General features: G+C 41.2%; 1 pseudogene across 1 annotated transcript; it reads right to left on the reverse strand.

The window, feature by feature from the left end:
• Positions 1 to 24,633: 24,633 nt before the first annotated feature.
• On the reverse strand, positions 24,634 to 41,502 carry LOC308418903 (alpha-1,3-mannosyl-glycoprotein 2-beta-N-acetylglucosaminyltransferase-like; annotated as a pseudogene). The gene is made up of 2 exons: positions 41,485 to 41,502; positions 24,634 to 25,837 (listed from the first exon to the last, which is right to left on the reverse strand). The product of its transcript is annotated as an alpha-1,3-mannosyl-glycoprotein 2-beta-N-acetylglucosaminyltransferase-like (transcript).
• Positions 41,503 to 72,089: the final 30,587 nt, after the last annotated feature.

The raw sequence follows: 72,089 nt of genomic DNA on the forward strand, positions 1-72,089 counted from the left end.
ACCCTAATAAGCAAAGATTTGTTCTTATAAACTATTGATGCTTACCTTAACTGCATTACCCTTGTTCAAATTTATATTGATTGTTTTTACCCAAATAATTTTAATTCCATAAACTTGTTTCTCTCATACCTAAGAGGAAGTAGCTCAATGTGTGCATTTTGAACTTTTCTTTCTGTGGGCTTTGTTGGTTTGACTATAACAGCTAGTTGTCCCCAAGGCAATGAAAACATTTTAATGCTTTCTATCCTATGAAAATTGGATGAACAGTGAGAATAGACTGGGAACTTGATAACAAAATCCAATATACACGTACTCTCAATAAGATAACTTTTTCATTAACTAAGAAAATTATTTTAGCTTTTGCTTTCAAGTAATTTTACCATTGAATATGTTTTAAACTCAATAGAGGAAAAGTTGCTCACTGGCAAATTTTGTTAGTCGGTTATGTGTGGTCAATCTGAATAGTTCCTGTAGTCAGTTTTGCATGTTCAGTTTAAATATATTCTGCCAAGCCTTTTCCAAACTTCAATCCCACTAATCCTCAGAAGAGTTCTCTCTACAGAGACACTGAAGGCCCTTCTTTCTGGGGTAAGTGTATGGTGAGAGGGAGGGATTGGGATCAGCTAGCTAATATTTAGGTAGGTTTTGACTTTGGGTCTACCTGGTTCGAAAACTTGAGGCTTTTCTATTCTTCATCTTGCTGGTGAAAAAGAACTGTGCTTTTGTGTAAATATCATTTCCTCTGTTTGCTACTAGACCAGAGACTCAATGAGAGAAGTGGTTGAACAAGCTTCTTTAACTGCACTGCTGTGTTCTAGTAACTGTCTAAATCCTGAGCAGGAAAGATGCAGGAATTAAAGAACAGACTATTGAAACTGTTGGGAAGGAACAACAAACTAACAAGAACAACTCCAAAAACCCTTGTTCTAAATACTGACATTTCATCATAGGGGGAGCTAAATTCAGGGTTCCAGGCCCTAGGGGATCTGGGCCTTTCCAACAGATGAACAGCTTCAGTTGTAAAGGAGACAGTTGTCTGGCCATCTCAGAAATAACTTCTCCATCTTGCTGACAAGGTTAAACTAGTTCTCAGGCCCAGGAACCAACTTCCATTATGATTGGTGGGAAATGTAAAAATAACTTGACACTGATGTATATGATTTTCGAGCTTAAATATTCTGTGATATTCAAGATCATTGTTTACTTTCTGAGTCTGTTCTGCAGCTCAATCCATCAGGAGCAGCTTGATTACAATATATTTTTGTCATCTGCATTGACCTGGTGTTTGGGTTTTATTGGATTTAAGCAGACACCATTACAAAATTGTGACCTAAAAGGTAAATTATCATCAAAACTTGTTTAACTTCTTGCCTAGTGAAACACTCCCTTTTAGGTTATAAAAGTTTGATGATTTTAGTGACAGGATTAGATGCATGACTACCATTTAAAAGCATTGTCTTCTTCGAAGCCCTTACTTTTAAAAGCTAACAGAACAAAATACGTTTAAACGTCTCCTTTTATAAAGACTTTTTGAATATCATTAAGTGAATGCCTACTAAAACTTTGCAATAGAGTGTCTCCTCAAACTACATCCTTGAGAACACTGTGGGATCTTATTTTCATTTTCATGCTCCCAAAACAAAAAAAGTCCTGGGTTCCATCTTGGAGTGAAGTCAGTACTAGCAGAAGGTTACTCACTGCCTCAGAAGTTCACATAGCCCAGTGCCTTAGAGTCAGAAACCGTGCTGTGGATACAAAGGCTTCCGAATGCTTTGAATAAAGCACATTCACATCATCTTTCATATATTCCAAGCTGATTCATTTTATGGTAATGAGCTTGGGGATTTAGTGTCTCACTAAAAATATGCCTGTTTGGCACAAGGATACTTCTAAGAAGAAAGGTCTTAAAATGAACTGATTAAATAAATATTTGTAAGATGAGCAAAGGCTCAATTGCTTAATTATGAACAAAGCAGGTCTCACAGTGATCACTGTGAAGTTCCCTCACAAGCAGGTCACACTTTCAAAGTATTATGGTTTTCTACCTACTGGTTCACTATCCATGAGTTTCTGAAACTGCCAAATCCCTTTAAAAAATTTAATGGCTCTTACTTCATGTTCATCAACAGGGAAGTCAAGAGTGCCGGTTTTTCAACATTACATTTGTAATAGTTATCATTTTAGTGTCAATTTTGTAAGAATTGACTTTGGGGTTACAGTATTTTGTATAAATGTACACAGAGAGAAACAAGAATTTCCACTTACATTACATCAAGGAGAACAAATGGAGTTTACTCTATTTCTCAGGAAGAAGTCATTGGATTCTACTTCTCTCAAGTGAGAGTTCCCTAACACAAGCATACTTTACATTACTGATCTGATACGAAGACACTTAAATGTTGTCCTTTTGCTTTTAACGCTACAGTGTTATACTGTAGTCTCATGGTGTTATACAGTATACAATATTATACAATAACACTGTATAATATATTAAACAGTGTTATACTGTAGCATTACAGTGTTATACATTATACAATATTATACAATAATACAGTATAATATATTAAACAGTATTATACTGTAGCATTACGGTGTTATACAGTATACAATATTATACAATAACGTTGTATAATATATTAAACGGTATTATGCTGTGGCATTACAGTGTTATACAGTATACAATATTATACAATAACGCTGTATAATATATTAAACACTGTAGCATTACAGTGTTATACAGTATACAATATTATATAATAACGCTGTATAATATATTAAACAGTATTATATTGTGGCATTACAGTGTCATACAGTATGCAATAGTTATGATATTATAAATATGATACATTATACAGTAGTATAATTGTAGAATATTGAACAATTACAACTTTGACTTTTTCTGTTCTTTCTACTAATTTTCATTTATTCTGGCACCATTAACATTAATGTCTGTTCTAAGAATTTCTGATAGATCCGACTGACAATTTCCAATTGCATCTGCTTTTCGGTAGATGACAGACATTTGTTCATTTTTGTGGCTGAATAAAATTTGTGTGGCTATATACTACATTTTATCAGCTTCTCTGAGGAGGGACTCTTCCGGAGACTTTGTAACTTACATACTGTGAATAGTGCTGCAGTAAGTGTTGGTCTATAGCCATTTCTGTAAGGTGACTTAAACTCTTAGGTAAATGCCCAGCTGTGGTCCAACTGGATCTTATGGGAGATCAGTTCCCTATATTCAACATGAAAGGGGAAGTACAATTGTCTAAGGGAAATAAAGAGGCTTCTTGGTGAAATCAGGAGAGAGAAAGGAGGAGTTAGGGAATATGGTCAAAGTACTGTTTATTTATGTATGAAAGTGTCCTCATGAAACTCATTGGTATGTATAATACATGTCAATCATATATTGATAATGATAAAGAATGTCTAGAACCTTAGAGTGTTTGGGATGTCACCTTTGATCTTAAATGAAAATATTTCTTTTAGTTATTTTTTTCCTCACAGATCTCTCTTGATTTCTTGTTTTTTTTCCTAGTTTATGAACAAAAATAAACCATCACTGCTACTAATTTCTTGTATCTTAATTAAGAGAATCCTGTCTTTTGGCTTAATTTTGGAAAACTTAGCTTCTGTCTCATGGAGAACCATATGACATGATATACTTTCTAGATATAATATTGTCATGGGTATCATTATTCTCTAACATATTAACAAATATGTCATTCTCAAAATCAAGTGCATATGATGTTCTATTATCTATCATATTTAGAACTACAGTTTGAAAGCTTCCTCCCAAATAAAGTACATTTTTCTCATTCCAAGCATATTTAAACATGGTAGTTGGATAATTATTGGATCAAGATTTCATGTTTTAATTCCTCTCTTGTTTTATTTGTTTACCCAATATATTTGACCAATATAAGTTAAGTATCTTGTACTTATAGGTTTCATCTAAGTACTGAAGAACAACAATGAATAATTTACCTTTACTTCTGGGTTACAAGCAAACAAACACCCTGCAATCGGTGATTATGAATTGACTCTTATGAGAAAAGCCATGTGACAGAATTTCTATGCAAGAGTCAAATATTCAGTGGGGTTCAAGAGAAAGAAAGGACCAAACCTTGTTGTGTTATACTGAAACAGCTTCAGAGAGAGTGAGAATCCGGGCCTCCTTTTAAAGGAAACAGGGTCCTGAGATAAACCTTCAAGTTGAAAGAACATATAATGGTAACGTTAGCTATGGAGTTCTGACTCCATCAGAAAGTCCAGCTCTGTTCCACCTCTAATAGGTATAGGCTCTTAAGCATTAATTAAGCTACTCAATGTGCTTGCCTCCCAGGCTCCTCCTAGGTTGTGCAGATTAACTGAGAAATATGCCAAACTCTGGGCATAGTGATATACGTATCCTATATGTGAATTGCTATTAGTGTCTTCTGTTACTTGGGTGTTCAAGAGTATGTATTCTAGACTCCAGGATTGCATATAGTGGGGACTTGATATACAGTATATCCCAGCACAGCGTTATTGATCTCTCCCACATATTCATATCACCATGCTTCCCTTTAAGTCCCCATCACTAAAAGCACTATATGTTAACTCTTCATTTTATTTTGTTTGGTTTTAAGTTAGGGTATTGTGTAGCCCAGGATAGGCTCAAACTTGCTATATACCTGAAGATAACCTTGAACTCCTTTCCCTGCCTCTTGATATTACTGGCATGCATTACTGCACCTGAGTGCTAGGTATCAAAACTAAGACTTTATGCATGTTAGGCAAGCACACTACCAAAAAAGTCACATCCCCAGCCCCATAGTTACTATTAGTGTCTGCAAAGACCCCAGCAGGGAAGAGAGGGAACACTAGATTTGGTTAGTTCAATACTGGGTCAGTAAGTGGGTGAGTAGGCTGGAAGGACACCATGTGGGACAAAAAGGTCCCTAGAGCTTTTACTGCCTTAAGAATCACTAGAGAAAAAGATGTACTTAAAACTCTCTAGATATTGTTTTAATGACCTGTTATAGGAAGGGTCACATGTATCCTAAATCCTCTCCCCCTCTTTTTTATTGGATATTTTTTGCATTTATATTTCAAATGATATCCCCCTCCCCCAATCCCATCCTCCCTCCCCCTCCCCTTGTCTCCATGAAGGTGCTCCCTCTCCCAGCCACCCTCTTCCACCTCAGCACCTTGGCGTTCCCCTACACTGGAAAACAAGCCTTCATTGGACCAAAGGCATCTCCTCCCATTGATGCCAGACAATGCTATCCTCTGCTGCTTATGCACCTGGAGCCATGGGTCTTTCCGTGCAAACTCATTGGTTGGTGTTTTAGTCCCTGAGAGCTGTGGTGGGTTTGGTTAGTTGATCATGTTGTTCTTTCTATTGGGTTACAGACCCTTTCAGCTCCTTCAGTCCTTTCATTGGGGTCTCCATGTTCATTCTGATGGTTAGCTGCAAGCATCCTCCTCTGTATCAGTATGACTCTGGCAGAGCCTCTGAGGAGGCATCCATATCAGGTTCCTGCCAGTAAGCACTACTTGGCATCAGCAATAGTGACTGGGTTTGGTGGCTGCATATGGGATGGATTCCCAGGTGAGGCAGTCTCTGGATGATCTTTTCTTCAGTCCCTGCTCCTCTATTTGTCCCTTTATTTCTTCCCATGAGTGTTTTGTTCTCTCTTTTAAGAAGGACTGAGGTATCTACCTTCTGACCTTTCTTCTCTTTGAGTTTCATAAGTTCTGTGAATTGTTTTTTTTTTTGGGTATTCCGAGCTGTTGGGTCTAGTATCCACTTATAAGTGAGTAAATACCATGAGTGTTCTTTTGTGACTGGATTGCCTCACTCAGAATGATAGCTTCCAGTTCCATCCATTTGCCTAGAAATTTCATGAAGTCATTGTTTTTAATAGCTGAGTAGTACTTCATTGTGTAAATGTACCACAATTTCTGTACCCATTCCTCTGTTGAAGGACATATATGGGTTCTTACCAGGTTCTGGCTATTATAAATAAAGCTGCTATGAACATGGTTGTTCATGTGCTCTTGTTAGATGTTTGAGCTTCTTTTGGGTATATGCCCAAGGGTGATATAGGTGGATCCTCAGGTAGTACTATGTCAAATTTTCTGAGGAACCCCCAAACTGATATTCAGAGTAGTTGTACCAGCTTATAACACCACCAACAATGGAGGACTGTTCTTTTTCCACATCCTGGCCAGCATCTGCTGTCACCTGAATTTTTGATATTAGACATTCTGACTGGTGTAAGATGAAATCTTAGTGTTGTTTTAATTTGCATTTCCCTGATGACTAGAGATATTGATCACTTTTTAGGTGCTTCTCACCCATTCAATATTTCTCAGTTAAGAATTCTTTGTTTAGCTCTGTACCCCATTTTTAAATAGGATTACTTAATTCTCTAGTGTCTAACTTCTTGAATTCTTTGTATATATTAGATATTAGCCCTCTATCAGATATATGATTGGTAAAGATCTTTTCCCAATTTGTTGGTTGCTGTTTTGTTGACAGTGTTCTTTGTCTTACAGAAGCTTTATAATTTCAAGAGGTCCCATGTGTCAATTCTTGATCTAAGAGCATAAGCCATTGGTGTTCTGTTTAGGAAATTTTCCCCTGTGCCTATGTGTTCTAAGATCTTCCCTACTTTCTGTTCTATTAGTTTCAGTGTACCTGGTTTTATGTGGAGGTCTTTGATCCACTTGGACTTGAGCTTTGTTCAAGGAGATAAGAATGGGTCAATTTGCATTCTTCTGCATGCTGACTGCCAGTAGAACCAGCACCATTTGTTGAAGAGGCTGTTCTTTTTGCATTAAATGTTTTTAGCTCCTTTGTCAAAAATTAGGTAATCGTAGGTATTTGGGTTCATTTCTGGGTCTTCGATTCTATTCCACTGATTTACTTGCCTGTCTCTGTACAAATACCATGCAGTTTTTATCACAATTGAGGCTACCTGGAACTCTCAGAGCACAGATAGTGGTGCTGTCTGGGAACAGACACTTAAGGCCCAAAACTAGAGCAGCCCAGTTGCATCAGGACTGGTGGCCTGTCTGCAGATTGCTGGGCACCTAGAAGAGTGGCAGGAGAGCTCTCACTCCTGGGTCCACACTCTCTCTCCACTGACTATCCCGAGAGAGGCTGCCTGGAACTCTCAGGGTGCAGGTAGATGTGCTGCCTGGGAGCGTACACTTCCGGCTCAAGGCCAGAGCCAGTCCAGTTGCATCAGGACTAGGCACTGCCATCAGAACTCATGGCCTACCAAGAGAGCCAAACACCTAAGAGCAATCTCCCTCCAGAGACCATGGGCCTTCAGACCCACAGGAGAGACAAACTCCAGTCAGGGACAACAAGGTCAACTAACATCACTAATACTAAGACGGCAAGAGGCAAGTGCAAGAATCTAAGAACAACCAAGACAACCTAGCAACATCAGAAGCCAGTTTTCCCACCACAGCAAATAGTGGATATCCCAACTCACTAGAAAAACAAGATTTAGACTTAAAATCATACTTCATGATGATGATGGAGGTCCTCGAGAAGCACATAAATAACACACTTAAAGAAGCACAGAAAAGCCAGGAGAATACATGCCAACAAGTTGAAGTCCTGAAAGAGGAAACACAAAAAAACACAAAAATCACTTAAAGAGCTATAGGAAAGTACAAACAAACAGGTGAAGGAATTGAAAAGAGAAACAGAAACAATGAAGAAATCACAGAAGGAGACATCCCTGAAGTTGGAAAACTTAGGAAAGACATCGGGAGTCATAGATAGTCATAGTCAAGCATAACCAACAGAATACAAGAGATGGAAGAGAGAATCTCAGGGGCAGAAGATACCATAGAAAACATTGACACACCAGTCAGAGAAAATGCAAAAATCAAAAACCCAAAACATCCAGGAAATCCAGGACACAATGTGAAGACCAAACCTAAAGATAATAGGTGTAGAAGAGAGCGAAGACTCCCACCTAAAAGTCCCAGTAAATATCTTCAATCAAATTATAGAAGAAAACTTCCCTAACCTAAAGAAAGAGATGACCACAAACATTCAAGAAGCCTACAGAACCCCAATAAATTGGACCAGAGAAGGAATTCTTCCCCACACATAATAGTCAAAACACAAATGTTCTAAATCTTCTTTAAAGACAATCTCCTCTCCTCTCCTGTAAGTTGAAGACCACATTTGATCTTATTTTTTCATTTGATTGTGATAAGGGCTTTTCCTTGAGATGGCTGTGCCTCGTGTTTCATTACCACATCAGCTTTCACTCTGCATTTAGTTGAGACAAGTCTACAATGATTAATAGTTTAAAATAATGGGTAATTAATACAACTCAAGTATCACTGCTCTGCTCCATGATTTAAGAAGAATGAGCATGAGATGACTTGACATTTTAATGAAATATTTAAGGTTGATGAAAATAAAACAGTGACTGCTCTTTTCTTGTTTCTGTTATTTCCACCATTTTTTTATTCTAAGTTATATACGGGTCCAGTTTATACCTCCAATATCTGCCAATTGACCTTCTGTAATCTCTGAACCCTGATAACTCCATTCTCTCAATTTCTACTAGGCAATTTGCCCTTTTGAACTGCTTTTACTTTGTTTCCTTTTATTTTCTTTCCCTTCCCTGGATGACTTAATTATTAAGGTCTTATTTTCAGTTTTATCTTTATTGATCGTCTTCTTTATTGATCTCGTCTTTCATTAAATATAATGGATTTGGGAATGATAAAGATAATTAAGTGTTGAAAACACAGTCATTGATTTAGTGCTGGAAGACAAATAGAACAGGAGCAGGAAGTTTGGCTGGATTCCAACCTCACATCTCCACTCCCACCACTGAGTGAAGTGCCCATGATGAAATTTAAATACCTCTGTGAATAGAAATGCAATCCCAAGTAGGAATGGAAATGACATTAAGATGACCATGAGCGCCTCCCACTCATAGGATAGAATTACAATTCTGTGGTATTCACATTGGCGTGGGCCCCGTCTGAACCTATGAGTCCAACTTTAAAAAAAAAAAAGTTGTTGTTTTGCATGTGTGTGCAGTGTTCATGCACATGCATATGTATATTCTCATGTATGGGTACATGTACTTACCAGTGCACACAGGTGCATGTTTCATAGCCCTTGTGTACATGTATGAGCACTTGGATGCATGTGCTCATGTGTGAGTGCCTGTGTGCTCCTGCATCCACGTTTTGGCCTCAGATTGGGGGGGAGGACTTTCTCAATCCCTCTTTACCTCAGTCATTGAGGCAGAGTCTCTTACTTTACTCAATCATTACTGAGTCAATAATTGCTCAGTTATTGGGGCAGTCATTGTGGCCATGGTTACTAGCTAGCCTGACTTGCTAGCCAGCTCAGGGGACTTCCTGTTTCTGGCTCTCATGACCTGGAATTATAAATGGGCTACCACATACAGCAGGCTCTTGTGTAGGTTCTGAGGATTTGGACTCTGCTTACCTGCTGAGCCACTTCTCCTGATCCCAAGTACTAGTTTTGGTAACAGATCTCTTAAGCATTTTCCTTGAAGTTCCTAATCTGAGATCAGGAGGAATTTATATATAACCAGATATTTGTGGAAAATGTTGTAATAGTAATATCTTACTCTTACATTTTACAACAAAACAAACTCACATCTAAAATGATATATTTTAAGCAAACCTGTATTTCAGATTCTTGTTTTATAATCTATTTGATTAAGTTGAAGATGCAGAAGTCCACTCAAGAGTTCTTGCTGCAAGGATGTATGCAGCAACCTTCCTTGTAAGAAGAAAGGATAAGAAATAACCTAAATGGCCATTGGTAGGAGAATGATAGTCAGTCTTAACTCATGCAAAGATACTATGCAAAGCATTATATGTGTTGTGACATCATATAAAGATCTCTTAATGAAAAAAGCCAGTTCACGGTGGAAAGCTGACCGTGTTTAAGGGAAGTGTGCAGCCAGGTGGCCAGGTGAGGATACTGGGCCCTGGAAAACTGTTTAAATTTCCATCCCTTGAAAACAATACTCTATTATTAAGCAAGTTATCAAGAAGACTTCCTGCCTATTTCTATAGGTGTTGCTTTCTTCTTTAAAATAAATTAGATAGTCTTCTACTTCTTCCCTTTCCTGCAGATTAGTAAGCTAATTGCAAAATAAAACTTAGAGTATAAAAAGCAGAGTTCAATAATTCTCCTCCATGATGGACAATGTTACTCACAGACTATTTGTTTGCAATCCCTTTCCATGAGATATTGGCTGACCAGTCCACCAGGGATCTCTAAAGCAATGCAGGCTACTTCCATTCTCATCGGTTACTCTCCATCATTCCACAGTGAGATCCTATTGTTGAAGACACCACACACTTTTGCTGCAGAATGTAGAGAAACTAAACTCAAAATGACCAGGAATCTTCTTAACTGGCCAATTTTTGTAGTACCAGAAGGTGTTATGTAGGCAGCTCAGGAGAAAACACACACACACACACACACACACACACACACACACACACACACACACATCTGTGGTTTTTACCAGTTCTGGACCTGGCATGCTGCAATACTAACTTGCCAAGTAAATATGCCAATTAGTTTGATGATGGGACAACTGTTATGGGGTAATTGTTTTCTGCTTAGATTTGAGGCCTGGTCAAAGGAGGGAGTTTTATGCCTGATACTATAACCCTGGCAAAAGCCCATCACTGGGAAGTTATAGGCCCTTGAGTGGAACCTGCAATTTTTATTTGATAAATTTGATCATGCTGTCACAGTGCCTTCTAAATAATCACATTTATGCCCCTTGACCTGGTCTGCTTCCAGCCTTCATCAGAGAAGCTTCTTTTTGCAGTGGGTAGTAATCAATGCACAGACTCATAATTGTTCAGCCTGCTGAGAATAAGAGACTGAGTGTCCCCATCTAAATAGGACATGTACATTATTAACCTACGCTCCACATGGGAACATGGTGGAAGAGGAGGCTGACAAAAGTCAGAGCTGGGGGATGGAGAGGAGGGCGTGAGGTGCTGCCTTCTGGGCATGGCACAGTTATTGCACTCATGAACTCGCTTGGTAGCTGCAATTACCTACATAAGAGCCATACAGGAACGAGCCATCCAAGATCTTGTGTAGATGGGGTAGGTGATCTCCAAGTCCCACCCCTTAATCAGTAACTACTGCCAGTTGTTAGTTGCTGGTAGATGGAGAATCATTCTTCTTTGAAGATGCAGCCAGTGATGGGGTTCCTATGCTTCAGGGGAAGGGCCTACACCCATGCAAATATGAATACCACTAATTATACTTAGTTAAAAAAATAGAAAATTGAGAGGTGTGGCTGTAAGAATTTAAAAAAGAGAACCATCCCTTGCTGTAGCCAGCATCATCGAGCCATATGGCATCAGTGGGGTATATTTATCTCAGAGGCGGTCGGTTCCAGCATGGGACCATACCCACCACACAACCCCCAGGTGCTCTCTGGCCCTGCAGGCAGCCGCCCTCCAGGTTCTCTGCCACCAAACTCTGCTCACATTCCCAGCAACCCAGTAAAATTAAGACTCTAGAGGTTCCAGCAGTTCCCTGTCACTAGCTCTGGGACTTGCTCTGGTCCCGACAGTGGCTGCCCTCTTGAAGACTTTGCCTACACTCCCAACAACAACCCCCTGTGGTCACTGTCACAACCTACACCAGCCTGACCAAATGCTCCAGGAACTTTTAATTTAACAATCAGATTTATCTCAGTAAATTTATACTCTAAAAAGCATCCACACAATAAACTCAAATCCAATTGATATTATATAATTTGCCAACCTAATCATGACAAACTGTCCTATAATAATCTATCCCTTATTAGATATTCATATCTACCTGTGACACATGGAGATTGAGCCTCATTATTCTCCTCCATCTTGACTTCTCTTCCTTTCTTTTTTCTCTTCTCTCCCCTTTTCTCTATTCCTGCCTATCCTTTTTGTCCAATGACAGGCCTTGCCTTATCTTGTGCCTGCCCTCCTTGCATATCACAACAGGAAGGGGCCCTGATGAAGAGAAATTGAAGGAAATGGGGACTAGGTATTAAATGACATAGTATTATTGTGTACATGTATGAAATTCTCAAGAATAAAATATGAAAAGTTATTTGCACTGTAATTAAAACTTTTTCTGCTTAAGACTGTTCTCAAATAAAAATAAAAACACACGTGTATGATATATAGTAGTTGCTCAAGCTACATTATTTTTTTAAGCTTCATTTTATATAATTTAGGCAAGTTAAGAAGCAGATAAAATTATGTTGTCTTGATTATTTTAATTAAATTTAAACAAAATAAATACTAAATTTGGATTTCAACTATAGAATGATTAAGTACTATGAACAATCAAAGTATCATTACTTGGCTTTAAAATAATATATCATATAATCAGTCATTTGGGGAAAATAATCTATATGTGCAGTTTTTTTCTAGATACAATGGAACAATTTTTAATTGAGTGAGTTCTAGTATGAATTGTGCCAGCATCAAATGTATCTACAGATACAATGCTGTATTTCTGTAAGATTGCACAATAGGTTTTTGAGCAACCAAATCTGCTAAGGCTCCCATTAGGTCTTTCTACATGTATGTATGTATCTAGTACACCCGACTTGTGTCTCAATTGTATAGAATTAAATAGACCCAGGAAAATAATCCGTTGCTTCAGCACATATCAGGCTAAATACACTATTTTCTTCCAACTCCGTTATCAAACTGCTTGAGACTAGAACTGTCTGAGATGCAGTCTGTGTCCTAGAAGTGCACATCGTCACTGTCACCGTCGATGGTATCAACTAAAGGATTGCCTTGGTGTGAAATACACAAAAATAGGCTACATTTTTTCCAGCATCAAATAAAGATCACCCCGCACTCTTAACTGCTAAGGCCTGTATTTATTCGGATTCGCAGTCTGAATTGGCGGCTGGCCACTGCCGAGAGAGCACTGAAGAACAACAGTACACTGCGTTCACAGTGTTCTCGCTTCTACACAACGTTCCCTTCATCGTTACTGCACTTGTTCGGAGACTCCTCTTAGTGCAGTTTTGGTGTAACTGAACTTAGGGCTTATGGAAAGCATCTTTATATATCTATGAGTTAAACTATTTACAATTAGCACACTCTTTGCCAGCTTCGTCACTATTAACTTTAAAATAAAGCTGGGTAAAATTGAAAGGTTGATTGGAAGAAACAATTATCCCTGTACTGGTGTTATTTGAGTCTTAAAATCAAATAACCATGGTGACTTGGGAAAGTGGGAGGTGTGCAGGCCTGTTGGAGGAGACATGTCACTGGAGACAGGCTTTAAGATCTCAAAAGGCTCAACCCATTCCAAGCTCCACTCTCTCTGCTTCCTACTTCCTGATTTTGTGTGTGTGTGTGTGTGAGTGTGTGTGTGTGTGTGTGTGTGTGTGTGCTTTCAGCTCTTGCTACCACCATGTCTTTGCACTGTCATCATGGAGTCTAACCCTCTGAAAACATAAGCTTCAAATTAAACACTTTCTTTGTGAGTTGCCTTGGCCATGGTATTTTATCATAGCAATAGAAAAGCATCTAAAACAGATATTATTTAAATTTTGTATTGCTCAAATTAGTTTACATCAACTTAAAGTGCTCTCTAAAACAAAGGAGAACTGTAGAATCAGCCCCGTTTCAAATCAGTGTAGAGCTAAAGTAACTTGACAGATTAAAGGGCATCTCTTTACCAAGGAGCTGTAGTTCAAACATGCACCACAGTAAGGAACAGTTCCCTCCCCATCGGGCCCTAGGAACTGGTATATAGAACACAGAGGAAGAGCCCCTGCAGGTCCACCCAGGTACTGGTATACCATGAAGGGTTAGGAATCATCCTTGTATCAAATGCTGACCTGTGATTGACTCAATGCTACTTTCAAAAAGAGGCAGCTTCAGTTGGAGGAGGTGTTTGTGCCCCATAGAATTATCTGCAACATCAGTGAAGATGATGTTTATTTTAAAGTCAATTTCATAAAACAATAAAAACAAGACTGAAAATATGGCATTTGGAATGTCTACTAGGGGTCTGGAAATGTGACGTCATGTCAGAGCACTGTCCTAGCACATGTGAAGGCCTGGGTTCAACCTTCAGCAGCAGAAATGTTTAAATGCAATTTATACCATTTGCTTAACATTGTGGCTGGAAAATAAAATTTTATTTACATTAAATATGTGTGTTTATGTACATATGCAATTAGAGAGTAATTTCATATCAAAAGGATGATACTTAGACAAACCAAACCAGGATTAACTCATTATTCTTAATTTGCTTAAGATATTTTTATAACTTTACACCCTGTTGTTTTAGGGTCTTAGTCACTTGAACTTTTTACTATTATAACCTTTTTCACCAGACATTTGTACACATTTACATTTTTTAAAGCATAGTAAAATGCTAAGTGAGATGATTCACATTTTCAACCTCAGCACTAAGGAAACAGGTAGATCTCTGTGAGTTCAAGGCCATCCAGATTCACATAGTGAATTCTAGACCAGCTAAGACCACATAGAGACCTTGTCTCAAAAAAAAAAAAAAAAATGCTACTCTTATTAACTTTACCATTTTTTATTTCTATAACAAAAGGAGATTTGATGTCACAGGAATGTCACCCCTTTCTGTGGCGGTCTTTAAAATGTTGATTTCCTGGGAGCAATTAAAATTGGAGATTCTCTCTGGCAAAATATTTGTTGGCAGGCTCTCCTGTTAGCAGTGTTTATCAGCTGCATGATAATGAGTCAATTTCTATGTAAATATAATCAGAATTTGATGGCGGTGAGGAAAACTCTGAGATTAAATGATTTTTGTAGCCCCTTGATTAACATACTTTATGAAAGCATTGCCCTATGTACTCACTGCCGTACATTTGAAAGCAGCTCAGATTTAAGTCTCAGGACGTGTGTGTGTGTGTGTGTGTGTGTGTGTGTGTGTGTGTGTATGTGTGTGTGTGTGTGTGTGTGTGTGTGTGTGTGTGTGTGTGCACCTAATTCCCAGAACCCATATGGGAGTTCACAACCCTCTGAAATTTCAGTTCCAGAGGGAGATCCGACTCCCTCTTCTGGCCTTTTCAGGCATTACATGCATATGATACACAATCATACATGCAGAAAAACCACATAAAATAATAAATAGTAAAACTAATTTGATTCAGGTAAATGAGTTCATGTAGTCCTTGTATTTATGGTTTGGATTTTTTCCTTCCAATTCCTGTAGTTGGAATTTAGGGACTTTTAACTGGAGATAGTAATAGCCAGTCATTCAGAGGGAAAAAGGAGCGAGTGGTACTCAACTAATGAATGGCTGAGATTAAGTAAACCAGGACTCTCCTTCTGTTTGAACTGACTGAGACTGCTATACAAGTATTATTAATCAAAAAGTGTTACTTTTGAAGCTCTCACATTGTAGCAAATATGTAAAATTATACACTAATAAAGAAAAATCCATGGCAAAAACTTATTAAAACTGATCATTAAGTCCATATAGTAGTTTTTTTAAAAAAATAAGGCTGAATACGATAGCACATTTCTTTATTTTTTTAAGATTTATTTTATTTATATGAGTACACTGTCACTGTCTTCAGACACACCAAAAGAGGGCACCAGATCCCATTACAGATGGTTGTGAGCCATCCTGTGGTTGCTGGGAATTGAACTCAGGACCTCTGGAAGAGCAGTCAGTGCTCTTAACTGCTGAGCCATCTCTCCAGCCCCCACATAGTAGATTTTAAAAATTCCTATTCTATCCTTTTCTTCTCTCTAACTTTCCTTTGTCTCCTTCACATTCCTCTCATCACTCCTTCACCTCCTTTAATTATTATTGTTACACACTTAAAACAAAACTTTGAGTCCATTAGCATTTCCCATGTCTATACATATTTAGGTCTGAAAATTGGGGTTGGATAATTTATCAGGGGCATCACTCCCACACCAGAGAAGGCTAATTCTCCTTCTCTTACTATCCATTACTTACCTTTACTTCTTCATCCAGGGGAGATTTTTCCTGATCCATTTTGTCATTGTTCAGATAACTGTATTACTGAGATTTCATGAGTACAGCTTCTTGTCATATATAAAAGAAACCTTCTGATAGCAGGCTGCTGGTCACCTGACTCTTTAAACTGCTTTTAGATTTATTTATTTATTTATTTATCTATTTATTTATTTTATGTGTATAAGGATTTTGACTGCATCTCTGTATGTATAACACATGCATTCAGCATCTATGGCGAGCAGGATAAGGCATCAGAGCCCCTGGAACTGGAGTTACAGATGATTGTGAGCCATTGTATGTTTGCTGGGACTCAGTCTAGTTTCTCTGCAAGAGCAAGTGATATTAACCACTGAGCCATCTCTTCAGTCCTTGACTCTTACGATCTTTTTTGCCTCCTCTTCTATGATGTTCTCTGAGCCTTATGTGTAGGGGTTGTACTGTAAAATTCATAACTGGTCAAATGCATAAAACAACTGTGTGTTACTTAAGTTTGGCTTAAAATAAGTAACTTTATTGGCTGGGCAGGATCATCAAGAAATCAAGGCTACTAGGCTCCTGAGTAACATCCTGTTGAAAGCAAGAAAGAAGACTGGAGCTGAAGCTCAGCTACTAGAGTATGCACAAAGGCCTTAGTAAGATCTACTCATGCAACTGGTCATGGTGGTGCACACCCATAACCACAGTATTCAGGAGGTAGAGGCAGGTGAGTTAGAAATTCAAGAGCATTGTTTCTGAGACCAGCCAGAGCTACATAAGATCCTGTCTCACAATGAGGAGGGACAGGAGAAGGCGGGGGATGGGGGGGGAGGAGGTGGTGCTGGCGGAGGAGAAGGAGAATGAAAGGAAAACCAAACAAAGCCAAAATTTAATCAAATGTTCACTAATGTCTATCATGAGGTCTTTTCTTATGTTTGTTTCACTAATCTGTTTCCTTGTTCAGAACCCAAGCAGTCATGGGGGACCCTTGAAACGTTTGTAGGACTTGAGCATTGAACCTGTAGTACTCTTTGTTGGCATTCCAGTAGGATGACAGCTTCCTCATCCCACATTCTTAGTCACCATTTTACCAAGATGCCTCTGCCTTATTAGCAAGTTAACAAAGTGCGTGACCTCAGTGATTAGCATCATGTTTTCTACCCTACCAGACATTTCACCACTCCTAAAACCTGAATGAGCATTTTACACCATTGAGTATATGTGAATATATGTTTATGTGTGTTTATCTACACACACTACTCTTTCTCTTTTCCTCTTTTACAACAATTTATGTGAATTGGATAAGAGATTAGCGGTATTCTTTAAACAGTATCAGCATATTTTTGTTTTTTAAAAGACATGTGCCTAGTTTCTAATTTTATCTTGAGAAAGTTTTGTGCATTGTGGAATTAGATCAGGGGTAAAGCGCTCACCGTTTATGTATGTGAGGGCAGGAGTTAAGAGCCATGTGAACAGCCAAGTAGGCATGGCATCCAGCACTGGAATCCCAGTGGGAGAGAGGTGGAGGCTGTGCATCTCCAGAGCAAAATGGAGAACTCGGGTAGCTGAAAGTGCCTGCTTCAGGTTCAGGGGGAGACAAACTATAAGGTGGAGCATAATTGAGGAGGACACTTGATGCCCATCCTCCACACATGTGCACACACATGAACCTGAACCTACATGTGTACCCACACATAAGCAAGCTCATGTAAATGCATGCCTACTGAGAATATAAGAGCAGTAGTACAGAGATTCCAGCTCACAGTTTTGAGGCAGGTGGTTCTGAGTGTTCATCTATACCAGAGGTTCTTAACCTTCCTAATGCTATGACTGTTCAATACAGTTCCTCATGTTGTGTTGAACCCTAACCATAAAATTAATTTTCTTGCTACTTCATGACTGTTATTTTGCTACTGTTATGAATAGTGATACAAATATTTTTGGAGATAGAGGTTTGTTGAAGGGGCTACAACACACAGGTTGAGAACCACTGATCTAAATAGTCTCTGAGGAATTCCTATCAAGGTCCTGTTCCTGTGGTATAGAAGCTTCTGCGTACCCACATATCTGTTCACCACATCTATGGGAAGCTAAAATCCTTCTTTTCTTTCACCATCCAGAACTTACATACATGTTTCTTATTGAACTCTAATTCTGAGCTGTATTAGCACAGTCCCTAATATCTCCTGTGCAAGACAGAAGAGATTCTGAGGACAGGTAGTAAGAAATCAGGATGGTGATGTATTTACCCATTAACATATAACAACAGACAAAGCCCGTAGTACCGAAGATAATGTGTATGTTTCTATCTCTATTAGAGTTCTTTGAGTGAGACTGTAAAACCGACATTTGATCTCATCAACTTGAATGGCAGAAATGCTGTCTAGAACTACTTTGGAATGAGCTGTGGTCTTCTTTCTATTGGCTTCTCATAAATATTGAAAAGCAGCTTATAAATATTGAAAGGTCAGAAGGATAATAGGAATACTGTCATAGTCTTTACTTCAACACTCAGAGAGCTACAAAGCTCATGAAAGCACAATTTAACACAAGAGAAACAACTAGTGTTTAGCATAATGTAATGCAGATTGTCATCAGATTTCTGACTTAAAGGTAGCGTCGCAGGAACCCACATACTGGGGTGGGAGAACTGGAGGTACGACTAGGTTGGCAAAGCACTTGCCATGAAACAAGCCCCCAGACCTTAGTGCAAATAATGCCATGAGAGAGGCACCACTCAGGCCTTGAAACCTGGCACATAGGCAGCAACACTCAACAAAACAAGAACAAGAACCTAGCCCACCTGCCAAAATGGGAGCAGAGGCTAAGGGAACAGTTCCAAGCGATGACTGGGAAAGCACACAAGTCCCTGTGAGTGCTAACCTGCTGTTGTGTTCCTGTAGCTCTGCTTCTTGCTAGCCGAAATGTGTCAGCCAAGAAATGCTTCTTATGCACAAATGGCTAAGAATTGTAAGGCTAGGGGTTGCATGATTTGGGCAAGTTCCTCATGCAGCCACTAGCCAGGAATAAAGACATTCTATTGAACTTTAAGAATGTCCACATGCCCCGTCTTTGGCAGGCTTACAACAGCTTGCAACAGCTATACAAACATGACAACCTGAGTTTGGTGTGGTGGCTCATGCCTGTGATCTCTGTGTTTGGGAGGTAGAGACTAGAGGATCCCTGGGGCTCACTGGGCAACCAGTCCATCTCTCCCAGGCAGTTTTAGAGGAGGTGGGCGGAGAATCCACATGGTGGGTCACAACCATCTGCAACTCCAATTCCAGTACATCTGATACCAAACTCTGGCCTGTAAGGGCACCAGGTATGCACACGGTACACTGGTATACATGTATACATGCCCCTGTAGATAAAATAAAATAAAAATTCTAAAAGATGAATGCCAGTGCTCAGCTTGCTTTCTCCTTTGTGTTTGTGTGTGGGTTTGGGAGACTTGTTGAACTTGTTGAACTGGCCTCAAGTTAGTAAATAGACAAGCCTCTGGCTGTCACCTCAACCCACTCCCAGAGAGAACAAAACCCCAGTGTTCTCCTTTGGATTAAGTATAGTACCCCTTGAGTGGTGCTGTCCACATTTAGGGTAGGCGATCAATTAACACAGTCTAAAGACTCTCGTGCCTAGAGGTGGATTTCCATGATGATTCAAAATCCCATCAAGATGACAACCAAGGTTTATCATCATACATATGGTAAAATGCTATTGTTGCCATGCATGTACATAAAGCTTCCACATAGACAAATGATTCAAAGAACACCACCTTGCCCTTTATAGCTGGGCTTGGTCTCAAAGCTGGTGGTCTCTTTCCTGTACAATGTTCTTCAAAAGTAGAAAATAGATGTAATGGGTATGGTGAATGCTTAGAAAAGGAATTAACTTGACAGCGTCAAGGAGCTCTTTCTAGAGGGCATGGGATTCTGAAGTAGAAATTATGATAACTGATATCTGCTGATTAACAACACACTCAATGCCTGGAGCTAATTAGTTCTCACCAGTCCTGGGGTATTCTTGGGGTGCAAAGTTAATATTATATTGCATTGTAAACCTGAGGCTACATGCAAAAGTGAGTTAGGGGTGACATTTTTAGAAAAGCTTATTTGTGCAATAGAAGTATGCCGCCCAAGATATCTTCTTTTCTAACACAACGGCAAAGAATGGCTGGGGCTCCCAGTTTTCTACATTTTTTCTTATAGAAAACAAAGGTAGGGCACTGGAGGGGGCAGGCTCATCTGATTTTCCTCATCCAAGCACTGCCCAACTGATAGAAATCAATTTCTTTGCAGCAGGTTTGAGATCAGACATTTGAGCTTTTTTATGTGAAAGGCAATACACAATATCCCTAGCCTGCATAATTCATGGTGTTTGTCATGGGTCCTTTAAGCCTTTCTGTTAACTTGAAGATTAGTTTTTTCTTTTCCTTTTTTTTTTCCTCTCCCTTAATCAAAGGTTATTTTGAGTCAACTTTGAACAATCCCTGAAGCTGGACTATTCAGCGGTGTGATTCAGTATTTTGAGCATTTGGAGGAAGGCTGCTGCTGTTCTTAGGTTTGTTATGTTATTTGGTGCCTCACTAAATGAGGAATAGGCTGAAAGCCTGAAAGGCTATTTTCTAATTTCTCAAGAGTCTCTTTACCACCTAATTTTCTTTTCATCAAATGGTATTTACTGACCGGCTCCAATCAAACGCGTTGGTATTGTGGCTCACCGAGATTGTGGCAGATGATAAATGTCAGTATGAGGAGGGTGAAAGATCCAAGCCTCACGTTTAATAATACTGTTTGTCTGGAATGGCTCCACTTCCATCACACTGAGTCTCACAGGGGCAAGACCTTTGCTCAGCCACTATGATAAGATCCCTGGGGTCCTTCTCCATCTCCCTAGGATTTTCCATGTGTATAAGAGATGAAAGGTTTTGAAGATCTAAGAAACAAAGCAATCTATTATTTATCTTGAAAAATCATATCTTATTTTGTTTCATAGGCACAGTAGGCATGTTAATGTGCCGTCTATCAAAGGCATAGGAACAAAGATGTTAAATTAATGTCATGTTGAGCCTACCAGGCAAAGAAATCATTCTACCTTAGAAGGTTAGAAGATTAAAGAGAAATGTCTCTGAGGGCAATCCTATGGGAAGACAAACCAAGGTAGCCCTTTCTGCATCACGGTAACTATTGCATATCACATCATGCATTCTTTCATTGTGTGCTCAGATGTAGTTCAGAGCCCTTTTCTACTAAGAAGTCATTGCCAATCTTGAGATGACATGTGGAGAGTTACAGCTTGAATGTAAAATATCTCAGCAAAAGGCACAGGCCTTGGTGGCTTGGTCCCCAGCTGATGGTGGTATTCTGGGAAGTTCTGGATACTTTAGAGGGCAGGACTTAATCAGAGGAAATAGGCCACTAGAGGTATGGCTAAAAATTATACATTTTCCCAGATATTGTATCTACTCTCTGTTTTGTGTCTGCTGTGACACAAATAGTCTCTGCCATACACCCCTGAAGAGCCCCAGAAACATATCCCCACATCTAACCATCTTGAAAACCATGAACCAATATAAAGCTTTATGTCTGTCAGGTGTTTGGTTTTCAGTGATAAGCACACAAGCTAACTCACTGATGAAGATGTCGGTCACCCTTTCAAGCTATGTACATATGCAGGTACTGTTCTACCAGTCCAGCAGGTCACCAAAGAGGCATTCTCTTTTAAACACCATATCAAAAGAATCCACGGTTACCTCAGCCATGCTCATATGTCATGACCATGACATGACTCTCCAACTTAGTTTCTCCATGACAGCTCAGGGTTGCTCTCATTAACTACAGCTTTATTGCTAGCATATACCATTGACAGCTATTTGACGTCATCTTATCCCCTGCCGTAAAGGTATCAGCCAAGATTTCTAGAGGCTGGTGCTCTCCTGATAGAGAACTTGACATAGGAGTATCCCTGATTTGGACCCTTGAAATTCTCTATACCTGGCCAGAAGAGGGCATTGAGCCCCCTGGAACTGGAGTTAGAATTGGTTGTAAGTCACCCAGTGGGTGCTGGGAATCAAACACAGGTCCTCTGGGAGAGCAGCTCTTGGCTGCTGAGCATCTCTCTTGATTTGATTGTCGATGCAACATGGCCAGCTGCCTTGTGATCTTGCCACTGCATCACTACAATGGACTGTGCTTCCAAACTGTGAGACAAAATAAACCTTCCTTGAGTTTCTTTCTTCAGGTATTTTGTCACAACAAGAAACGTAACTGATACAATGAGACTAAATAAATCTCGAGATCAGGGACTCGCTTGGATACTTCCAGTACCTTGCATGAAGGATACTTCTCTGGGTGAAGGGCCTGTGTGATCCAGATGTTGTGATAGTAAATTTTTATTGATGCTTCATTGGATTTAGAATCACCTAGGAGATGTTGTTATACCTTTGGGTATGGTCAGAGACTTTTCCAGAGAGGCTTAACCAAGAGGGGCATTGGTGGAGATACACAATAAATATAGACAATATCATGGAATGGGCTGGGTACCAGGTAGAGAAAAAGGAGAAAAGTAGCCCCAAACTAACATGACCTTCTCTCAGCTGTCAGCCCGGAAATGAAGATCAGATTCAGCCACATGATCCTGTGACCATGGTGCCCAAACACAGGACTGAGCCACCTTAAACCATTATCAAATAATCCCCACTTTAAGTTGTTCCTTTAAGATATTTTATAGCAGGTACAAGAAGATACTAACTCAGTAGCCACATGTTTTTTTCCAGTGTGCTTTCCAGGGTTTCCCTTGAAACACAAGAATTGCATTTCAGTTTGCTTAGATGTCATTCTGCCTTACGTGGATGGCCTCTTGAGGCTCTTCTATCTCAGCTACTTGGTACACAGAGCTGGTGGGTTGGACCAGAGAGGGGAACTGGGATAAGTAGAAGCTGATGGTGGATGAGATGCCTGAAGCCTTAAGAGATCCAAAAACCCAAACACTTTGCACCAACTGTCTTTGCTCATGGTCCCTTTAACACTGGTGTTGTTAATAAATAACCTTGGGAGTGGGGTAGAAAAAGAGAATGCATGTACACTATCATCCAAGAATGACCAGAGAAAATGAGACATACATGTAAGACAATAGATTGTAAGCCAAGGGATGTTTCCCCTTTGGCTATAGACTCAATAGCTTTGTTTCCCAAATATCTACGTGTTGAAAGTTAGTTCCCATTGTGATAGTATTTGGAGGCAGGACCTTTGGGAGGTCAAGAGACTGAGCACAGCTCTCAGAAGTGCCATCAGTGCCTTTGTAAATGAGCCCCCAGGGAGCTCTCCTCCACCACATGAGGCACAGTGAGAAGGTAATATGTATGAATGAGGGGCCTTAATAGACTCAAATCGACGCATACATTGATCCTAGATATGATAGGCTTCAAAACCGGATAAACACACTCTGTTGTTAGACAACTACGCAATCTATGGCATCCAGTTGTATCAGCCTGGGCAGAATGAAGCACACTGTTGGGAAGTATGTGCTGGCTTCCTGGAGCTTCTGGCATCAAGTCGCACCCCTTACAATTAGCACATATGCTTCGCCATGATTTCTACCTTAATCTCCTTTTCCTCTCTGCAGTCATCTCTATCCATTGCATATCAATTTCATCGTTTTTGCTTTTCTTTCCAGATGATTCAGTCTTTATTTTTTAAAATAATTCTGTAGGTTTCATTTTCTTCCATGAAACTAAAGTCGGGTAACAAACAAAACACACAGCTTTCTTTCTCTCCAGCCTGCCACCTGCTCCTTAGCCTGGGAAGGTGTGAGAATGCTTAAGAAGGCAGAGGACAGGAGCCAGCTTAGGGCCACAGATGTCCTGGTCTCAGCTGCTGGTGTCTTTGCTGAGATGGCCACCAGACGGCCACCAGCAGCAAGTCCTCGGGGGGGGGGGGGGGGGAGCCTGTGTACCCAACCCCAGGGGAGAAGAGGCATGGAGTTCCCGCTCCCATTCCCGCTCTCGTTCTTGTCTCACACCACACTGCTCTGCTGCCAGACAACAGCGCTGGCAAAGGCAGCAGGAGGAGAAGCCAGGAGGCAGTGACCCTGGCCACCCAGCAACGCAATCTCACTCTGACAGTGAACCCTTTGGTTAGTCTCGTTTGGCCACAGATCCATTCCTTCTTCCATAGTCCGGCCCCACACTGGGGGAAGGTGGAGAAATGGGGGGTAGGTACATAAGGTGGGCTCACCACGTCCTGACAGGAGCCAGATTAGGAATGAGAGGCCTGGTCAGGAGAGCTGGAGTTGCCAAGCTCTCCGCAGACGCCCTTGGAGAGACCTCAGGACACTACAGGTCTGGCCCCAACAGGCCCAACCCTCCCCACACCACACAGTGGTTTCTTACTCAATATGCCCTGAACATACCACACAATAGTTCCCTGACAAGGAGTCTCACCCTCATCTCATAATTTGTGCACTAGAATGTCACCTGAAGGATGGCCAGGACAAAAAGGGAAGATCTGTAGATGCAAGAGGGAAACACTGGTAGGATGGTCTAGCCCAGGGTCTGCAGGCCTGCCTCGGCTCATCGTACAGTAAGGAGACCCAGGAGGGCAAAGCAGGGCCTGCTAATTCTAGCTAGGATCATAACCATTCCACTTCTGTGGGAGTGCCAGGTGGACACGCCGGCCCCGGAACTGGAAAGTGACAAGGCCACGGTAGCCAGCCCTGAGGACACCAGACTTGAGGTCATCCATGACACCCAGGGCCTTAGCAAAGGCCTTGCAGCTCTCTCTGCTAGTGTACTGTAGCCACACCTCCCCCAGTTCCTTCCCATCATTGGTCCTCAGTTTCTCCACCTGTAGCTGGGGGGCACTATAGACCTGGGCAAGGAAGTCCCTGTCATAGGCCTCCCGCTGCAGGTACGACAAGTCCAACTGGGTAAAGGGCACGAACTGCTGGTTCAGCTTGATGGACTTAAGATGCTGGTCAAAGAACTGCCCATGGCTCACACCCTTGCACCCAAAGGTCATAGTTCTTCAAATTTCTGGACGAATACAAGCCTGCCCCTTCCGCTGCTCAGGTCTGCGCATCCAGTCATCCCAGAAGGCCTTGGGCCATCCAGCTCTGCCCACAGATCAGCCAACAGCAGCCATCCAAGGCCAGGAAAGAAGTCTGTTGGAGCAGCTCAGCTCAAAGACCATTGTCTTTCCAAGCTGACACACACCAAAGGGAGGGGTCTATTCTCTGCAGTGGGTAGGTGGCCTGGAAGTACTCAGAGAAGTCCGGTGCCACTTCCAGATCATCCTCCACTACCATAGCAGCTGGGAACTTGCACTTGTTGAGGTCCTGGCCTAGTGCCCAGCGGTAGTGTCTGGCAATCTTGCAGTAACCCTGGAACTTGCGGTGGTCTGGCTGCCGAACGTGTGTGACTGCAGTGCCGCAGGAAGCAATGACCTGCGCTGTCTCTTTATGTCCACAGTCCTGACTGACAATAATGGGGAAATGCTCAGCTGAGGGCCGACCGTGCAACAACTTATCCAAGCAGCGCCGGACAGTGCTGCGGTCACAGGCACAGGGGTCCAGGCTGGAGGGGCCACAGTGGGAACTCTCCACCTCTGCCTCCACAAAGCATATTGCTCCTAGATTTGCTGCACCAGTCTCCGCTGCCTCTCCAACTCCGCCTCGGCGTCCTCGGCCAGGGTGGATGACTTCACGGGTGAGGCTGGCACTGTCTGAGGGCAGCCTGCCAGGTGCTGGGCGTGTCCAGAAGAGGAGCAGCAGGGCATTCCAGCCCATTAAGATGATGGCACCCCTAAGCAGAAGCCCTGCAGTATCCTGGTCCACCGCAGGGGGCGGCAGGCAAGGGAGGGCTCAAGGCTGTCTTTGGCTTGCCTGGCTCAGTTCCCCACCGTCTAAGGGTCTTCTTCCAGGCTGAGAGAGGGAAGAAGCCATGTACCCCGCCTGGAACCAGGCTCGACCTGGACCGGCAACATGCAGCGCTGGAGCGGCCTCGCCTGGTCTGGCTGGTTTTCCTACTAATAGGCAATGTCCAATTTCATCTTCTTAAAATATGGGTCCCATAACTCTCTCATCCTCTAGCTGAAAAACCCTCCTCCTTTAATCCATATGTTGTTGCACCTTCTCTACCTCCCTAAAAAGCCAGCTTATCAATGCTGCCTCCTGAAGCCTTCCTTGAATCCTCCAGCCCCAAATAATCTTTAAGTGCTTGGAATCTCTTCTCTTTCCCTTTAGCTTCTACTTCCTGTCCACAAGAGAAGGTAAAATGGAAAACATGTTTGATGTCTGGACGCTGAACATGGTTAAAGAGGAGGGGCACTGGGTTCAGATTAATGTAGTAATCCTGATAATATGATGTGATGCTCTGAGTGAGAAACGTCCCCCATAGGCCATATATATGAATCCTTTATCTCCAGTTGGTGGCACTGTTTTGGATTGTTATGGAATCATTAGAAGGTAGAGCGTTGGTTGATAAATGTGTCACTGGGGACAGGCTTTAAGAATTTGTAACCTCACTCCATTTCCTGATCTCTGTCTCTAACTCTTTCTCTGTCTCTCTGTCTCTGTCGCTCTCTTTCTCTCTGTGCCTGTCTCTCTGTATCTCTGTCTCTCTGTCTATCTTTCTTTTTCTCTCTGTGTGTGTCTCTGTCTGTCACTCTCTCTGTATGTCTATTTCTTTCTCTGCCTGTCTCTCTGTGTGTCTCTGTCTGTTTGTCTCTGTCTGTTGCTCTTTCTCTGTCTCTTTGTCTTTCTGTCTCTCTGTCTCTGTTTCTCTGTGTGTCTCTCTCTATCTCTATGTCTGTCTCTCTCTGTTGCTATCTTTCTGTGTCTGTCTGTCTCTCTGTCACTCTCCTTCTCTCTCTCTCTGTCTCCCTCTCTGTCTCTCTCTCTGTGTCTCCCTCTCTGACTCTGTGTCTGTGTCTGTGTCTGTCTGTCTGTCTGTCTGTCTGTCTGTCTCTCTCTCTCTCTCTCTCTCTCTCTCTCTTTCTCTCTCTGATTCCTGTATGTGGATGACAATGTGGTCAGCTAGCTTTCCTGCCTGTTACCACGCTTTCCCTGCCTTGATGATCTCTAGTCCTCTGGAACTGCTAGCCAATGGAAGCCCTTTCTTTCCTCAGTTGCTTTTTGTCAGGTCATTTTTTACCACAGCAACAGAAAAGTGACTAACAATTCTTTCTGCAGCTCAGAAAACCTGGCCACTGGCGTGGAATTCAATCTCACAAGGAGAGGTGGAAACAGAACTTTGAATCAAATGGGGCAGACAGAGAAAAGGAGACCGAGGAGAATTAAGGTGCACCATTTTTAAAGCTAGAAAAAGGGGATGTCAGGGCTGAGGAGACGGCTCATCTGTTAAAGTCATTTGATGCAAAAGCCTAAAGACCCATGCTTCATCCCCAGAATCTACAGTGGAAGGAGAGAATTAATTTCTAGAAGTTCTCTAACCTTCACATGCACACCATGGCTATGTACACACACACACACACACACACACACACACACACACACACACACAACTTAAAAAATAATTACAAAGGACATGGGCTCTCAAAAGACTGAAAACTGAATCTGTGAAGTGATAAAAATCATCTGAACAAAGAGTAACCTTGACTCTGTTGCCTAATTTCAGGACAGTCTGGCGACCTGGGTGCATAGAAGCTACACCCACTCCTAGTGTCCTACAACAGCTTATTTTTTCTTAGATCCTTACGTGAGGATGAAGGATGTGTTGGCTGCAAGGAGTCCTCTGGAATTCTGTATGCATAATCTAATGTTTCTTCATCAAAACACATTGAAATTTCTTACAGGAACTCATCAAGACTACATAAAAAACTATTCACATAAGGCGTGCCATCCCTTCGTTTTATTAAGTCTTCCTTCGTGCTAGGTTCCCTGTGGTTATAAACGAGCAAGTTACAGACTTTTCAGGAGAGGGCTTGGTTAACTAATGTGCATGGCATGTGCACAGTGCATTTAAAGCAAGGTGGTGACTCCAAATTCCAAAACCCAGACACTGTAAGTTGAAAGACAATGTAGAAAGAAGTCCTGTTCTGTGACTAAACATCTGATCAGCAAATGCCAGGTTTTACTGAGTTCACTGAGTAGGCTGTCTACTCAGCCTGATTAAGTCTTCATAGTACACACCGAATTTGAACATTTAATTGTTTGCCCTCCTAACATCTCTGAAATAATTGTCTTTAGAAGTATAAGGATTGGTGTTAGTGAGAGAAGCCAAGTAGACTTAAGTCTGAAGATCTCTAATTCTCTCTTCCATCTCTTGTATTCTGTTGCTGATGCTTGCATCTATGACTCCTGACCTCTTTCTTAGGTTTTCTATCTCTGGAGTTGTCTCCCTTTGTGATTTCTTTATTGTTTCTATTTCCACTTTTAGATCCTGAATGGTTTTTTTTTTCAATTCCTTCACCTGTTTGCTCATATTTTCCTGTAATTCTCTAAAGGATTTTTGTGTACTTTGTGTTTCTTCTTTAAGGGTTTCTATCTGTCCACCTGAGTTGCCCTGTATTTCTTTAAGGGCATTATTTATGACTTTCTTAAAGTCCTCTAACATCGTCATGAGTTGTGATTTTAAATCAGAATCTTGCTTTCTCTGGTGTGTTGGGCTGTCCAGGACTTGCTGTGGTGGGGGAACTGGGTTCTGATGCTGACAAGCAGACTTGGTTTCTGTTGCTTAGGTTCTTGGATTTAGCTCTTGCCATCTGCTTATTTCTGGTGTTAGCTGGTCTTGCTGATTCCGACAGTGGCTTGACTCTCCTGTAAACCTGTATATCAGCACTATTGGGAGACCAGCTCTCTCCCAGCAGTGTCTGGGTACAGAGAGCTATGGTGCAGGGTCAGCACAGGGTGCAGACAGAAGCTGGAAGGATCCTGTCCCAAACTGCTTCTCAATCCCTGTGTCCTGAAGGCAGGTTTCTCAGAGCAGACATGGTGGTCTCACCTGTGCTCTCAGGTGTGTCAGCACTCCTGTGAGACTGGCTCTCTCCCAGCAGGGTCTGGGTACAGACAGCTCTAGCACCTGGTGAGCTCCAGATGCAGGTGGAAACCAGAAGATAAAAATGACTATTAAAAATATATTTCAGAGGTGATAAAACATTTATAACATTCAACAAACACTTTAGTATTCACTATGCCACACATTGTTTTGGTGTTGGAAATCACAGGAGAGATCTCAACACTCACGGCTTAAGTCAGGGAGCTGACATTCCAGAGAAGGAAAATGAGCAGTGGATGTATAACATGTCATTTAAATGGAAAAGGGTGTCATGGAGAAACTCAGAATGCCGTACCTTCTGGAAGGACCCACTGCTGTAGTGATATCCGAACAGAGGGCTAAAATGTCATGGATGAGTCATGGAGGGGCCATGAGAAGGACTGTACAGGTGCTCAGAACCAATGAGAAGGCAACTATAGCCAGGACAGAGGAAGATGAAAGAGAACATTGGACATTAGACCACAGAAGACCATCATTCAAAAGAGATGCTGCTGCCTGGGGCTTAGGTGGTAGCAGCAGAGAGAGCAAGACAGGCAACCTTAGCAAGCCCATAACTGCACTGACATGTGAGGGTAGTTAGGAAAGGAAAGAGAAGAGTAAAGAGTGACTCGGGCTGGGGTGATTCTTATGTTGCAGGGATATACATCAGTTGAGGTTGTCACCATGAAGGAGGAGGATGCTTTGCTAAGCTAGAGGGCAAGCAAGTGAAGGTACTTTATACACCTCCCCATACTTATTGTTTTGCCAATATATCATGTAATTTCAGACTAGTGACTAATTTATTTTTGTAGGGGCTCTTTTTAAATTAATTTTTTATTTTTAAAATAAGACATCATTATTTTATAATCTAAATAATATTTTAAAATGTAAAATTATTTTCCATTCCTTTTCTTCTTTCCAGTATCTCCCATGTACCCTCTGTAGGTATTTCAGGTAATTAGGATTATTGTTTGCTTCCCTTCCTTAAAGCTTGTATATCATCTTCTGGTCCTATGAGAGCTAGTCATTAGGGAGGAAATTATCAGGCCAGATCTAGCTAAGGTCTTTCAGGTCTTATGTCTGAAGTGCATGGCATATTTATCAATAGGGACTTACCTTCAACATCTGGCAACCAAGGGTAACAGCAATAGCCTATATTGTTTCTCAAGTCTCTTAGACAACTCACATCAACAACTCAGAAGGGGATCTCTCATGCCTAGTATTGGGATTGTTGTTAGAGAAGCTTCTTCGTTTTTTAACTTTAGTTTTGCTTTTTCCATCAAGTTGTAAATGATAAGAAACACTTGGCAAGCAAATCTTGCTTTTATGTCTGTCACATGTTAGATTCTCAGGTTCTTCTAAGATCCATGATGTGATTTTGCATGCCCCCTGTAGTGCCTGGCATGTTAGAGTGTAAACAAGAAAGGCTCTAGACTCAAGTGTGAGCGAACTTCACTTAGTTCCAATTTCACCTCCTCCCTGTTGCCTTTGAGAAGTGTTTTACCCATGGGTATTGCCTATGCTGAATAATTACCCAGAAAAAAGTGTGTGTGTGTACATACACACACACACACACACACACACACACCTTTTAGAAGGTTTTTTTTTTATTTGCCTGGAATTGGCCACATGGGCTAGGCTAGAAGGCCATTAAGCCACAATGATCCACCTGTCTCAGCCTCCCCAACCCTGGGATTATAGCTGCACCACTTTGGGTATTTTGTTTTTGTTTTATATGTGGGTTCTAAGACCCAAACTCAGGTTCTCATGCATATTAATTGATCTGTCCCCTCATCCCAAACAACATTGTTTTACTTCCGATCACTGTTATAGAAGAGGATAGAGCACTTATAAATCAAACCAAACTTCCTACCCTCCTCCTGGAATTGCAGGCTGTCACCAGCATTTGTTAGATAAGCTTTTAACATCAGTCAAATGTTTGTATATAGCATTGTTCCCTGCAAGTAGATTGTAATTTATCTCTTTTAAGTCATAGTTCCCCTTCCATACCCAATTCTTGGAATTTGTTTATGGAGTAACTGTTTCAGAATAGTTGGGAACAGTTCAGACATGGAAGCACTAGCAAATCTTGTTAACTACATCCTACAGGGCTTCATAGCTTTGGTATCTAGTACCAGACAGTTAGGAAAGTCCATCCTTAAGGCAGGGTCTTGAAACTGCAACATCTTCTCAGACTTCAGCAAACATCTTAGCTGTGAAGAAAATAACAGAATGCACCGGTGCTCAGTAGAGGCTCCCACTGGAGACTGGTCATCCATGCTCTCCTCTCTTATAAGCTCTATATCCTGGGTCTTCATTGGAAGAGTAGCTCTGCTGTTCTTTATAAAATCAGCACTCTCTCATAGTGATGCTCACCTGACTGTAAGTGGAGCAGAGCCCTTGACTGTATTATAGTGGGGAGGGGGGTGGCTTCTTTTATAAAGAACTTTTAGTCTTAGGAGTGCTGTTTGGAGAAAACAGAGCTCCAACAATTTGCAAAGTCCTATGTTCTTGTTTAAATTTTTATCATACTTATTTATTCATTGAATATGTTCGTACACATGTGCATGTGAAGTCAGAGGACAATGCAGACATTGCAGAAACTAATAGTCTTTTCACAATGTGGCCCTAGGGGATCAAATTCAGATCATCAGCCTTGTGAGAAGTGTCTTTACCCACTGAGCCATCCTCCAGCCCTGGGACACCCACTCTTAATTTGACCTATTTGGCAGTTATATATGGCATGCCATTGGTGAGAGGGGGTGGGGAGTTCTAAGCAAAGCCAGTGCCACCACCAAAAATAAATTTCCTAACTGCACGCTGACGCCTAAAATAAGATGTTTTTCTTTTCCTCATTAAAAGAAACTAAAAAAAATTTGCAACTATACCTATAAAAAGTAATACAGTCATTCTGTGGGAAGGAACAGTTCAGAGTTAAAATATCTTGCAGACTGTAAACACTTTATCCAAATCCTAGGCCAGGCTATTCTAAATATACCCAATACTTTATCATCTAGTCTCTGTCTTATAAAGATGAAATACCTTGAAGAAATACCAAATTGATTTCACCCAGCAGAATTTTCTGCTTTTTTATTATGTAGAATATGTTTTCTGAACACAGAAGCCATTATCAAAGGATGGGATTGTGAGATTAGCTCTTGAAGGCTAATAGTCTATTTGATGGGCAGTGTTGAGAAGTGACTGTATAAAATGATTTTTTTTTTAATTTTCTGTTTCAATTTTACTTCATCCAGTTATGCTCTAGACGTTACCAGAGAGCAACCTCTTTTTTTAATGGTCATTTTGTCTGCCCTATAAGATCATATCTAAATTTACATTAGCTAAAACAACTTTGTTATACACCAGTCTAGTAGTGAGTGCTATAGGACAGACCCCAAAATACAGAAGATGAAAACTATTTTGGGGGAGAAACTTAGATAGTACAGTCTAAGATAACCAGGAAGACAGAAATGATGATGACGTCATTAAAACCATTAAGAACAATCTCAAGTGACAAAGCCGGGTGCCCTGACCTTCGGATTTTTGCTGTTGTTACTGTTGTTTTGGAATGGAGTCTCCCTACCTTTCAACTCATGGTATCTATAGGCAGCTACAGTTGACCTGAAACCAGGATTTCTCTAACGCCGGCTCCTTTAGGGTGGGGACCACAGACATAAGCGATTAGCACCGTACCACCAGCCCTACACCAGGCTGCTCACGGTTGCATCTGTGTACTGTTGTGCTGATTTATTTCACTTCAGATGGTAATAAATAGTTAACTGTATAACACTATTTCAGAAGCTGTCAACGGTTTTATTCCTGTCCCCTTAATACTTTGCCAGTGTCTGACTATCGCTTATGATATATTACACTGTAATCAGTTGGTAAATGAAAGCATTATTTTTTTTGTCCTCAAGCAGACATTGGGTTCTTCTATTCTTGAAGCTGTCTGTCTCCTTCATGATTATCTTTGTATGGTAGGAAGAAAATGTAGATTCTTTTTCTCTGTAGCTCTTTTTGGCATCATAGCTGAGAGTTCTACCACCAAATGCACTGATCATTTAAACAGACTCATAACAAGAATTGAGACTGAAGTAGTAATTAAAAGTCTCTCCATAACAAAAAGCCCAGGACCAGAAGGGTTCACGGCTAAATCCTACAAAATATTTAAGCAAGAGCTAGCACGAGTAATTCTGAAACTGTTTCACAAAAGAGAAATGAAAGGAACATTAGCAGACCTAGTCTATGGAACAAAAACTCTACAAGGGCACAACACAGAGTGGAACGTATAGGACTAATTTCCCAATGAACATAAGCATAAAAATCCCAAATAAAGTTCTTGAAAACTAAATTTAGTAACACACTGATCTTCTCACATGGAAGAAGGAGCAGGAGGATCTCTGTGAGTTTGATTCCAGCCTGGTCTAGAGTGACCTCTAATACAGCTAAATCTATATAGAAAACTCCTGTCTCAAAAAAAAAACCATAGCAACAATAACAATTTTATATATAGTTGATATTATATATAAAGTTGACATTAAAAGAATAAAAGAAAATCATAACCGTGACCAAATTATATTTATTCCAAAGATATAAGGTTAGTCCATGAAACAGCAAATCCATCCTAAATAAATTTAAGGATTAGAGTCACATGATCATCTCAATTGATACAAAAAAGACCTTCCAGAAGTTCTACATTCCCTTTTGATAAAAGCCTTGAGGAAACTATGACTAGGAGAAACAAGCCTTAACAGAGTAGTTATGACAAATCTATACCCAACAGCATGCTTACGAAAAGAACAACACTGAGAACATGCCATCTATAATTTGCAACGGGGTAAGACTGCCCATTCTCTCCACGAGCTTTCAGTACAGTACTGAATTGGATAAAGCAATGAGACAAGAGAAATGAAAGAGATACAAATAAGGAAGGAAGAAGTCAAATTGTTCTTACTTACAGATGACATGATCCAATACTTAAAGGACCCTGAAGTCTCTACCAGAAAACTCTTAGAATTGGCAAATACTTTCTGCAGAGTAATAAGTTACAAAACCAACACACTGGATAGCTTTCTTATATACCAATAGCAAACTGGCAGAGAATGAAATTAGGAAAAATATTCAATCCACAGTAGCATTTTAAAAGTGCTTAGAACTAAGCCTCAATAAAGAGGTAAAAGATCTCTTTAATAAAATCTTTGAAATACTAGAAAGAGAAACTGAGGTACTAGAAAAGGAAGAGATGTCCTAGGCTTCTAGATTAACATAATTGTATGAAAATGCCCATATCAACCAAAAGCACCACACAGATTCAATGCAATCCCCATCAAAATCACAATGATGTTCATTACACAAAGAGAAGAAACAATCCTAGCACTCATGGCGAAACACAAAAAAGGTGCCCAAAACAGTCCAACACAGAAGGAACGGTGCTGGAAGATCACAATGCCTGACCTCAAGTTGCACTTCAGAGCTTTGGTGACAGGGACAGTGTGGTACTGGCACAGAAACAAGCACACAGGTTAGTTGGACAAACTCGAGGAACCAGATATAAAGCCATGCAAGTACAACATCTGGGTCTTTATGAGTTTGCAAAAAATACACACTGGATGGATAGAAGACAGCATCTTTACCAAACCATGCTAAGCAACTGAATACTAACACACAGAAGAAGATACTTAATCTGTTGCCTTGAACAAAACTCCAAATAGATCAAGAACTTCAACATAAATACTGAGTTTTTAAAATGACTAGGAGAAAGGGGAGAAAGAACCCTTCAATTGTTGACTCAAAGACTTTCTCAATAGATTTTAGTAGCATAGGAAATAATACCAACAATTGACAAATGGGATCTCACTAAATTACAAAGTGTCTGTATAGCAAAGACAACCATTAATCAAATGAAAAGGCATTCCACAGAATGGAAGAAAATCTTTACTAACCATATATGTGATAGAGGATTAAAATCTTAGATATGCAAATAACTAAAAAAAAAAAAAAAAACTAAGCACCAGGAAAACAAGCTACTCAGTTTTTAAAAAATGAATTGTTGGGGACACTGTCCAGAAGGCCTGCGTGGGTGGACACCACCCAGGCTGACCAAGTTGGCTGCCATCTGAGCCTAGATATAGCACTTTGAGTCAGTCCACCCCAACATCTACTCCAGCTATGAGCTGCTGGAGCACATGGAAGAGCCAGCCCTACAGAGCCAGATGTCATTACTGACTAGGTTGGTGCAAGGCCCACTGGATGGCCCCTAGCATGGAGCCGCTGTGACTGCAGCCTGTGCTACTTGCCTTGCTAGGAGATGGAGAGTGTGGTGCAATGGTGCTGTCTGCAGGTGGAGCCCAGCATGCCTCAGGATAGCAGACATGGAGGGCAAGGGCAGAGAGTTGTGCAGCAGCCTTGCTCCAGATGCACTGCCTAGCCACAGGACCACTCTGACTCTGGACAACAGCAGGATAGCCAAGATGGGTTTTAGTGATAGTCTATTATTTATGGTGTAGCAAAAACCAGAAACCTTGAACCAGCCCAACAACTCACTGAAATGGATATTTGCATATAATGCTGGACAATACATACATACATACATACATACATACATACATACATACATACGTATGTATGTACGTATGTGACACACTGCCAGTTTTAATGCCAGAATGAACAAATATGTGAAGAAGCAGTGAAAAAGACAGAGGGATGGAGTGGTGCATATGTGGTAGGGAGAGGCAGAGCTAGAGAGAGACACAACAGTAGTGACAGGCATGAGAGAAAGCATGAGGAAACATGGCTAAGTAGGGCTGGTGGGAGTGGGGGGGATCTCTAGCAGCTTGGAGTTCTCACAGACTTGGGCCCAGACACACCACTGTCCTAAATTTGAGGAAAGACAAAATATCTGAGATGAAGAATGATCCATTTACTGTATTGGACCTTCTTGAAAGACCTCCACAGTCCATATTGATATCTGTGGCCTACGTCGCTTCCCAGACCATGTTGAAACCCGAGGTTCACATAGATATTCGTGGCCTGGGCTGCCACTGGAGGACATATTCATGTTCACCTATGCTACCACTGGAGGACAGGTTGACGTCTATAATCTAGGCTACCACAAGAAGCTGAGTTAGTGACAATGGGCTGTGCACCCATCAGGGGCCTTGTTGATGTGAGTGGTCTGTACTGTCATCTGAAGCCATGTTGAGGTATGTGATTTAAATTGTCACACAAGGGACTTCTTCTGGGATCCATGTCTGAGCCTATGTTACCACTGAAGGACATGCAGATGCCCATGGCCTGTGCTGCCATCTGAGTCCATACTAGTTGGTGTTCATGGCCTGTGTTACCACTGCAGTTCATAAGGGTGTCCACAGTGCATGCTGCAACTAAAGGCTTTAAAAATGCTGATTTTCTGGGTTGCCATTAGAGTCCATGTTGAGGTTCATGATCAGTGTGGCTGGCAGAGGCCATGTGGATGTCTGTGATCTCTGTTCCCTTAGAAGACCATGTTGGTCCATGGTCTGTGTTTTGGCACATGGCCACACTGATGTCCATGATCCATGCTCCTGCTGACTGTAAAAGGCATAAAAGCTACTTTCACAGTGGTATGGATAACTTCAGACTCACACTTGAGATAGACAGTCATAGAAGGCTTCTGTGACAACCCCTACCTTGAAACCCCATCCCCCAAAAGTAACAGTCTAAATAGGAAGCCATAGAAGAAAACTCTTTAAAATTGTGATAAAGATGCTGAAGTGTAGTTCTTTACAATTGATAGCCTCTGGCTTATAGTGTGGATGGGGAAGGACTACATTTTCTTTAAGAGGCTGGCCACTGAGAGTTTGACAATGTTCCAGTGAGTATATAGAAAACACAACAGTAACAAATAATTAACAAAAATATTAACAACAAAGTCTTCAAGAAGAAGAAGAAGGAGAAGGAGGAGAAGAAGGAGGAGGAGGAGGAGGAGGAGAAAAAGAAAAAGAAGGAGATGAAGACTAGGAGGAAGAGGAGGAGGAGGAGGAGAAAAAGAAAGAGAAGGAGATGAAGACTAGGAGGAAGAGGAGGAGGAGGAGGAGGAGGAGAAAAAGAAAGAGAAGGAGATGAAGACTAGGAGGAAGAGGAGGAGGAGGAGAAAGGAAAGGAGGAGGAGAAAGGTAAACACTTTAAAAAGTACTTGAATTCTTTAGCTATCCAAGAAAAATAAAGTAAAACTTCTTTAAGGTTCTATCTCACTCCAGTCACGATGACCATCAGAAATACTAATCAAATTCTGGAGTGATGTGTGGGAATGGGAAGCCTTATACACTGCTGGTAGGAGGTGGGATTAGTTCAGCTCTTACAAAAACCATTGTGGTAGCTTCTCAAAGAGCTAAACATAGCACTACTATGTGATTCACCTCTACCACTCACATACAAAATGCCTGAAGCACTTCACACCCTTTTATAGGGATTCTTGCACGTCTGTATTTCCTGCTGCTCTAGTTACAATGGTAAGGAAGTGGAACCAGTCTGGATGTTTATCAACAGGTAAATGAATAATAAAAACGCAGTACCCATATACAACAAAACTTATCTAAGGTGGATGGATCTGGCAATGAAAAAGTGCATTAAATCAAATTCAGAAAAACAAACATTAGATGTTCTTTCTCATATATGTATTATAGGTTCTGATTTTTATGTTTATATATGTGGGTGTTGAGTCTGGGTATATATAGGTCATGAAACTTAAAGCTCACCCTAAGAGGGAACAGAGGTTTTGAGGAAGTGGGGGCAGGCATGAAACACTTGCAACAAGGAAGAGGAAAAGACACAGTTGAGTGGAAGGAGATGGGGGGAGGCAAGAGGAAGAAAGAATACACCATAAGCAAAACCAATCATGCACAAAAACTTCATAATGAAACCCATTTCTTTGTACATTATTTTAAAAACAAAGGTTAACTTCACTAGGGTTGGGAAAATGGTTCATTGGGCAAAGTACTTGCTATGCAAGCAGGAGACCTGGGATCACATTCAGAGCCCACATAAACAGTGCTGTGATATCAGCATTGCTAGTGTAAGATGGGAGCAAGAAACAGAAGAATTCCAGATGCTTACGTGCCAACTACCTTCATATATGGAGCAGAGAAACAAAATTGTCTTGTCTCCAACAAGATGAAAAGTTATGACTAAACCTAAGTTTGTCTGCTAACCTCTATATGTGTACCAGAAAGAGGTTTGTGCCAGTGCACGCACAGGCACACACACACACACACAGAGGGAGGAGAGAGAGAGAGAGAGAGAGAGAGAGAGAGAGAGAGAGAGAGAGAGAGATATGTGGGGGAGAGATGGAGAGTCACATACAGATACACCACATTCATGAGAAAATCATTAAAATGTTTTTAATGTAAGTTTAATGTGTGAAAAATGATGTAACCTTCAGAAATTAAGACCTATAGGGACAGAAAAGCATGTATTTTATGCTTAGGTTTGATGAGTTGTCAGACATGGAGAAAAATGCCTGGCTAAGAGGCTCATATTATGGGGATGAAGTTGGAGGTGGGCGTGGCAAGTACTGCCTTTCAGATTCTTCTGGATGTCTTTGTGTCTTCAGTCCTTCCATGCATTTGTAGGGAGGACCCTCTGATACACATGACCTACTTTAGAGGAGAGCCAGCATCTTCCTTTGTGGAAAGCTTCCGAGGAGAGCAGCAGGTGGAAGCCAGAACAGTCCCCACTTCTGTTGTTTGTCAAATGTCAAGGCACCTTAAATTTGGGTAACATGTCCTGTACCCACAGAATCTATCACCCTAAAGTGTCCCTGTGTCTTAGGGAACATACATACCTCAGATTTCCTGTGTGTACTCAGCCCCTGCTTATTAACAGTGCTCCACCATAAGCCAGTTCTCTCTTACAAGGGCAGATTGAGCATGCAAAGCTCTTTCCTGCTTCTTAAAGCTGGCTTAGACTTCTGAATAAGAAACTGCCGCTTCGTGTGCACTGCACAGAATTATAGAATCTGCCCTGATGACATCTTCATCAATCCAAAACTGGATGCCTGTTCTACATCCACTCTATGGCTTCTTGTCACTGGAAAGACGGAAACAGGCAGATGGGGAGCTCACTGGATGGTCCGTATAGCCCATCAAGGCACTTCAAGTTCAGCGGCAGGCCCTGTCTTAAAAAAGAGTAACTGAGAAGGACACCTAATGCTTACTTCTGACCTCCATTTGCATACATGCACACGAATGTGCAATAAGTCAAACAGCTTTATGCTGCTGAAGTTTCTAGTTCCAGTATATTGTAAAATCACTCATTAACTAAGACACTTTAATTTTTTTTTACCACCGTCCATATCATCTACTACATTTTAAAAATAGGTTTTGGGAAATTGGACCAGTTTTCTGAGGTTTATAGGAAGCATATTTGCACAATTGGCTGGCATTCTTTAAAACTGCAAGTACTTATCTGCCTCACACTTGCTGCTTATTAATCAGTTGGCGTGTGTGTGCATGTACGTGTGCATTGAAAACCCTCTGTGCTGAAGTGGTGATAAGTTAATGCAGATGCTTATTTCAGGGTCATCTGTGAAGTTACAGGGAACACCTCCCATCCTTGGTTGAGAGTAATTATCCCAGGTAAATACAGAAGCAATATTCCAGAACCAGTTTTTTCCCCAAGCTCTAGGGTGACTGAATAGACAGAAAATAATGCATTTATCAGCATCCCACTACAGGAATCCTGCATCCTTTGACCAACCCAACGAACTACAAATAAAACCAGAAGGAAATTAAAATTCAGATAAAAATAACTTTTTGATTAATATTAGGAACATGAAATGATAAGACTACAATGCCTGAAACACGCACACTCCTGTGCAGACATGCACACTCCTGTGCAAACACACACACTCCTGTGCAGCAGTTTGAATCATCCGTATAATTGGAGAAAAGAACACCTCTGCCATAAGTCTCAGTCTAGAAACAACTGGGCTCCTTAGCTTTGCTCCTGGAAAGTTTTGGTTTTACTGTATCTGTCATGCTTCTCTGTGCAAATTGTCCCCATGGAAAGGACTTTGCTGCCCTCTAGTGTCACTAAAATTTGAGGCTAGAGATAAAACAGCTTTTCCCTACAGGAAAGCAGGATGTGCTAACGTCCCCCTTTCCCTTCGGAGAAGAAGACCCCTGTGAAGACCTTCGGAGGCAAGCTGCCCTCCAGGCTCCCTAAATGACATTTACAGATGTGGAGGAAGTCAGGGTAGGCTAAAAATGCCCAGACCCAAAATGATTTTCTTCATCAGGACGAGGTGGTGCACACCTGAGATTCCATCACTCAGGCTCAAACATGACAGCTGCCAATTTGAGAACAGACTACAGTGAATGACAAGCTCCTATCTTTAAGAACCACCTGAACTTGAGGGTTCGGGTGTAGCTCAGTTAATAGGGTACTTGACTAGTTTGCATGAAGCCCTGGGTTTGATCTCCAGCGCCACATACAAGCAGGCAGGGGGGCCAGCACTCAGGGAGAGCTGAGCCCTGAGCTCATTCAAATCCGAGGCCAGTCAGAGCAACATAAAACCCTACGTCAAAATAAAGAGGTGAATGAAGTGTCATCTAAAGAGATCAGGAAAGAAAGGAAGAACTTGGAGAAGATCATCTGCCTATGGAAGTAACACTAGACCATTCGAATGCCTGCCAGTGACATTGTAAAGATTTGTCAAGGAACCACAGCTAAATGTGTCATCGCCTTAGGTGACCCCACTGCCTCCCTCGAAAGCTCAAGCTTGCTGTTCTGAGTCCCCAGAACCAAAGTGGAGGAAAAAGGAAGTAAGAGAGGGGAATTAGTTTCACCCTGCGGTGCAATGTTGACTGTTGTGAAGGTTCATGGTCAGAGCATGGTTCTGGCATTGACAAATGGAGACTCAGAACAAACCCAGGTACTGAGGGAAAGAAAATCAAGTCAAAGGAAGACAGCTCATGGGGACAGAACATAAACTACCTGCTTCTAGTAGCCCTGTTCTTTCAGTGCCTTGATTAATTTCTCCCTAAATGTCTGCCTGTGCTGAACTGCATGCTTGCTACCTGTGACTTTGACTAAATGCTTGCTCAGAGGCCCCTCAGTCCTAATGTACACATCCTCACTCTAGTCATTTCACCCACAAGTCTAGAACCAGTGCACAGCACAGAGGGTCTCCTGTGACTTGACCTCCCCTCTGACTTCCCCACTTCTCCAGCTCACTGAAGATGAGCCCAAGATTATAGATTATTATCTCCCCACTCCCCTCATCAGGAGGAAGACATCTCAGAGGGTTGAAAGCACCTTGTAAGTCAACGTGACAGGAACAAAATGAAAAAGCTACATACTGGAGAAGGTGAGAAATTAAAGGGCAGCAAGGTGAGAGATGTGAAGGGAAGGGAGGGGAGCTGTGGGTCCTCTCTGTGTCTGAACTCAAAGGGTGAAAGCAAAAGCCTAGTTGGCCCAAAGGTCAGCATTGCGTACCTACTGTGATGTTGCCGGACATCGCCGAGTAGTAAACCAAAGAGCAAAGGAAAGTATTTATTTATTTAAAATTACATTTATGTATTCTGAGAGAGAGAGAGAGAGAGAGAGAGAGAGAGAGAGAGAGAGAGAGAGAGAGAACCAGTGCCAATACCTATCTATGCACATCCTATTTATGCACATGCATGCCTCGGTGAGGATTAGAAGCTGGGTTAGAAGTCAGTTCTCTTTTTCCACCATGTGGGTCTCTGGAAAGGAACTCAGACCACCTTGATAGTAAGTGACTTTACTTGCTGAGCTGTCTTGGTGGCTTAAACATACACCTTTACGTTCTCCCTGGATGTGCCCACCAAGAAACCCTTAGACCTGTCATCAAAAGCAACAGATGGTCCATTCAGATGTGCTCCATATCATGTCATAACCGAGGAATCAGAGGTCTGTCTGCCTCAAGAGTCTCTTCCTCCAGTGCTCAGTTCTCCAAGTCTGGTTTCAGGCCCCCCATATGCCCGGAAATGAGCCCAAGCTGGACTACAGGATTGCTCGTGGACAGATAAAAACCAGTACTTCTCGGAAACATGTGAAACTGGTTTTCTGTCAAGGAGTCCTATTCTCTGCTACTAATTTTCTTCCTGATCCACTCATTTCTCTTCCCTGTGCTTCCTCATTGCTGTGCTCCCTCACTGCTGTGCTCCCCCTGCTGTGCTCCCTCACTGCTGTGCTTCCCCACTGCTGTGCTCCCTCAATGCTGTGCTTCCCCACTGCTATGCTCCCTCACTGCTGTGCTTCCCCACTGCTATGCTCCCTCACTGCTGTGCTCCCTCACCGCTGTGCTCCCCCACTGCTGTGCTCCCTCAATGCTGTGCTCCCTCACTGCTGTGCTCCCCCTGCTGTACTCCCTCACTGCTGCGCTTCCCCACTGCTGTGCTCCCTCACTGCTGCGCTTCCCCACTGCTGTGCTCCCTCAATGCTGTTCTCCCTCACTGCTGTGCTCCCCCACTGCTGTGCTCCCTCACTGCTGTGCTCCCTCACCACTGTGCTCCCCCACCGCTGTGCTCCCTCAATGCTGTGCTCCCTCACTGCTGTGCTCCCTCACTGCTGTGCTCCCCCTGCTGTACTCCCTCACTGCTGCGCTTCCCCACTGCTGTGCTCCCTCACTGCTGCGCTTCCCCACTGCTGTGCTCCCTCAATGCTGTTCTCCCTCACTGCTGTGCTCCCCCACTGCTGTGCTCCCTCACTGCTGTGCTCCCCCTGCTGTACTCCCTCACTGCTGCGCTTCCCCACTGCTGTGCTCCCTCAATGTTGTGCTCCCCCACTGCTGTGCTCCCCCACTGCTGTGCTCCCCCACTGCTGTGCTCCCCCACTGCTGTGCTCCCTCAATGCTGTTCTCCCTCACTGCTGTGCTCCCCCACTGCTATGCTCCCCCACTGCTGTGCTCCCTCACTGCTGTGCTCCCTCAATTTGCTTACTTTCTTATCTCCCTAAGCCTGGCACTGTCCACTCTGTTTCTTTTGTCCCTGCTCTGGACTCTTTCAAATGCCTCTGGACATTTTTTCTCTCTTAGCCACAATAAAAAACCTTACCCCTGGGACTGGAGAGATGGCTCAGCAGTGAAGAGCACTGATTGTGCTTCCAGAGATCCTGAGTTCAATTCCCAGCAACCACATGGTGGCTCACAACTGTGGCAACTGGGTCTACTTGTAGACAGAGCACTGATATGCATAAATAATCTTAAGAAAAAAAACTTGCCCACAGCCTCCACCCTCTTTGTCTGGTAAGAGTTTGTATTATAAGGAGGAATACTGTCCCCTTCAGAGTGATCAGTTTTATGCTGGGCTTGTAATACAATGAATGGGGTCCCAGACCCCAAAGGACATGCATGCTATGTACTCACTGATAAGTGGATATTAACCAAAAAAATACTCATGATTCACCCCCACGGATTCAAAGAAGTTAAACAGGAGAAAGGCCCAAATGAGGATGTTTAAATCCCTCTTAGAATGGGGAACAAAATAGTCATGGGAGGCAGAGGGAAGGGGGGATCTGGATGGGAGAGGGGAGAGGGGGGGCATAGGAGGGCAGGGTCAGGTGTGGGGAGAGAGACAGGATAGAGACCCAGAGGAGCAGGAGAATAAATGGAAATATGCAGCTGCTGGGGGTTGGGGTGGGGATGTGGTGGGGAAGAATCTCTAAGAGACCTGGGATGGGGGAGGCTCCCAGGACTCAGTGTGGGTGACCTTAGCTAAAATGCCCAACAGTGGACAGATGGAACTTGAAGAAACCACCTGCAGCAATCAGACACGATCCCCAGTGGAAGGTTGGGGACACCAACCTACCTACAAAATGTTCGACCCCAAATTGCTCCTGTCTAAAAGAAATTCGGGTACTAAAATGGAGCAGAGACTGAAAGAATGGCCAACCAGTGACCAGCCCAACTTGGGATCCATCCCTCAGGCAGGCACCAATGCTATGCTGTACTTGCAGACAGGAGCATAGCATGGCTCCTCTGAGGCTCCTCCTAGCAGCTGACTGAGACAGATGCAGATACCCAGAGCCAAGCATGGGATGGAGGTTCAGACCCAGGTGGAAGACTGAAGGCAAAGACTGAAGGAGCTGAGGGGGTGGCAACCCTACAGTAAGACCAACAGTGTCAACTAATCTGAACCCCTGAGAACTCCCAGAGACCCAGCCACCAACCAAAGAGCGTATGTGGGCTGGCCTGAGCCCACTCCCACCTTCCCAGCACTGCACATATGTAGCAGAGGGAGAGGATTTGCCTAATCCTGTAGAGACTTGACACTCCAGGGGAGGGAATACAGGTGGAGGGGAAGAACTCTGAGAGGGGGGACCACTGGGAGATGAGGCAGCATTTGAGATGTAAATAAGTGAAATAATTAATAGTTTGGCTTAAACATAAGTTGGTGTGTCTGCTCCACACCACCTATGACAAAGAGCCCTAAGAAAAATTCTTCTTCCTCTGTTGGCACCTCACAGGTCTCCTTCCTTCTAGGACTTGAAAATGTGAGAGGTGACTGCGTGTTTACACGGCTTGGCTGTGCAGTGTAAGTGGAGTAACGGCAGAATAATCCTATGACTGTACAAACTAAAGCTTCTCGTTCCTCTTCCCTGTTTCTCCCTAGAAAAAAATGTAATAGGAGTACAAGAATGAAAGGCAATGCCTCATTCTCTCCTCTGTGATCCTCCTCCTTACACATCTATACACAAGTCCCGCAACCTAAAAAAGACAGGAAATGGCCGATAAAATGGCTGGTCACCAGTGCTGTCGACTGGCAAACTGGTAGCACTTCGACCTCGGTAACCAGTCCCCAGTAACCAGTCCTCAGTAACTAACTAGTCCTTGGTAATCAGTCCTCGGTAACCAGTCAAGTCAACGTCTCTTCCCCAGCAGACTGAGGCATTCCATTGAAGCCTTTAAAACATCTGAACTATCCCAATTAAAATACTCTTAAGGTCTACAAGAAGGAGAAATAGCCTTGTGGAAATGCAGGAAGGATTATGTCAGAAATTCTCTATGAGGCAGCTGCTCCCAACGTACCCCTAGAGCCATAAAGGAAACAGAAATTTTTTTATCAAACCACATGGGGGGGGGGGGGGACTGACCTTAGATCAAAAGTTACTTCTAGCTTTTACAAAAAAAAAAAAAAAAAAAAAAAAAAAAGAAGTATTCTGGATACTGTGGACATAAACTTAAGTTCCACAAACCTAGAAGGAACCAGCAGTCAAACTGCTTAGACAGAGAGGCAGATAATCCCATCCACTTTGAAGCTAAGAGGCCTCAGAAGCTCCTGAAGGCTGTAAAGAGGTGATTGGTACCCTGCTTAACCACCATTTTCTCTTTCCAGACCCAGCCTTGAACTGTTGTTAGCGTTGCTCCCACACATGGAAGTGACTGGGGTGGAGACCAGCAAATTGGTGGCGTGAACAGCTTCAAGAATCTCATTTGCTAAGCACATCACTTCCTCCTAATTTCCCTCTTTGAAAATCCATTGAGCTTTCTGGGGTTAGTATCCCATTATCAGTGACTGCATATTATGTCTGTTCTTTTTTGACTGGGTTATCTCACTCAGGATGATATTCTCTAGATGCATCCATTTTCTTAAGAATTTCATAAAGTCATTGTTTCTGATAGCTGAGTAGTACTCCATTGTGTAAATGTACCACAATTTTTGTATCCATTCATCTACTGAAGGACATCTGGGTTCTTTCCAGCTTCTGGCTATTATAAATAGGGCTGCTATGAACATTGTGGTGCATGCGTCTTTGTTGTATGTTGGAGCGTCTCTGGGGTATATGTCCAGAAGTGGAATAACTGGGTCTTCAGGTAGTACTATGTCCAGTTTTCTGAGGAACCACCAGACTGATTTCCAGAGTGGTTGTACAAGTTTACAACCCCACTAACAGTGGAGGAGTGTTCCTCTTTCTCCACATCTCTTCCCTGAACACCCCAGAAACAACTCACAGGCTATACAAAGCTCAAGAAAAACAAAGGCCAAAAAGTGAAAGCCTCAGTCCTTCTTAGGAAAAAAATAAGTGTATAGCACCCTCTCAGAGGTACTATAATATATAAGGTACACTTGGACCTTAAATCATTAATAATCCAAGAGCTAAGAATATAGCCTTGTGGCAATTTTTGGTATTCAAAGATCATTATGCTTAATCTATACACACCAAGAAAACTGACTGCTTCCATGTTGCGTTCTGTCCTACATGTATTTTATGCTTATGGTAACCAGTGGAATTTCAATACATGCTATCCAACCTCTAAAAGAATTAAGTACTGACAAAAATATATTCATATGGTGTTGTGCCAAAATGCCTTTAAAAATTTGTACATGTATCCCTCTTTTTTAAAAATAAAGTTGTAAGAGAAAAAGAAAAAAAAAAAAAGAAATTAAAAAAAAAAAAAAAAACAAAAGAAAATCCATTGAGCAGAGCAATAGCAGAGCCTGTCTGTAAGGGGATCTTTGGCACCAAGCCTAGGCAAGGCTGACTCAGTGGGAGGACACAGTGCTTTTCTCCCCATGATGTCACACCCTCGTTATTTCCACCCTGAAGTTAAGTTCACACTTAAAGAGAGTTTCTTACACACAAGAGGCGTTAAACATGGGTCTGTAGAATGGCAGAAACTGTTCGCAGCCTTGAGTGCTTTGTGAAGAGTAAAGCAAGTGGCGATCACCACTGTTCTTCAAAGAGAAAGCTTTACTGGATTCGATCCATTTTTAAGTCACAGACGCAACACAAGATTATGCTTAAAGATGTAGCCTTTAGAACTAACACCTTGGTGCAAATCCCTGAGGAACTGTGGGACTGGTGTGACCCCAAGTCTGCTCTGCCAGGGGGCTCAGCAGCTTGGGGAGGCAGGACACCGGAAGTTGGCGGCACCTACTCCGTGGTGTCTCTCCCAGGGCAGGGTGACAGGCTGTAGGGAAGCCCCAGGACAGTGCTCCCAGGATGGGGAATCGTAATCTGAGGCGTGACATAGCCAGAACTGGCTCGGGGACGGGGGTAACTGGGCCTGTGGCAAGGTTGGGTCCATCTGGTTCTCCGGCTCTCGGACACCTGGTGCCACTGGGAGCCGAGGAAGAGCTAAGAATGGTCTTCTCCATGGCTTCCCATGGCGGATCACGATGAAAAGAGACAGTCCATGGTTTTAAGACATTCATTTTCATGGCAGAAAGTGGATGAATAAAACCATACGCCACTTCTCAGTGTGGGCCTGAGGTGAAACACCTTTTGCAAGGAGGAATATCCAGGAAGGAAAACTTATTGGCTAAGCCCTCCAGGCCTCTAGTTACCCCATTAAAATAGAGTTCTGTCTTGAGCCTATGCGACTACAGGTCACTTCCTCTACCTATGGAGGGGGTGGGGCATTGTCCTGACGTGACTGATGGCCACAAATCTATAGAGGACTGAGGCTAGTGAAAAGGGCCTGGTATCCGAGGAATCAAGGCAAAATGCCTACCGTCTCTTCAGGGTCACCGGGGCTTCTAGCCTTAGCTCAACTGGGAACCAAGCCACCCCTTAAGATCCCACAAGAAACCATACTGATTCCTTTAACTTTGATTTGTTAATGTCTCAGTAGATTTCAGATTCTATCTCTTTAAATAAAAAAGCATCTACTTCATAAGATAACTGATATGAAGAGTTTAGAGGTAGGAGGTGTTCAGTAAATGACCAAGGACAAACGGTTTTCCAGTCTTATGGGGGATCACATAGAAAAACAACTCAGTTCTTAGTATACCTTCTGGGTCATGTCTTTGCTTGCATTTGTGTGTTTTCTATCACACAACACAAAAGACTCTTCTTTCGACGTGCAGTCTTATCGGCACTGACCTTAGCTTGTAAGTCAGACAACTGCATGTCTTATAAGGTGATACCTATCTATGGAGAAGCCTGTGCCAACCCAAGAGAAGGATCAAGGTCAATACCTTCTTTGCCAATAATCGAGAGCTGGAATAACTAGCTCCTGACTACTGGTGTATCTGTGCCACCAACTTTCATATGCAAAGTTCTCAGTTCCTTTCATATGCACTCCAAAAGATATAAGATGCCATAAAAGAATATTTCAATGTATAATAACTGGTTTCTTCAAATAGCCTTGGGCTTTTTTTTTCTCTGTATCTACTAAATATGAGAAGTCAGAAAGAAAGTTAGGAAATGGAATCCGAAATTACAGATAGAGATCTAGGCCTACAGCTCTCCCTGAAATATTTATTTCATTACTTATTCTTGGAAGCTTGTTAGTCTAGTGTCTTGAAAGTAAGCAATCCATAATTTAAGAGTCCAGATGAGGTGATCTTCCAAAGGCCAACATCAGTCATAGAGAATTAGGAAAGGCACCCCATTGAGTGTTCTTTCTTGATTTTAAACCAACAGAATGCAAACCCTTGACAGCTAGTCTGACTCCAACTGGCCTGGCCTGTTGTTATGCTTTTATTAGCCATTGAGAATGTCACAGACTTTATAGGCATTGCAGAGATCCTCAAAGTCACTGCATTACTGATTACCATTTACAAATTAGTCACAACTGGAGTTCAGCAGTTAAGAGCACTGCCTGCTCTTCCAAAGGTCCTGAGTTCAATTCTCAGCAATCACATGGTAGCTCACAACCATCTGTAATGGGATCTGATGCCCTCTTATGGTGTGTCTGACAGATATAGTGCACTCATACTTTTTAAAAAGTCACAGCTAGAAATTCATATTCTTGCTTTTAAACTTTATTTTAAAAAACAAAGATAAAAGAAAAAAATTTTAAACATTTTTGCATAAATGTATACAATACAATTGTGTCAATGTTTGGCTTTTTTTTTTCTTTCTTTCTTTTAAGGTTTGATACTCTGCATTAAGGTTTTACTATTTACAATGAGCAAAAAGTACATGTAAAACAGGGTGTAACCCGGAATTAGTCAAGTGTTCTTGGTGCGTAAGGATTATGTGGTCAATTTTCGAGAAGGTGCCATGGGGTGGTGAGAAGAAGGTGTATTCTTTTACTTTAGGATGATATGTTCTGTAGATATCTATTAATTCCAGTTGGTTCATAGTCTCTGCTAGTTTTACAGTGTCCTTGTTCAGTTTCTGTTTCCGTTATCTGTCCATTGGAGAGAGTGGAGTATTAAAGTCTCCCACGATTATTGTGTGGGGTGAAATGTATTTTTTGAGCTTTAGTAGGATTTCTTTTATGAATGTGGGTGCTTTTGTATTTGGAGCATATATGTTAAGGATTGAGAGTTCCTCCTGACAGAGTTCCCCGGTAATGAGTAAAAAGTGTCCTTCCTTATCTTTTTTGATAACTTTTGGTTGGAAATTTACTTTATTTGATATTAGAATGGCCACTTCAGCTTGCTTCTTGGGGCTGTTTGCTTGGAAGTTTTTTCCCACCCTTTTACTCTGAGATAGTGTCTGTCTTTGTCTCTGAGATGAGTTTCCTGTATGCAGCAAAATGCTGGATTTTGTTTATGTATCCAGTCTGATAGCCTATGTCTCTTTAATGGGGAGCTGAGTCCATTTATGTTAATAGATATCAAGGAATAGTGGTTGCTGTTTCCTGCTATTATTGCTTTTGTAGGTTAAGTTGTGTCTGTGTCTTTTTCTTCTTTTGGTTTTCTTGCTTAGGAGTTTTCTTGTTTTTACTAGGATGTAGTTCCCCTCATTGTATTGGGTTTTCCACCTATAATTTGTTGTAGTGCTGGGTTTGTGGTCAGATATTGTGTAAATTTAGATTTGTCTTGAAATATCGTCATCTCTCCATCTATGGTGATTGATAGTTTTGCTGGGTATAGCAGCTTGGGCTGGCACTTGTGCTCTCTTAGGGTCTGCATGATGTCTGTCCAGGCTCTTCTAGCTTTCATAGTCTCTGTTGAGAAATCAGGTGTGATTCTGATTGGTCTGCCTGACCTTTTTCCCTTACTGCTTTTAGTATTCTTCCTTGCTTTGGGCACTTGGTGTTTTGACTATTATGTGTCGGGAGGAATTTCTTTTCTGGTCCAACCTATTTGGAATTCTGAAGGCTTCTTTTATGCTCGTGGTCATCTCATTCTTAAGGGTAGGGAAGTTTTCTTCTACAATTTTGTTGAAGATATTTACTGTGCCTCTTAGTTGATATTCTTCTCCCTCTTCTATTCCTATTATCCTTAGGTTTGGTCTTCTCATTGTGTCCTGGATCTCCTGGACATTTTGGGTTAGGAGCTTTTTGGTTTTTGCATCTTCTCTGGCTGTTTTGTCTGTTTACAATGTTGTCTTCTGCCCCCATGATTCTCTCTTCCATCTCTTGTAGTCTATTGGAAATGCTTGCTTCTGTGATTCCTGATTTCTTTTTTAGGTGTTCTACCTCTAGGGTTATCTCTTAGTGTTTTCTTTATTGTGTCAATTTCCATTTTAAATTCCTTCTTCCATTCCTTCATCTCTTTGGTTCTGTTTTCCTCTAGTTCTTTGAGTTCTTTGAGTGCTTTTCTTGTTTCCTCTTTAAAAGCTTCTGATTCTTTTTGCTTTTCCTCCCATTCTTGTTTAAGGATCTCTATCAGCGTCTTGAGGTATGATTTTAGGTCTGCGTCTTCTTTTTCTGGAGTGTTTGGCATTCTAATGTTTGCTGTTATGGGAGAGCTGGGTACTCGTGTTGCCAGGTTGTCTTGGTTTCCTTGGGATATACTCTTTCACTTTCCTCTTGCCATCTTGTTGTCAGTGATATGTTCTTGCCTTTCCCTTGTGTCTGGTCTGTGTCCCTGGTTCTCCACTGGTCCAGGTGGCAGATGGTCCAAGCCCTCTTCTGCGCCCCAAAGCCCCTGGGTGGGAACAGAGGTCCCAGTGCTGGGTTCCTGGTCCCTGGATCAGGCAGGGCAGGGGAGCGCTTTCCGTGCACACTCGGCAGAGATATCTCTGCTCCCTGGCTGCCCAGATCTCCTTCTCACCAGTCTTTAAACCTTTGGGAACTCAGAAATATTCTTATATTTAATAACTAATTACTCTGATCTTACCTTCTATACATTTATCCAAGCATGTTAATACATGTCTCTGACCCTGACACCCAGGAGGCTGAAGCAAAAGAAGTCTAACTATAAGTCCAGCCTAGACTACATACTGAGTCCTTGCCTCACCCAAACAAAGAAAAAATATGGAAACAGTCTAGCAATGTATAAAATATAAATACTATCTTGATAAAGTAATTCTGGATCAGTTATTGTAAAGACATAAACACTCCCCATTGGGTAGCATCTCCTGACATAAAAAAATTTTTTTTTATTTTGGCTCATGATTTCAGTAGGTTTGGTTTACTGTCATTAGTTCTGTCTCCTGAAGTTTCTACAACTTTCTCCCAAATACTACTAGTAGCTGTAGACCAGTCCCTCAACACAGGAACCTTTGGACAGTAGTTCTCAAACTGTGGGTAGTGACTTCTTCAGGGGTTGAACAACCCTTTCATGGGGCTTACATATCAAATATTGTGCATATCAGATATTTACATTATGATTTATAAAAGTAGCAAAGTTACAGTTATGAAGTAGCAAAGAATATAATTTTATGGTTAGGGGTCACCACAACATGAGAAACTATTTGAAGGTAGAAGCATTAGGAAGGTTAGTAACCAGTGCCTTTGGATCTTATATCCAAGCCATAATAGTCTTAACAGGAAGATGGCAAACATTTGACATGTTTGCCAAAGATTTTTGTTTGTTATTGTTTGCTTTTTTGTGTATAAGAATGTGTACATGCATGCATGTTTAGCAACTTTGCTAAGATATCACTTACACACTAAGTATTTAGGCTTACTCTTGGAAAAGTATACAACTAGCCAGCTCTCAGAATGTTGATAGAGCTTTGCCACTAGCACTACCATCTAATTCCAGAATGCTTTGTTACCTTAAAGAAGTTATTTTTTCCAAAACGTCTTAACTGTTATGTGCCCCTGCAGTTTCGTGAGAATTTGAAAGCCATCTTCTCCATTTCTGCAAAAGCAGCATTTCATGCTTTTGTGTGAGTAGTCATATTTGTAGATCTTAGGAAATATTACTGTCTTAACAATGTTAATGTATCCATTAACATAGGAAGTATTTCCATGTTTTAAGGAGCTTGTTCTCCCCTTTCACGGAGTGGGTTGCAGGGGTAGAACTTAGGCTATCAGTGTTGATAGTAAGTGTTTTGCCCGTGGAGTCAGCTCACTGGCTTTGCATACGTCTAGGGCTGTCTTAGCTTCTTTCAAGAATGCTTCATAGCAGTATGCTTCCTGCTTCCTTTATCAAACTTACTCCTCTTGATTTACTTTTTGAAAGCTTTGCAAGCATGGTTCTATTTCAGCATTCTTCAGTGCTAATGTGTAGAAATACAGCTGATTCTTGTATTGCTGTTATACTTTTGGTCCCTCTGACTTTGCTTCCTAGATATAATGTTCACGGATCCCTCGTGGTCTCTGTATTAAATGTGATAGGTGAATAAAGTTGGTTTTCCCTTTTTACTTTATAATGCCTTCCCTTTTCTTCATTTTTTTTTTACTTTTAGTTGATTCTTTGTGAATTTCACATCATGCACCTCAACCCCACTCTATCTACCATCCACCCTTGCAAACCCCTCCCAAAGAAAATTAAAAACAAATAAAACAACAACAAAATCTTCTGTTGTCCTGTGTCATGGAGATCCTGCAGCTTTCTATCTTCAGGACTGGCCCCTTCATGCACTCCTGCAGTCCACAGACTGGGCAGATGTTAGGGTGACCAATGTAAAGCCCTGGATCTGGTCCTGGGTGGAAGCTGAGGTGGTGAACCCAGCAGCTCTCCTGCACCGAAGCCTTCAGGACCAGTTCTCCTTCTTGCCCAGGTGAAGAGTGGGCCTAGCTCTCCTGCTCTTAAGACCCAGAGAAAAGTCACATTGATTTTTATATGTAAAATCAACACTCCATTTTCTGGGATAAATTGCATTCAGTTGTGGTATATAATACTTCTTATATGTTTCTGTATTTGGTTTGCCTAACACTTTATTAGAGACTTTTGTATTGGTAAATATAAATGTTATTGGTCTTGATTTTTTTTCCTAGTCATGTTTATCTGGTTGTGGAATTAGGATAATACTTAGTGAATGAAATGACTTGAGCAGTGCTCCCTTTTCTGTTTTCTTTTTAAAATTTTATAAAACGTTAGAAAGAATTGTTTCTTGAACATTTGGTAGATTTTCCCTTGAAGCCATGAGCCCTCTTAATGGAAATTTTTTGTCTTTGCTTACATAAGGATGTCCAAGTAAGCTTTCTAACTGTTCTTGAAGCAGTTTTCATGTGTGTCTCCAGGCTTCCAGACATCTCTCTAAGCTATCTAATTGGTTGGACCACAGCTATTGATAGCATTCTCGAACAGCTGCTTTTATTTCTCTTAGAGTGATACTGATACCACATTTATTTCTGATGTGGGAACTGGAGTCTTCTATCTTTTTCCTCCCATTTTGTATCTCGGTGGCATATTGACTTAAAGTCTTTTGAATATATATCCAAGACTGGTGTAGCTCTACTATACCTGATCAGATGATATTTCTACTCTAGGCTTTAGGGATAGTCTCTCTACTGATTTCTCCAGTGCCTGCTCAAACTTAGTCCCCACTGGCAGTGAGTGAGCCTTCTTTCCCCCATCTACACCAGCTTTTCTTCTGATTTGTTTCCTGATGATAGTCATTCCAGCTGGGCTGAGATGGAATCTCAAGGCTGCTAATTTACATTTTTCTGCAGATGTTGAGCACTTTTCCAGAAATTTATTCATTAGTCATATTTATTTATTTATTGCTCATTATCCTTTTTATTTGTTGAATATTTGGGGGATTGAGTTTCTAAGTTTATAGTGTAAATGTCTCTCTGTGTGTATATAGCACATATGTGTACTGAGTGTATGCAGATGCCTACAGAAAACAAAAAAGGGTGCCAGATCCTTGCAACTGGAGCTAAATGTGGTTGTGATCTGGAAAGCAAACCTGGCTCCTCTGCCAGAGCAGCAGGGTGATCCGTCTCTCCAGTGCCACTATTTTCTCCACCTAGATCATACCTGGCCCCTGCCCTCTGAGTCACAAAGCATAACACAGTTGTCTTCCCACCATGGACCTGTCATCTAAAAGGACCACTGACTAACCAAACCTGTTGTTGTATTTGAGGCTCATGAGAGCTGTGGATTTGTTCTGAGGGTGGGACTGTCTGTCTTTCAGTGGCTAACCTTTACAAAGTGGCCTCTGTTCTCTCCCACCAAGGAGCTGTTCTAATGAAGCCCTGTTCAGCCTCTGCATTGAATATCTTTTTCTCTTTTGTGTGCATGAGTGTGTGTGTGTGTGTGTGTGTCTGTCTGTCTGTCTGTCTGTGCACATGTATGTATGTTTGTGGAAGCCAGAGGTCAACTATCTTCCTCAATAACTTTCCATTTCCTTTTTGAGATTTGTTTTATGCACGTAGCTATTTTACTTTCATATATAGACACCATGTGCATATCTGCTACCTATAGAGGTCAAAAAAAAATGTCAGGAGATCAGATTCCCTGGAACTAGAATTATAGAATGTGTTAAGTTGCTGTGTTAGTCAGGATTCTTTAAAGAAGCAGAATTTATAGAATAAAATTGTGTGTATGTGTGTGTGTTTGTGTGCACATTCATGCATGTGTGTATGTGTGTATGTGTGTGTGTGTGAGAGTGTGTATGTGATATTCCCGATAGAAAGGTCTAGAGACCAGCAGTTCTTCAGTCCACAGACTGCTGTCTCCACAGTTCCGATTTGGTGCTGATTACAGAGTGTGCCTAGAGAGCTGCTGATCTTCAGGGTCCATGGAGTCCTGCAGAAGTGGGCTCTAATACCAATAAGGAGTGCCTCGGCAGCAGGATGGATGGCCTTGTCAATGACACTGAGACTAGTAGGCAAAAAGCAAAAGTGTCCGTGACCTTCTCTGTGAGCTGCCACCCGAAGTTGTGGCCTAGAATTAGTGTAGGTCTTCTCCCACCTCACGTAATCCAGTGACAAAAATCTCTCACAGGCACGCACAGCTGCTTGGATTTTAATTGATTGCAAAGGTTGCCACATTGACAACCAAGACTGGCCATAATAGCTGCTACACAGGTGCTTGGAACCAAACCCAGGTCCCCTAAAATAACAGCCAGTGCTGTTAACCACTGAGCCACACCTCCGTGTTCACCTTCTGACCCACGTTCTCTGTGTCTGTTATTAAAAGTATAGTTTGAAGTCTCCAGGAATCACAGTTTAATTGCAAACCTTACTCTTTTTTGTTCCTCTTGTTTTTATTTTATGTATTCTGGAACTCTTTTCTTAGATGCACACATATTTATAACTGTTTTATAATTGTGATAGATTGATGATTTATTTATTTTAAAAATGCCCTTCTTTGTCTCTAGTACTGTTTCTATTATAAATGTTTTATATTAAATTAATATTTTGTATGGCCATTCCAGGGCCCTTTGATTCTTCTTTATTTGACATATTTTCCTGCCCATTACTCCCAGTCCACTCAAGTGTTTTGATGTAACTAACATTTGTCTCCCACAGAGGATATACATTTGAGTCATATTTTTAAAACATATTCTGCAGATTTCTCTTGTATGTGTGCCAGTGGGATAGAGGCCAGGGCCTTGTACATGTTAGGAAGCATACCACTCAGCTACATGAACGGTTTTAAACTTTTAAAACTCTTAAGTTATACTTAGCATAACTAATAGTAATATAGAAGTTATATCTGCCATTTTCCATTTATTTTCTATGTCTCATTTCTCTTTCTCCTTGCTATAAGTAATTACTTGATTTTATTTTAAATAGGTCTCTTTTACTGTATCATTTTCATTTTCTTTTGTTTCTTACATATGTGTACAGATGTGTATGTATATAGAGACCAGAAGTCAACTTTGGATACTATCTTCCATGTTTCTAGACAGAGTCTCTCATTGCCCTTGGACTGGCCAAGCAAGCTAGGCTGGCTAGCCAGTGAACCTTAGTAACCCATCTGTCTCTCCTCATCTGGGATTAAGGCACACAGCCATGCTGAGCTCTTGAGTTATGGTGATCGAGTTCAGTCCTCATGTTTGCACAGCAAACACTTGGTTTCCTACGCTCTTTCTTCGGCCCTCTCATTATTTCTCCTGGGGTAGAACTTTGGATGGCCTTTTTTCTTTCTTTCTTTCTTTCTTTGAATCTTTAATTTAAATGTTTATTGAATACTATTTGTACTTACAATTCAAATGTTATCCCCCCCACTACCATCACTCCTCCCTCTCCACTTCCTTCCATCAAGGTGCTCCCTCTCCCTACCACCCTCTCCACCTCAGTGCCTTGGCATTCCCCTACACTGGGGGAAAGTTCCTTCACTGGACCAAAGGTCTCTTTTCCCATTGATGCCAGACAGTGCTATCCTCTGCTACATATGCAATTTGAGCCATGGGTCTCTCCATGTGTGTCACTGGTTGATGTTTTAGTCCCTGGGAGCTCTGGAGGGTTTGGTTAGTTGATAATGTTGTTCTTCCCATGGAGTTGCAGACCCTTTCAGCTCCTTCAGTTTTTTCTCTAGCTCTTTCATTGAGGTCCCTGTGTTCAGGCCAATGGTTAGCTGCAAGCATTCTCAACTGTATCTGTATGACTCTGGCAGAGCCTTTGAGGGGAAAACCATATCAGGCTCCTGCAAGTTAGCAATTATTGGCATCAGCAACAGTGCTTGGGTTTGGTGGCTGCATATGGGGTGGATCACGTGGTGAGGCAGTCTCTGAATAATCTTTTCTTCAATCCATATCCCTTTGTTTACACCTGTATTTCCTCCCATGAGTGTTTTGTTCTCCCTTCTAAGAAGGACTGAGGCATCCACATTCTGGCCTTCCTTCTTTTTGAGCTTCATAAGATCTCTGAATTGTTTCTTGGGTATTCAGAACTTCTGGGGGCTAGTATCTATTTATCAGTGAGTGCATACCATGTGTGTTCTTTTGTAACTGGGTTACCTCACTCTGGATGATTGCTTCTAGTTCCATCCATTTGCCTAGGAAATAAAGTCATTGTTTCTAATAGCTGAGTAGTACTCTATTGTGTATATATACAATTTCTGTATCCATTCCTCTGCTGAAGAACATCTGGGTTCTTTCTAGCTTCTGGCTATCATAAATAATGAACATGGTGGAACATGTGTCCTTGTTATATGATAGAGCATCTTTTGAGTATATTCCCAGGAGTGGAATAGCTAGGTCTCAGGTAGTACTATGTCCAATTTTCTGAGGAACCACCAGACTGATTTCCAGAGTAGTTATACCAGCTTGTAATCCCACCAACAATGGAGTAGTGTTCCTCTTGCTCTACATCCTTGCCAGCATCTGCTGTCACCTAAGTTTTGACCTTAGCCAATCTGACTGGTATGAGGTGGAATCTCAGGGTTGTTTTAATTTATTTGCTTTTCCCTGATAACTAGGGATATTGAGCATTTCTTTAGGTGATTCTCAGTCATTTGGTATTCCTCAGATGAGAATCCTTTGTTTAGCTCTGTAATCCATTTTTTATAGGATTGTTTGATTCTCTGGAGTGCAACTTCTTGAGTTCTTTGTATATATTGGATATTAGCCCTCTATCAGATGTAGGATTGTTAAAGATCTTTTTCCTATTTGTTGGCTGCTAATTTGTTCTCTTGACAGTGTCCTTTTGGAGAAGGGTACCATGAGGTGCTGAGAAGGTATATTCTTTTGTTTTAGGATGAAATGTTCTATAGTTATCTGTTAAATCCAGTTGGCTCATAACTTCTGGTAGTTTCACTGTGTCTCTGCTCAGTTTCTGCTTCCATGATCTGTACATTGGCGAGAGTAGGGTGTTGAAGTCTCCACTATTATTGTGTGTGGTGCAATATATGCTTTGAGCTTTAGCTTGTTTTATGAATGTGAGTGGCCTTGTACTTGGAGCATGGATGTTCAGGAATGAGAGTTCATCTTAATAGATTTTTCCGTTGATAGTAAAAAGTGTCCTTCCTTATTTTTTTTGATGACTGTTGATTGAAGATCTATTTTATTCGAAATTAGGATGGGTACTCCAGCTTGTTTCTTGAGACCATTTGCTTGGGAAGTATTTTCCCAACCTTTTACTCTGAGGTAGCATCAGTCTTTGTCACTGAGATGAGTTGCCTATATGCAGCAAAAAGCTGGATATTGTTTACATATCAAATCTAATCGCCTATGTCTTTTTATTGGGGGAATTGAGTCCACTGATGTTGAGAGATATTAAGGAATAGTGATTGTTGATTCCTGTTATTTTTGTTGTTACTAGTGGAATTATGTTTGTGTGGTTTTCTTCTTTTGGGTTTGTTGCAAGAAGATAATTTTCTTGATTTTCCTAGGGTGCAGTTTCCCTCCTCCTTTTGGAGTTTTCCATTTATTATCCTTTGTAGGGCTGGGTTTGTGGACAGATATTGTGTAAATTTGGTTTTGTCCTGGAATATCTTTGTTTATCCATCTGCAGTAATTGAGAGTTTTTCTGGATATAGTACCCTGGGCTGTCATTTGTGTGTTCTCTTAGGGTTTGTATGATGCCTGTCCAGGATCTTCTAACTTTCATAGTCTGTGTTGAGAAATCTGGTGTAATTCCAATTGGTCTGCCTTTATATGTTACTAGTCCTTTTTCCTTTACTGCTTTTAGTATTCTTTCTTTGTTTTGAAGATTTGGTGTTTTGACTATTATGTGTCAGGAGGCATTTCTTTTCTGGTCCAATCTGTTTGGAGTTCAACTACCTAGACAGTAGATTTCTAATGCTGTGAACTTTTATACAGTTCCTCCTGGTGACCTTCAACCATAAAGTTATTTGTTGCTACTTCATAACTATGATTTTGCTACTGTTATACATCATAATGCGTAAGTTTTTCAATATGTTTTTCAATAAAGCTATGTTTTCCAATAGCCTTAGACAACCCCTGAAGAAGGGTCATTTGATCCAAAGGGGTCATGACCCACAAGTTGAGAACAGATGATCTAGAATCTATTGTTTTCAGATTCCCCCAAGGGAGTCTCATTTCCTGCTTTGTTTTTTCTCCTGAAGTTTTTCTTTTTTCTTTTTTTTTTTTTTTGTCAGCCTTTTATTTGTGCCAACTGATATTTTCCAAGCATTTACATTGACCCAAATGAATGATTCATAGGCTGAAGCTCTTTCTATGACCAAAGAGTCTTTCTTCTTATTGGATTTAGAAAATTCTAGAACACAAAACTCAAAGATTTCCGTGATTTTTTTTTTCCATCAAGGAGAGTTTCCAAATGCCTCTATGACAATCTGCCATCCCCATGGACAACCATGTTTTCCAATAAATGTAGCTTCAATGGGAGCTTTTTAACACTCTAAATATCTTATGAGTTTGTGGGCCTGTGATGCTAATGATTTCATTAGGTATCTTTGTTGCAGTAAACATTTAAAAAGATGGTGACCCGTTCCAGCGGGTCACCACTCCATGCGGCCCCCAGGTACTCCAACTAGCCCAACAAATTAAAAACTCTTGTAGTTTAACAATAGCTTTATCTCAGATTTTCTCAGTAAATTTTACCCTCCACAAAATGTCTACACCATAAACTCAGAAACAAATGATATGATATAATTTGCCCACCTAGACAAGACAAATAATTTGTTGGGCTTGTTGGAGTGTTGGTAGAGTTTGCAGCTAGCAGAGAGGCAACCAGGAGAAATACTAAACAGAGATGAACTAATGCTAGTGCTATATGGCCCTCCAGGGCTGGAAATAATGCCAGGGAGCAGCGTGGTGAGGTGCCATGCTGAAAAGGCTTGCAGAACACCCGGGTCAGAGAGGACCTGGGGACATCATGGAGCGGTGACACGCTGGAACTCATCGAGTTTATTTTAATATTTACCGCAACATATCTAGGGGGAAAGGTTTGAGTTATGACCCTTAAGGATATTAGGATGTATTAAAAAGAAAACATATATTTTGTCTTCATCTAAAGTATAAGGATAGTTATAACATTCTGGAGACATTCTAAAGAACATACAGTAAACTATGAAACTCAAAAATCCTAATAACAGAGTTACTTTAAATTCTAATAATTACTGTGATAGATTTCATTTCTCTATGAGATAAAAATACATTTCATACTTGACTAAAATGTTTCTTAAAGGCTTGGTAAGTTTTAAAAAGTGATTCACAAACTAAGTGACTAGGGTGACTTTGTGGAACACAGGAGTACGTCCTTCAGTAACACATTCACAGTGCAGGCAGATAGAAAGGTCAAACAGGCAGATCTATTGGGCCCTGAATAGCCAGGAAGGGCTCTATTTCACTGTCACCAAGAAGCGCATTGATTGCAAAAGTACGAAAAAAATCTGAAATAGAAAACTGAATAATATGTTTCTAAGATGAGAAAATGTACACTATCTTCTAAAATAGAAGCATCTCGAAAAATCAAATACCATCTATGCTTATTTCTTACATAGAAAAATAGCCAAAAAAGGAATAGATTTCTTCTAGCCAGTATCTCAGAGCTGAGATAAAGTGGGCTATTAGGAGACAAGGGGCACCGCCAGAGGCATGTGGGGAGGGACACCTGGCCGCCCTTTTCTGACTTCTGAGTGTGATCTATTACTCCAGCACCACACTTACAGTACTTACTGAAAGGCTGAAGAAATGCAGCCAAATACAGAATATCAGAAAAAGAGCACCCACAGTTAAATACTATGCATTTATCAAAAATCACTAATATGTGGCCTCTGAGAAGTAGAAACACTTTTATAAGCCCAAATGTTCTGTCTCTCTGTCTATTGGTTTCTGTCTCTGTCTCTCTTATCTCTCTGTCTTTCTCTGTCTCTCCCTCCCTCCCTCTCTCACCCTTCCCTCCCTCCCTCCCTCCCCCTCCCTTCCTCCCCCCTCCTGCCTTCCTAGTTTTGTGACCAGATTCCTAGAGGAAAACAAACAAACCAACCTCATTCTTCCCCAGCCCATACTCATACAAACAATCCAAATTTCAGTCCGTGAATCATAAGGAGAAAAAAGCCATGAACGTAGAGGGAAATTTGCTAGGGAAAAGGGGCTTCAGTGGGAGAGGGATGGGGATGGGATACTGGGATGGGAGATAAAGATGGTAAATAGTCAATATGACTATCTGTATGAAATCGCCAAAGAACAAATTTTTAAAATAAAGTAAATCAATACTCCTTGGGTGGTGAGCTAAGAAAGATTAGTTTAAAGCCATCCTGGGCTGTATGAGACTCTGTCTCAGTAAGCAAATCATGAGAGCATACATTTAGGTTATGGAGACAAGTCTAAAAACAGCTAATAGCCTCACTATCTAGAAACTTTACTGAGAATAATTTGATGTATTTCCCTCTCGCGTCGTATTATGTGAATACTAGACTATTTATAGGCAGGATATGCATTTAACTTTGTGGCGTGGTACTTGCTTCCTAAGCCTTGCCCCTACCCCAACCTTTCTTTCTTATCTTGATAGTAATCATCAGAGGTGATCTTTCTTCTCCACAAGTAGATGCTCAACAGCTGACTGTGCGTTCTTGGTTGTTTCTATTTCTTAGTTATAAAAATATAGCAATGAGTACTTTTGTGCACATGTTTTTTCTCAGTATATTTGTAATTTCCTTATTAAAACACGAAGTGGTGCTGCTGCATCAGAAGTTATGAAAATCTTTTGACAGTTAACAAGCACTGTCAGCTTTCCTTCTGTGAACTTTCATCCTTTTGAATGAAATGCATTCCATTAACTGCCTGGTACCCAAGCAGCTTCCCCACAAACACTCTTCGAAGAAGATTTTCTAAAGATAACACATGTACAAATCCACCGGGAACCTTCTAGCAAACTTGGCCATGTGGTTCTGAGAGGACGAGAGTAAACATGGAATTACTTATGAAAAGGCATTATTGAGTTTCCAAATTTCCAGCTCTTCTTTAGCGGGTCTTTACAAAACTGTACTACAGAAAGCCCATCAATCAACAGAGCAATGAAGGTACCTGGCACCAGGAACTAGTTCGAGCAGACTACAGGTCAGACTGTCATTATGAAGAGTTTGCTTGTGTGAGCCTAAGATCTCCCATTATGGCCATCTTCCTAGTGTTTCATGACTGATCAAATAAATCACTAGAGTGCACACTTATTTCCTAGGATCAATTATTTTAAGAGCTCTGTAACTCCGGGAAGAACTCCGTTTCTGTGTGCAGTCTCTGTAGACTTTGAAACTCACCTTTGGCAAATACCTATGCTCTCCCCAGCAAGAGTTTTCTGTGAACTTTTAGAGTTTTGTAGTTGATGTGTGCCCCTTCAAATCATATGCATCATCTGGCATCCCAAGGGCTTTCCCAAGACTAAGACTCTATTTCTTAGTTATTTCAACACAGAAGGGAAAATACCGACCAGTTCTAGGTGGTCCACTAAAAACAAGTGGTGGTGTCATGTTGAACAACTGGCGTGTTTGTAACGTAAGTCTTGGGGAGAGGAGCTTAAGGCAGATCACCAGCTGGCATAGCGTTCTGATTCCTGACAGATGCATTAATCACAGTATCTCACTTCCACACACTCACACCCCCACTTTACTTTCACACGCATAATCGATGTGGTCAGTTCAAAGTTCCCACTGGGGAGTCTCTAGGGCGAATTCAGATAGAGTTTTCATTGACAAGTTTTGAGCAGTCGATTCCACATTTCTTTAAAACTACATCCTGGAGAATCCTAAATTTCTACGCCAAGTGTCACACCCTTTGTTAAACCTCTTCCCTTACAGAGTATGAGCCCCACAAACCATGTATTCTTTGTCACCATAGCTTTTGGGAAAGGTTTCTGTGATTTATCCATTAATTATTGTTGGATCTGAGATATCCTGTGGAGCCTTCATATTTTAAGAGTTGGCTTGGCTTCTGTATTTTTTAATGTATTAATATGATTCTTCTTTACCAGTTCTGTGGTTTCTTCCACCACAGACCTTTGTATATCACTAATTAAATAACATGTAAATAAATGTGATTTATAAATAAAATTAAAATATTATAAATAAGTAATAATCATATGTAAATAAAAATAATTATGTGCAAGCTCTGATACAACAACAAACTCTTTATTTTTATTGATTTTATTAGATCTATTTTATTTACATTTCAAATGTCATCCCCTTTCCCGAATTCCCCTGCATATCCCCCTCTCCCATCCCACTCTCACTGTTTCTATGAGGGTGTTCAACCACCACCCACCCCCTCCCACCTCCCTACCCTGACATTCCCCTACACTGGGGCATCAAGCCTTGGCAGGACCAAGGGCTTCTATTCCATTGATTCCCAACAAGGCCATCCTCTGCTATATGTGAATCTGGAGCCATGAGTCTGTCCATGTGTACTCTTTGGATAGTGGTTTGATCCCTAGGAGCTCTGGTTGGTTGGTATTGTTGTTCTTATGGAGTTGCAAACCCCTTCATGTCCTTCAATTCTTTTTCTAACTCCTCCATGAAAGTCCTTGTTCTCAGTTCTATGGTTGGCTGTTAGCATCTACCTCTGTATTTGACAGGATCTGGCAGAGCCTCTTTGGAGACAGCTATCTCAGGCTCCTGTCAGCATGCACTTCTAGGCCTCAGCAATATTGTCTGGGTTTGGTGGCTGTATATGGGCTGGATCTCCAGGTGGGCCAGTCTCTGGATGACCTTTTCTTCAGTTTCTGCTACAAACTTATTCTCCATATTTCCTCCTGAAAATATTTTTGTTCCCCCTTCTAAGGAAAACTGAAGCATCTGAACTTTGGTCTTCCTTCTTCTTGAGCTTCATGTGGTCTGTGAATTGTATCTTGGATATTGAAGTTTCGGGACTAGTATCCACTTATCAGTGAGTGCAAACCATGGGTGTTTTTTGTTTTTTATTTTTAGTTTTTTTTTTTTTTTTTTTGTGGTTGTTTTGGTGTGTGTGTGAGAGAGGGGGGGGATTGGGTTACTTCACTCAGGATGATATTTTCTAGACACATTCATTTGCCTAAGAATGTCATGAAATCATTGTTTTTAATATCTGAGTAGTACTCCATTGTATAAATTGTGTACCACATTTTCTGTATTCATCCCTCTGTTGAAGGACATCTGGGTTTTTTTTTCCAGCTTCTGGTTATTAGAAGTAAGACTGCAATAAACATAATGGAGCATGTGTCCTTGTTGAATGCTGAAGCATCTTTTGGGTATATGGCCAGGAGTCCCTAATTTTAGTGGGATTGCTTTAAAATTTTCTCTGTTTAGTTTGATATTGGCTACTGGTTTGCTGTTATTGCTGTATATTGCTTTTGCTATGTTTAGGTATGGGCCTTGAATTCTTGATCTTTCCAAGATTTTTACCATGAAGGGCTGTTAAATTTATCAAATGCTTTGTCAGCATATAATGTGATGATCATGTGAGTTTTTTTTCCTTGAGTTTGTTTATATAGAGGATTACATTGATGGACTTTTATATATTGAGCCATCTCTGCATCCCTGGGATGAAGCCTACTTGATAATGATGGTTGATCATTTTGATGTGTTTTGGGATTTGGTTTATGAAAACTTTATTGAGTAGTCTTGCATCAATATTCATAAGAGAAATTGGTCCAAAGTTTTCTTTCTTTGTTGGGTCTTTGTGTGGTTTTGGGTATAAACCTAATTGTGGCTTCATAGAAGGAATGGGGCAGTGTTCCTTCTGTTTCTAATTTGGGAAATAGTTTGAAGAGTATTGGTATTAGGTCTTCTATGAAGGTCTAATAAAATTCTGCACTGAACCATTCTGCTCCTGGGCTATTTTTGGTTGGGAGGCTTTTGATGACTGATTCTATTTCTTTAGGGTTTACGGAACCATGTAGATGGTTTATCTGATCCTAATTTAACTTTGGTACCTGGTATCTGTCTATATAATTATCCATTTCATCCAGATTTTTCAGTTTTGTTGGGTATAGGCTTTTGTGGTAGGATCTGATGATTTTTTTTTAATTTCCTCAGTTTCTGTTGTTATGTGTCCCTTTTTCTTTCTGGTTTTGTTAATTTGAATACTGTCTCTGTGTCCTCTGGTTAGTCTGGCTAAGGGTATAACTATCTTATTGATTTTGTCAAAGAACTAGTTCCTGGTTTTGTTAATTCTTTGTATACTTCTTTTTGTTTCTACTTTGTTGATTTCATCTGAGTTTGATTATTTTCTGCCTTCTATTCCTCTTGGGTGTGTGTGCTTCTTTTTGTTCTATAGCTTTTCAGGTAGGGTTGTCAAACTGCTACTATATTCTTGTTTCGGTTTCTTTCGAAGGTGCTTAGAGCTATGAGTTTTCCTCATAGCACTGCTTTTACTGTATCCCATAAGTTTGTGTATGCTGTGCCTTCATTTTCATTAAATTCTAAAAAGTCTTTAATTTCTTTCTTTATTTCTTCTTTGACCAAGTTACCATTGAATAAAGCATTGTTCAGTTTTCATGTGTATGTAGGCTTTTTGTCATTTTTATTGTTGACCAGTCTTATTTTATTGAAGACCAGTCTTAGTCCATGTTGATCTGATAGAATTTATGATATTATTTCAATCTTTTTGTATCTGTTGAGGCCTATTTTGTGACTGATTATATGGTAAATTTTGGAGAAGGTGCCATTAGGTGCTGAGAAGAAGGTATGTTCCTTTGTTTTAGGATGAAATGTTTTATAGATAACTGTTAAATCCACTTGGTTCTTAACTTCTGTTAGTTTCACTGTGTCTCTGTTTAGTTTCTATTTCCATGATCTGTCCATTGATGAGAGTGCAGTGTTGAAGTCTTCCACTATTATTGTGTGAGGTGTAATGTATGCTTTGAGCTTCAGTAAGGTTTAATTATGAAAGTGGGTACCCCTGTATTTGGCGAATTAGATGTTCAGAATTGAAACTTTATCTTGGACTTTTCCTTGGAGGAGTATGAAGTGTCCTTCCTTATCTTTTTTGATAACTTTTAGCTGAAAGTTCATTTTATTTGATATTATAATGGTTACTACAGCTTGTTTCTTGGGGCCATTTGCTTAAAATAATGTTTTCCTTCCTTTTACTCTGAGGTAGTGTCTGTCTTTCTAAGTGAGGTATGTTTCCTGTATGCATCAAAATGTTGAATCCTCCTTATGTATCCAGTCTGTTAGTCTATGTCTTTTTTATTGGGGAATTGAGTCCATTGATATTGAGAGATATTAGGACCCAGTGATTGTTGATTCTTGCTATTTTTGTTGTTAGAAGTAGAATTGTGCTTGTGTGGCTATCTTCTCTTGGGTTAGTTGAAAGAAGATTACTTTCTTGCTTTTTCTAGGGTGTAGTTTTCCTCCTTGTGTTGGAATTTTCCATCTATTATCTTTTTTAGGACTGGATTTGGAGAAAGAAATTGTGTAAATTTGGTTTTGTCATGCAATATCTTGGTTCCTCCATCTATTGTAATTAAGAGTTTTGCTGGATATAGTAGCCTAGGTTCACATTTGTGTTCTCTTAGGGTCTGTATGATGTCTGTCCAGGACCTTCTAGCTTTCATAGTATCTGTTGATAAGTCTGGTGTGATTCTGATAGGTCTGTCTTTGTATGTTAATTGACCTTTTTCCCTTACTGCTTTTAGTATTCTTTCTTTGTTTTGTGCATTTGGTGTTTTGACTATTATGTGATGTGAGAATTTCTTTTCTGGTCCAATCTATTCTGAGTTCTGTAGGCTTCTTTTATGTTTATGGGCAAATCTTTCTTTAAGTTAGGGAAGCTTTCTTCTAATATTTTGTTGAAGATATTTACTGTCCCTTCAAGTTGAGAATCTTCACTCTCTTCTATATCTATTATCCTCGAATTTGATCTTCTCATTGTGTCCTGGATCTCCTGTATCTTTTGGGTTAGGAACATTTTTCATTTTGCATTTTCCTTGACTGTTGTGTCCATGTTTTCTATGGTATCTTCTGCCCCTGAGATCCTCTCTTCTATCTCTTGTATTCTGTTGGTGATACTTGCATCTTTCACTCCTGATCTCTTTCCTAGGTTTTCTATCTTCAGATGTGTGTCCCTTTGTAACTTCTTTATTGTTTCTATTTCCATTTTTAAATGATTTTGTTCAATTCCTTCACCTGTTTGGTTGTGTTTTCTTGTCAATTTTCTAAGGGATTTTTGTGTTTCCCCTTTAAGGGCTTGTACCTGTTTATATGTGTTGTCCTGTATTTCTTTAAAGGAGTTATTTATGACCTTCTTAAAGTTTTCTAACATTATCATGAGTTGTGATTTTAAATCAGAATCTTGCTTTTCCAGTTTGTTGGGGTATCCAGGACATGCTTTGATGGAGGAACTAGTTTTTGATGATGCCTCGTGGCCTTGGGTTTCTGCTGCTTAGGTTCTTGGACTTACCTCTGTTTATTTCTAGTGTTAGCTGGCCTTGCTGATTCTGACATTGGTTTGACCTGCCTGTAAGCCTGTGTGACAGTACTACTGAGGAACCAGTTCTCTCCCAGCAGGGTCTGGGTAGAGATTGTTGTGGCACAGGGTCAGCACAGGGCGAAGACAGAAACTGGTAGGATTCTGTCCCAAACTGCTCCTTGGTTCTTATGTCCTCAGGGCTCTGGGTGGTTTCCTCTTCGACCAGGAATTTGAAGAAGCAGTGTTCCCATCTGTGCTCTCAGGTGTGTCAGTGCCCCTCTGAGACTGACTCTCTCCCAGCAGACTCTGGGTACAGATTGCTCTGCCACTGGGTCAGCTGGAGTTTCTCGTTGGTTTATTCAGCAACTATCTCTTTGTGTATGTTTGTGGAGGCATGTACACATATGTGTGTATGTCAAAGATAGAGAGAAAACGTATTGTTATTCCTTAGGCGCTATTAGCCTCTTTTTTGGATTTGTTTATTTATTTTATGTATATGAGTGCTCTGTCTCCACCTGCATGCCATTGTAGAAGGCTGCGAGCCACCACATGGTTGCTGGGAATTGAACTCAGCACCTTTGGAAGAGCAGTTAGTGTTCTTAAGTGCTGAGCCATCTCCCCAGCCCCAGCCTACCCCATCCCCCTTTTAAGACAGGGTTTCTCATTAGCCTGAAATGCATCAATGAGCTAGGCTAGTCTAGGCTAGCTGTTCAATGTCCCTGACAATCTGCCCATCTCTATCCCAGTCCCCTCCTCCCCCACTGCCAGTGATTGCAAGCACTTACCACGGTGTCTACCCTTTCCCTTGTCTTTTTCTTCCTTCCTACCTTCCTTCCTTCCTTTTTTTTCTACCTGCCTTTTCTTTGCTAATATGGGTTCTGGGGAAAGAACTCAGGTATCTGTACTTGCAAGGCAAATACTTTACCAACTGTGTTATAGCTCCAGTACCTGACAATAATCTCAGCAATTGCTTTTGAGTGACTGCTGTTTTGCTGTACCATGCTGAGCCATGTCTTTGCTCCATTATCTATCTATCTATCTATCTATCTATCTATCTATCTATCTATCTATCTATTATGTAACTTGTAGTCTAGGGAAGATACCAGAATATCAAACTGCAGTACTTTTGCCACTCTGGAAGAGAAGACCTGGGTACACAAAAACCAAAAAAAAAAAAAAAAAAACCTAAAATACAATTTGGCCATGGGAGGCATTTCTGAGCTCTGAGCAAGTGAATGAAGTGCTGGAAATAAAGAACAGACAGGGTTACTTGCATGGATGGGAGAGGAGAGAGACAAACAGTGGAAGATCAGCATGCATAAGTTTTAGCCAAAGAGTTTCATGCAAAACTCTGAACAAAGCCACTGCATGTGGTGGACAGAGAGGAGGACGAAGATGAGGTAAAGAAAACGAGCTTAGTGAAAAAGGCAGTGGCCATATTAATATCTGTCTTCATCTTCGGAGAAGTTACATTCATTTCAATTATTACCATCTCAGAGCAGTGGATGCTTATAATACGTGGCTATTAGAGTAATCAGCTAAGCTATCGGTCTTGTTCGCTCCAGCTGCAAGTTCTGCATGAAAAGGCAAGTGAACCAAATCAGTTGCAGGTGTTACCTGTCTGCACGTGATCTTTCTCGAATTGGATATTGAAAATATTTTAATGTCCCCACAGATGTCTTTAGATTCTTCGTCTGTGCCACCTCATCTTTTAAGCCACTGGTTGGGATATACCAGTGTTTTCATGCTTAGCTCAGTAAGTGCTTGCAGAATGGTAAGAAAAGAGTGGATTGGGGGCTGCTGTGTGAAGAAATCATGAGGAGCATGATGCTCTGTTATTCACCCACATTATACAATAGACGAAAATATACCGGGCTATGACCATGGCTCCAGATAGAAGCATGTTTCCTTCTGCTGGGTCCTTTCCGCCTCTGCCGCTGACTTCTGAATTCTGAAATGACCTTCCCTCTTCACGTTCACGGCTGTTATCTGGGTCAGGTGTTGGCCAAGGTAATCAGAGCGGCACGACACCCATCTGTTTCAAAGATGTCTCCTGCCATAGGGATAAGCGACTATGAGACATCAAACAGCATTGTAATAGATCCTCCCCTCCCATGTATAGATAATTGTTTCCCCAGAGCGACAGGAGGCTGTAGAATACCTTGGCCCAAAGCTGTGAATCTAGTTAAGCCTGCTTCAGCTCTGCAAACCTGTATGAAAAGGGTGCCATGCATGAGAGATTGCCCTGTTGAGCTGAGTGACACAAAGATGAATGAGCTCTAATTCCATGCACAAACAGAACTCTAATGCGGAGCAGATGGAGCTTCTGCTATAGAAATTAGAATATAGGGATCACGGGGAGGGCCTGTGAGTTTCGAAGGGAGGAAAGGGGCAGAGAAAGCTGATGCGATGAACAGAGTCCTCAGAGATTCTTGTAGATCTTAATCATTTATCTTTTAAAACATCAAAATGCGAGAGATGAGACACTGGTGTTGTTCACATCTATAATCATACCATTAAACATAGTGACACTTTAAAAAAGAACTTATATGTGCAAATAACTAGCGACTCAGAGGAAATTACAAGGAAACTTAGAAAACCACTTGAGATAAGTGAAAATAAAATGCAGCACATCAAATTGATCCAATGCCCCTGACACAGTTCTTAGAGGAAATAATCGTAACAACATCACGAGAGAAGGAGACCCAGGTCTCGAACCCCCGTACTGAGGAGTGAGTCATGGTGAGACCCTGTCTCAAAAGCCAAGAGATGCCCTTTCTTTTTCCTCTTCCAGGGACCATTTTTATACTCAGAATAATCCAGCATTTGACACAGCATGGTAGATGCTCCAAAAATGCAGCCTCTAGCAAGCTAGGCTGTCTTGAACCCCTGAAAGAATTATCTACTTTTCTACCAAGAAGGTGAGGAAAATGCTCAAATCCTCACGTGGCATGCACCCAGGTAGACTTTGGGGGTTTGTGTTGTGAGAACTAAAGTCCTTTTGAGATTGTGTAAAACAACAACAGAAACTGGGAGAACAGGACCTGCGATTTCAGCTGATCGAGGAGGCTTTCCTTGTTGAGCAGAAGACTGTGAATGTGTTGAAGGCCCATCACAGAGTCAGAAGGCTGAATCAGTGTGCCTTTGCAGTTGTCTTAACAGGGTCTCACTTTGTAACTCTGGCTTACCTCAAACTTACCAAGTAGACCAGGCCGGCCTCAAACTCAGAATTCCACCTGCTTTGCCTGTAGAGACCCAGGATTAAAGGTGTCACCACCACACTCAGTTGATACGGGTTTCATTGAAAAGATGTATCTACCTTATGTATGAGTAGTTCATCTGCATGTACTTCTGGATGCCAGAAGAAGGCATCAGATCTCATTACGGATGGTTGTGAGCCACCACATGGTTGCTGAGAACTGAACTCAGGACCTTAGGAAGAGCAACCAGCATCCTTAACTGCAGAGCCATTTCTCCAATCCCCAGTCAGTACCATACTTTTAAAGCACTAAAATTCGAGACTTAAAAAAGAAAAGTTCTGAGAGGGAGAAAAGGGGAGAGGAGAGAAGGGGAAGAAAGGTGGTAGGGGAATGGGGCGGGGAGGGATGGAGAGAAAAAAGAGAGGGAGAAAGAGAAAGAGGAAAAGAGGGAGAGCTTCCACAAAAAAGAAATCACTGGATAAAGAAGGGCCACCTAAACCAAGAACAAGCAGAAGGCATAAATTTCTCTTCTCCCTTCTCAACCTCCCTTTTCCCTACCAAAGTCTAAAAATTTCAAACATTAAAATAGTCTTGAGCTCTTATCTAAGTCTGTTTTTAAATTCTCTTATCAATGAGATAAGAATATGCCAAAAAGAATCCAGATTCCTTAGTAACCAAACTGACAATGGATAGATTAAGAGAGCTGACATTGAGATGCACTCACAGCTTGAAGCAGGAGGAAAAGACCAGACACTTAAAAGTTAAGATGGCTTCATACAGGAGAGGCAATCTTAAAGAATAGTGAGCTATTTTCAGGGCAGATGAATGGGCCTAGAAGAACAGATAATGCTTTGGGGCAAAGTCCCTCTGGGCTCTAGGTGTGTCTTCTTACTTTTGTTCTCCTTTCTATGATTGAAGTTCAAGTTCTGTCAGGAGACTGAAAGCAGTTGTGATTCTCTTGTGACCTTTTACTGTGTGTGTGCGTTATGTGTATATGTGTGGTGTGTATGTGTGATATGTTTGTGTGTGTGGTGTATTGTTTGTGTGGTATGTATGTATGTGTACATGTGGTATGTGTGTGGTGTGTGTATGTATGTATGTATGTATGTGTGGTATGTGTGGCATGTATGTGATACAAGATGTGTTTATGTATATGTGGGCTGCAGGTGTGTTTTGTGTGTGTGTGTGTGTGTGTGTGTGTGTGTGTGTGTGAGAGAGAGAGAGAGAGAGAGAGAGAGAGAGAGAGAGAGATATGAATGGTGTATATGTTTGTGTGGGGAATGTGTATTGTATGGGGAGGTGGTATGTGGGGTTTGTGTGTGTATGTATGTATGTGTGGTATGTATGGCATATTTGTGTGTTTGGTATGTATGTGTATGTACCATGTATGTGATATGTGGTGTATAGGGTGTGGGATTGACATGTGTATATATATGTATGTATGTGTGTATGTATTTATATATGTATGTGTAGAGATAAAGCACAGACAAGGGAAAGTCAGAAAACCCTTGAATGTACAGCAACTTCAAAGGCTTGTTCAAGAGTTATCTTGAGGGACTCATGGGTTTATATCCAGCCACATGGCACACCACCCAGTGTCTCTTTA

This window comes from Micromys minutus (genome assembly GCF_963924665.1).
Source record: "Micromys minutus genome assembly, chromosome: 3".
NCBI lineage: Eukaryota > Metazoa > Chordata > Mammalia > Rodentia > Muridae > Micromys > Micromys minutus.